Here is a 72089-nt window from a genome sequence, read left to right on the forward strand (position 1 = left end):
CTAAAGGGGAAAGAATCTGGTGATCTTTTTCTCTGTACTTTTTGAGATATTGGTCTTGCTTTGATTTGTATATATTATGTTTTATTTTTGAAATGTGAAGGCATTTCCCTTGCATCCTCACCATCCTGATCTTTTCTGAACAGGTGCTCTAGTTCAGTTGTTTTCGAAAGTGTGGTCCTCAGCCAGGAACATCAGCAACATCTGGGAATTGTTAGAAATGCAAATACTTAAACTCCAGCCAGACATGTGAATGTGGTACTCTTGGGTTAGGGCCCAGAAATTTCCATTTTAATAAGCCTGTCAGATAATTCTGATACATACTCAAGTTCAGAAATTCCCTGCTCGAACTGGTCCAAAGTGAGGAACTCAGAAGTGTCCCACACTTCACCTAGGTGAGGCAGAGCAAGAACTCCTGCTCCTCCTGTGGGCTGGAGGTCAAGTTAGGGTTAGAAGCCAATTCTCTTGGGTTCTAGGCCACAGCTCTTTATATCCTATCATGCTCTGAAACTCAATCCTGGTAAAGAACCACAATGCTAAAGATCACCACTCACATTATCTTTTAGTTTTGTAGGTTTACCAAACTAAAAAGGAAATAGTGGATGGTAATTTCATACCTAGAAGTGGAACTTAAGAAAGTAATCAGACATTGAGAGACCACCTTACACCAATTAGAATGGCCAAAATTAGTAAGAACGGTAAACAACCTGTGTCGGAGAGGATGTGGAGAAAGGGGAACCCTCTTACACTGTTGGTGGGAATGCAAGTTGGTGCAGCCACTTTGGAAAACAGTGTGGAGATTCCTTAAGAAATTAAAAATAGAGCTACCCTATGACCCTGCAATTGTGCCACTGGAAATTTACCCCAAAGATACAGATGTAGTGAAAAGAAGGGCCATATGTACCCCAAAGTTCATAGCAGCAATGATCACAGTCGCCAAACTGGAAAGAACCAACACAAGAAAGAACTAACTTTGGCTTAGCCAATGTTGAGAGGAATTTTTTGTTTTCATAACTTTCAAGAAATTGCATGTAAGAATTGTTATTCAATAACATATAATAAGAATTAGAACAATAGCAATAATAAGCATTATTATCAGGAGAAATGTTAAGGTCTTAAAGCTACGTTTTAGTCATACTCTTATAAACCTCATTAAAGGCAAGGAGAAAAAAATGATAACTATGGGCTACTGGGAATATCATTAATTCAAAAACTACTTATTGAGAGATAGTATTAACTGAGAATTCGAAAGGCAACATGAGTGTGGGACCAGCATCAGGCCCAATGCCCACCTTGCCTCAAAGCCTCCAATTCTAGGGGCTCTTCTCCAATGCCTGAAATTTATGGTCCTGAAGAAAATTATGCATCCTTGCAAATGTCATCAGCTGAAACACCCCACTCAGGAACTATCTCTCTTCTTCCTCCCTCCATGGATCTGCTTATTCAGGCCCGCCCTGAGTTTTTCACCAGTCTCAGAGTAAAACTACTACTCTCTTCTATAGAGGAGAGCATGATGAAGCAGAAAGATGCAGCCCAGGGCAAGAAACAGATCAGAATTCTGTTCTCTTGGGGCACCTGGGTGGCTCAGTTAGTTAAGTGTCTGCCTTTGGCTCAGGTCATGATCCTGGGGTTTGATTGAGCCTTGTGTCCGGGCCCCTGCTGAGCAGGGGATCTGCTTCTTCCTCTCCCTCTGCCCCTCCTGCCCTGTTTGTGCTTTTTCTCTCCCCCTCTCTCTGAAATAAATGAATACAATCTTAAAAAACAAAACAAGCACAAACATGTTCTGTCAGACCCAGCTGTATGTCCTCTATGCTAGATTACAGAAACAGAAATACCTCAGTCTCCAGAAGATGTAAGAACTTTCCAACATTCTGAACCTTAGCGATAAGAAGGTTAAGACCTGGTTCTAGAACCAGAGAATGAAATGTAAAAGGTTGCAGAAAAACAACTAGCCAAAGAATAGCAAGACTGTGACTAAGAACACCTCAGCAACTACAGAATACCCAGGCTTCTGTTCTTCTCACCAGGATACCTGATCAACTCTTCCGGAAACCTTCCAATATAGAGTAGCCAGACCTGGAAACCTTCCAATATGGAGCAACCAGACCTGGAAACTTTCCAATATGGAATAACCAGACCTGGAATAGCCAGTCTTAGAGCAACCATCTCTGGAACAGTCAGACCTGCTGCTCCCAAGCCTGGAAAAACTAGACCTGGAACAATCAGCTCCACAACTATAGACAGGAATCCTTGCAGCACCAGATCCTGTTCCTGCAAAATTCTGCCAGGGATTTGGATTCCATCTTAGAAACTGCTAGGGATAGCCATAGGATAACAAAATAATCCACTAGTTCTTTAGTACCTTGCAAATAATGGATTTATTCCCATATTACTCTGTGAACCTATAGCCTACAGATGTGTGACAATGAGTATATATTTCAATCTCAATTTAGTCAGTGGCTGTAGTACTTCTAGGATTTGTGGTCCCATATCTCTGCCTTGATAGTCTGTTTCTCATTATGTTTCTTGTATCCATTGAGGGGTTAAAATTAGAGTCTAATCAAAGATGTTTCCGTAGCATTGGCTTCTATGGACAACATGATGAAAGATGTTCTTGGCTAGAGATAACTAGATATAATATTAATTTGGATATCTTTAGGTTTTAGATTCTAACCTCAAGAATAGGAAGTAAAAATATAAGGACTTGTGATGAAGGATTATTTGTATTTTCTGAGACTGCAAATCTTTACTTGTTAATAACCTCAATTTTTATGGTAAAGTGTTAAACTATAATGTGCTTCACTGATTTCCTCTACCCCTGTGCTGATTTACTACAATTGCTCATTTGTTCATCATTCTGGTATTTGTAGAAAGATGTTTTGTATTTTAATGCGTAGTGATAATAGTACCAGTTTGGTCGGTTGGTTTGTAGGCTTAAGTACAAAAAAAAAAAAAAATACCCACTTAAAGAATATTCATCAAGGACACCTGGGTGGCTCAGTGGGTTAAGCCTCTGCCTTTGTCTCAGGTCATGATCTCAGGGTCCTAGAATCAAGTCCCGCATCTTTGCTCATCTCTCTCTGCCTGCCTCTCTGTCTACTTGTGATCTCTGTCTGTGAAATAAATAATTAAAATCTTTAAAAAAATTTCATCGAGTACCTGCTATGTGTTCTGTGGTGAGCATTGCTATAAAATCACATTATGAAGATTGTAGTAAAGTCTAAGAGAACTTATATAACATTATGAGACTTTGGAACTCAAATGAAAGTAAAAAAAGAGATTAGAAATGAAGAGAACTATAGGTCAGTGTTAAGAGCATTTAGAAGAGGAATGTATTCTTATCAAGACTTGAAGTTTTTTTGGAATTCTGGTGATGAAGAGGAAGTCTTTCCAAAGGAAGCATAAGCAAGAATTTGAGGTGGAAAATGATGCCATATACATGGGAAACACGAGTAGTTTTCTTTTGTTAGAGAATATATCCTCCCTTAGAGTGTCATTTTGAGGTTTACCAATACAGAGCAGCATGTAGTAAACCCTCAGGAAACTCTTTAAGTGATTGCTACACTTGGAATTAGTCTGTTTTTTGGAGAGAAGAGGAATGTAGTTTGGTTGCCCTAAGGACAGCTTCTGTCCATCCACATATTTCCCCAAACCCCAAACTAACTAACCAACTGAACCAAAAATCCAACGGTGAAGAAACCTTAAAAAATGATGCAGTTATAGACTACATTCTCTTGAAGAGGACATAGAGGTATTACCATAGCCCATCACTCTCTCACTCTCTTATTTCCCATGTTCTCCTTCTTTCTGTGATGTGGCTCATCCTCACAAAAGAGTGACAGTCAGTACAGTCAGCTTCCCCCTGTGGAGTAGGAATGTCTCTCTAGGAAACATTCTCTCAGCACTCTGGTGAATAAAAGTATCCATCTTCTCTGGGAAAGGATCCAAAAGAGAGGTAGAAGAGGGGGAAAAGGGAAATGAACAAAACAGTTCCTCCTAGAATGTGCTATGTAGGGTCCCATGGGCTTACAGTGTGTTACTCATTCAGTCCTTCCATCATGCGGTGGCTGGTAGGGCTGAGAACCAAACTCACCACCAGCTTCTTGCTGAACACTATTTTTCCTTCATGATATCATTCTGCCTAGTAAATCAGGAGAGGGCAGTGTTAAAGTTGAAGAGTAAGAGTTTGGGGGTGGAGAACTTGACAGGAAAAAGCTGTGAAGGAAAAAAGAATTTGCAAACTAATCAATTTTTAAAGATTATTTTTATTAAGATATAATGTATTATTTGCCCCAAGGGTACAGGTCTATGAATCATCAGGCTTACACATTTCACAGCATTCACCATAGCACATACCCTCCCCAGTGTTCATAACCCAACCACTCTCTCCCTACCCCCGCAATCCCCAGCAACCCTTAATTTTTTCTGTGAGATTAAGAGTCTCTTATGTTTTTTCTCCCTCCCGATCCCATCTTGTTTCATTTTTTCCTTCCCTACCCCCACAACCTACCCACCCTGCCTCTCACATTCCTCGTATCAGCGAAATCATATGATAATTGTCTTTCTCTGATTGACTTATTTCACTTAACATAATACCCTCTAGTTCCATCCATATTGTTGCAAATGACAAGATTTAATTTCTTTTGATGACTGCATAGTATTCCATTGTATATATATATATATATATATATATATATATATATCACATCTTCTTTATCCATTCATCTGTTGATGGACATCTAGGTTCTTTTCATAGTTTGGCTATTGTGGACATTGCTGCTATAAACATTGGGATACACATGCCCCTTCGGATCACTACATTTGTATCTTTAGGGTAAATACCCAGTAGTGTGATTGCTGGGTCATAGGGTAGCTCTATTTTTTAAAATGAAATATACTTATATGTGGTAACCTGTAACCTTCCAAAGACCAGTGATGAGAAGGAAGGGTATAGAGGGGTCCAGCAAAGGAGCTAAGGATTATAGTTCTGAATTATAGTTCAAGATTTATAAGTTTTGCCATATTCCTGTGTACCTGCTAAAAAGCATAGCTTTGGGGACTGCCTGGCCCTTAAAGTAAGTTACCAAGGCTTCCTGATGAAATGAGAACTCACCTTCTAGATGTATGTGAGATCCAAAAATCAAGTGAGCACATCAATACCAGACACATTATCTAGGTCATAAGGCAAGGCTGAAATCAAATCTTGCCTCTGCCATTTTGTAGTCTCTTGATCTTGAACAAGTTCATTGGCCCATCTGTGCCTTTGTAAGATGGAGCTAATGAAAATACAAGGAGGCTATAGTGAGTGAAAAGGATGAATACAAAATACTTAGGGATCACTAGCATTTGGTGACCCTGTAAATGGATTTTCTTTATTAATAAAGGCAAATGATATTTAAAGCCAATGGTAAAAATGGTCTTAAAGTTTGAATTGCTATTATGTTTTAGCAATCTTTTCTTATATGAATATCTCTCTCAAATTATCATGTAATTATAGGTATATATTTCTATATAATATAGATAAAATGATTCAACATGCAGATATTTGCTCTGGGTCTTATTTATATCTTCTAATTATAAAATTAGCGTGTTCTAAATCTGTTTGGGAAGAACAAAAAATACAAAGGAACATGAAAAAAAAGAAAAAAACAACTCCACCTATATACAATTACCCAGACATCTGTTATTTTGTCACTTTATCTTTTAAACAATTTTTACCATCAGGAATACTACTGAAATAAAAATAAAAACAAGTGTTTTAGATATACATGAAATTTCTGATAAATGTGAGAAAATTACTGGTTATTTTGCTAATAAATATTTGGATTTTTTTATTATTATTTCCACTTTCTTTGGATTCTTCAACCTCTTCAGAGTAGGATTCTCATCCCCGACTATACATTTGAATCATCTGGGGAGCTTCAACAACAGATTGAATTGAAGGTCAGCCTTCACCCCTGATTAATTACTAGAGAAGTTGACAGAGGGCTGGGCATCTGCATTTTTAAAATTTCTCCAGATGAGTCTAATTTACATCTAAGTTCAGGAAGCCCTGCTTCAGAGGGACTGAATCCTTTACAAAAGGAACCCATCTTTCCTATCTGAAAACAGTGGTGCCAAACCTTCCTTCCAGACCTGCTGTGTGGCCAAACCAATCTCTCCTAAGGGCCAAAACTCCTTATTTGAAAGAATCATAAAAAAGCAAAAACAAAAACAAAAACCCCAACCTAAAATATTTAATAAATCTTACACCAATCACACATTGGAGAGTCAATGTAGACGGTGAAGGATTATTCTCCACTGAAAACAACAGTCTCAGGAGGTGGTGGTGATCAGTCCTCATTAGCCCCCACTTTGGTTTAATAGTCATTAGTGACAACAGAGATAAATTTTATAGGTGCTAATTGACCCTGTAGGAAGACTTTGAAGTTCTCCCACTAGCTTAGGGCGTCTTTGAAGTTTAATTTTAGCTAAAGTGCCGGGTCAAAGACCTGAGAAAAATACACAGTGGAGAAAGAATTGCAGGTACCAAATCTTTGCACTGTATGAGTGATCATCAAACTGTGGTTTAGAGTCTGTGACCAAAACAAACCCAAGTAGTATTGGGCAGGAGAAAACAAAACAAAACAAAACAAAATGAAAAAAACCCTCACCAAGTTGCTCTAAAATTTTTCTGAGGAAATATTTAAGAAGATTTTGTATGTGTTGCCACTCTGTTCTCATAACATTAGGGGAAAAGGAAAAAAATAGCCGACATATTTTTGTACATACAGCTTTCACAATTCATTTGAGTTACTCGTTGAGTAAATTGGAAGCTCAGAGAGATAAAGCAACTTGTCCATATTCTCTCTACCAATGAATAGAGAAATTAGAACTTATCCAGACAAGTAGTGCGGATATCATTCTTGACAGCATAGCTGCCTCTGTTCTTGAGTGGGAGAAACGGAGAAAGGAGACACCAGTCTAATCATGGATGATATAAGGAGGGAATAAAGAATTTTTTTAAAAAATCTCCCTAGTCCTAAGAGTTTATATTCTGGTGAAGCTCCACCTAGACTAATATCCAATCAAGAGCCAAGCACAATGAGAACAGAATGAAGACCTATGCAAAAGTCTGCAGTAGGACTCGGGAATTATTCCAAGTTTGCTTCCCATCCGTCCGCTGCCTCCACAATCATTAGCTCTATATGGTCTTCACATCAGTCAAAAGGTGTTGAATTTGGAAGATGGCAAAAGAATGCAATCCTAGGGAAGTTGGTATGCTAAGAGATTTACAAAGACCAGGCACAAGACTGGTGACAGGGACTCGGCTTCTGGTGCTGACTGGGTGTCAGGGATGAGACAGAAAGTAAGTTCTAAACATTAAGGGCTCAACGTCAGGGTTAGGTTGACAATGAATCTTCTTTGAGATACTACTCCACGGTATTGAACTAGATTAAATTAACCGCATGGCTAGAGTCAGGCTCAATCCCAGAGCTCTGAGTGAGACTGAATCCATACTTTTCAGGTGGGTGATGCAGAAGCTAGGGACAGGCTGGGCAAACGTGTGAGTGCAAAACCATTCAGGCAGCCTTTACAGGTGATCTCCTTCCTGCAAATGCCCTTGTCTTTTATTTTGTTTCTTTCTTTATTTTTTCTATTGTCCTTGTCTTTTAAACAACAAAATAATCCTTCATTAAATGGAAAAATGGGATTCTTTTCTGAAACACTTCTTGTAAGGATTCCAAACTTAATCTTGTTTCAATTTTTTCACTATTAAAATTAAGAAAAAAAAAAAGAAGAAGAAGAAGAACAGCCTGAGGGAAAGGAGTGCAGGAACCTACTGAGTTCCATCTAGCTGGGGATGGGGCCGCTCTCTGCATTTCTACAGATGGTAGAGCAGAATCATGTGATCTTGAACAAGAATATCAGAATTATGGGGTAGGGATAGAAATATATATTTTTAAATATCAAGTCTATCTGGGTATTGCTAGGTCTCTAAGGATAACAAGGTACTCTTTCCTAGCATCAAAAGAGTTCACTCTTTAGTGGGATCATGGGCATTCATGGCAAAGGAGGAAACTGAGTACATGGGAAGAATGGGGAAAAGAGGTGGCCAGGCTGAAGGACGTTAACCTGCCTAAAGCCCACACTGGCACATGAGTGTTGTGTTAAGAGATACTGCATTACAATTTCATCCCAGCAGAATGATTACCGGTAGGAAGTCCCCTCGAGAAAAACAGAGTGGGTGGAAGATGATACTCTGGAGTGGTGGAGAACTGACGCTGCCAATGGGAGGGAGAGAGGACTTGGTTTCTCTGTAACTGCGCCTGAGCCCAGAAGAAAAGAGTGGATGGCCCCTCACAGCCACTTCTACCTGCCTGACTTTATATGCAGACTCCCTCCTCTTTTATCCCTCAGAATGTTGGAAAACTTTCAAAAGACAGGTGATGTTAGCACATTCTGTGTCTTTTGAGAACTGTGGATGAAAGGGACACATAAATTTCAGTTATTATTACTTACGTGCAGTAATTTTAGTTGGATTTCCCTGACACACCTTCTCCTTTGTAATATTTTTCTGGGAGTATGTGTATGTGTGAGTGTGTGTGTGTGTGTGTGTGTCTAAGTGGCTTTGACCCTAGGGCTTTCTTTGATTTATAGGCAGCTCTCTAAGTTGTGCTAAGGTGGTTTCAGAGCCTGTTTGTTCTGGCATCCCAATAAAGCCTTGCTTCCCATGGCAACTCCAGCCTACGAAGCAAGGCCTAAGGGAAAACACAGTTTTCCTTGCCAGAATGAGGCAATAGCACTTTTGGGGTGCTATTTTGCTGGGTGGTGTATTATTTCTCAAGCAACTTCACTCAAGAAAAACTAAAAAAAAAAAAAAAAAAAAAGAAAGAAAAGAAAAGAAAACTTTAGGATTTGAATATTACCATGGGAAACAGTAATCTTGGTTTCCCTCAAACACATTAAGTGATCTTTTGAGACTTTAGTTTTAAGGTTTTCAATGATTGGCTGATTGATTATTTGAGAGAGAGAGAGAGAAGGAAGGAGAATCACCAGGAGACTCTATGCTGATCTCAGAACCTGACTCAGGACTCAGTCTCACAACCCTGAGATCATGACCTGAACAAAAGTCAAGAGTCAGATATTTAACCAACTGAGCCACCCAAACACACCAGTTTTGGGGGTTTCAACTTATCATCTGCCCAGTGGCAAGATTCTGGAGCTTGTTCCCCATGAGTAGGCCCAACAGATGCATGTCCACTTCCAAATATCCTTATTTTTTATATGCTAGAGTTCAAAGTTTAACTCCAAGGTCGATTCTCTCCTGTCACTGATGCCCTCCACTGCTTGCCTTGAGAAGAAACCTGTGCCTCTCAGCCTTGGCTGCACATCAGAATCCCTGGGGAGCCTTCAAAACATACCAGTGCTCAGACCCCACCACCATGGAGCCTGATTTGCTAGGGGTATGGTGTCAGGGCTGGGGCATCAGCAGTTCTCGGAGGTTCCCAGGGCATTTTAATGTTCAGCACCCCTGGTCTGGTTCAGTCCCTTTGAGACCCTGAAGAAGGAAGTAACCTCATCAAGGTCGTTAAGCAAAGAGACTGTCTTTCGACCACACATGCTGACTCGTGGTTGATTAAAATACCTCTGCGTAGTTAATTGTGCTCTGTTATTATCTAAATCATTTTCAGGCTGCTCACATAATAAATAGCTAATCTATGGCAGTTAGGTCCTAAAATACAGGATGCTGACTTCCGTTGCCCTCTACAGCAAATCAGAATGTGCCTGTTTGCCATAAGGAGTGGGATTATGGCTGGGAGAGGAGAAAAAAAAAAAATTGTGGAGAAGTAAACTATCCTGCCACACCCTTCTCCATAAAGAACACTTCCCATCAAAATGCATCTTTTTTTTTTTTTTTTTTTTTTTTTTTTTATTCTTTAGTATTTTATTCTTTTTTTTTTTTTTGTATTTTTTTTTAATTTATTTTTTATTTTCAGCATCACAGTATTCATTATTTTTCACCACACCCAGTGCTCCATGCAATTCGTGCCCTTTATAATACCCACCACCTAGTACCCCAACCTCCCACCCCCCACCCCTTCAAAACCCTCAGATTGTTTTTCAGAGTCCATAGTCTCTCATGGTTCACCTCCCCTTCCAATTTCCCCCAACTCCCTTCTCCTCTCTAACTCCCCATGTCCTCCATGCTATTTGTTATGCTCCACAAATAAGTGAAACCATATGATAATTGACTCTCTCTGCTTGACTTATTTCACTCAGCATAATAATCTCTTCCAGTCCCGTCCATGTTGCTACAAAAGTTGGGTATTGGTCCTTTCTTTCTTTTTTTTTTTTTTTTTATAAACATATATTTTTATCCCCAGGGGTACAGGTCTGTGAAATGCATCTTTTATACTGGAACGTGACTTATTCCTGTGCTGAAGAGCACTCCTAGGTAATCTAGTGTATTTATCCTGACTGGTCTGGTGATAAAAATTCTCTTAGTATGCCTCTGCCCCCATTTCTCGATGGTTTGGGTAGGTGTGTATGTGTCACCACGTGTGAGACTGTAGCAACTTTCTAAGCAAACTAACCTATGTCAGTGTCGACCTCGTGCCCAAGAGCCCTCAGTTTATCGGTATGTGCTTGTACCGAAGCCAGAGAGCAAGACAAATTTTATTTGTTGCTTTTATGTGATGTTCATTAAGAAATAGAGGGTTTTTTGGGGGGTAATAACTTCTTCCACATTTTCAATGTACTTTAGTGGTTTTCTATTAAAAATTATCTTTCAGGGGCACCTGAGTGGCTCAGTGGGTTAAAGCCTCTGCCTTCGGCTCAGGTCATGATCTCAGAGTCCTGGGATCTAGCATCAGGCTCTCTGCTCAGCAGGGAACCTGCTTCCCTTCCTCTCTCTCTGACTGCCTCTCTGCCTACTTGTGATCTCTGTCTGTCAAATAAATAAATAAAAACTTTATAAAGAAATTATCTTTCAGTACCACAAAGCTATAATTCAGTGTATAGATACAAGTCTTTACTAGGCTTTCCCTTCTATGTTTTTCCTTTATTAAAAAATCAGGGGCACCTGGGTGGCTCAGTGGGTTAAGACCTCTGCCTTCGGCTCAGGTCATGATTCCGGGGTCCTGGGATCGAGTCCCGCATCGGGCTCTCTGCTCAGCAGGGAGCCTGCTTCCTCCCCTCTCTCTGCCTGCCTCTCTGTCTGCCCGTGATCTCTGTCAAATAAATAAATAAAAATCTAAAAAAAAAAATCAATAAGTCATTTAGCTAAAATCACTATTAATGTAAATGAATTAATTTGTTTAAATTATGAGTTCATAATTTTTAAATTCAGGGTTTGTAAAGTTATTGCTAGACCTTAGAAGAATATGGCTTTCTCTGACAGTAATTGTGTTTCAATGAAGAGTACCAACTATGGCTGTCCAGGGGCTTTTTGCAAAAAATCTAAAGCAAACCAGATTCAGAGTCCTAGGAAGAGAAGGTTCACATTAACACTGGCTTCTTTCTGCCTCCATCATGCTCTCCTTGCATTCTCAACCAAGGAGGGAACTCCCTGGAACTTCTGTTGTTACAATCGTCTCTGCTTTTTTTTTTTTTTTTTTGTACCCCCACTCTTTGTCTTGATGCCCAAATAATCTAGATATTTCATATATAAAGACAGGCATATTTAGAGAGTTAGATCAGATTTCACTGAATGGTAGAATTAGAAGGACGTTTGGAGAAATGCAGTATAAAATTTCTCCTCTTTCCCTAGATAGATATATCCTTAGATTGGTACATCTGCTATCATTTCACAGATGAAGTCATTGAAACTTAGTAAAGGTAAGTGACTTGCCTACAGTCATACAGTAAAATTAAATAGAAATGCTAGAATGAAACTAAGACTCAAAATTCTAAATCAGGATTTCTCTTCATTTAACCCTATAGAATAAAATAAATCATAATATAAAATTAATTAAATGTTAAGGCATATGCTTTTAGAGATTATCTCGTGTGCATAATACATGTGTATTAATCCTGTGTGCATAAATACACTCATTTAACTCTTGTTTATCCATGCCACTAGAGATAACAATCACCTTAATAATTATCAGTCACTGAGAGCATAACCCAGAGAGAATTAATGCTTGAAGGCACATTCAGTATCCCTGCTCCACTGGTCCTATTAACTGAGACATATAGACCTAGAGAAGGCCAGTGCATTCTCAAGATCACAAAACTGGTAAGGAAGATTTGCAATATACCCTGAGCAATCAGTTCTGCTTTATCCTAGGCTTAAAATCTCCAAAGTCCATGATACGTTTGGTTATTATCATGAATACTAAGCATGACACAAAAGACATAACAATAACAAGAGGAAAAGAGAAGACTAACAAAAGGTGGGTAATGAAACGAGCTTTTTTAATGATATCAGACAAATCTCTTCTCTTTGCTTCTCGCTGCCACCTGTCAAATGTGGCATTTATAACCAGGGCCTTTAAGCTCTTTTTCTGTAGGACCTTCTCTTCTATGAAACCAGCAGCTTGAAGTCTAAGAAATTGACCATGATTATTTAATAAACAGAAAGGAAACTCTTTACCAACCCAGGCTCCATCTCAGCGGCATTTTGTGCCAGGTTGAAAAGGGCCATGAGAGAAGTCATTTGAGATTGATTCCCTAAGTTCCTTGGAAATGTGTGGGCTTCTCCCGGTGCTTCGCTAGATGGAAGATACATGGGTCTCCAAAGTACAGGAAAGCAAAGAGCAAGAGAAGCTTCTGAGGTTAACAAAGTCATACACATTACACACAAGTTAATTTTCTAGGGAATATGTTGTTTCCTTAAAAGGAGATAATCTTAGGAAAGATTTTTGTGTGACTAACTTCTTTGGAGGAAAAGGGTTACAGGAATGCACAAAGTTTCCAAATGAAAAAGTAACCTGGAGACTGTGTTCTCACAGGATCGGCTTACCAAGGTAATGAGGAAATGCTTCCTAATTTTCATCCTAAGGGTGATTTGGACCCAGAGCTCTTGAGACAGGAAGGTAGGTGTAACCCAGTCTGCGTGACTGGTTCTTTGTAGGGTTTTAAATGCTCCAGGGGAGAAAGTGGAGATGGTAGCAGCCCCACCCAGAGTGCCTGAGCCTGCACAGAGCTTATACTCCCCAGTGAATTCTCCAGAAGATCCCCCCCCCACCCCCGTAGGGGATCTATAGAGCAGCTCTGAGGGTCAAATCGTCCCTATGATGCCGCTAGCTAATTTTACCGGCATTGATGAAACGTGCTTATAGCATCGAATACAAATCAAATCCCCCTGTATCGATCCTCATCTTTTAGTACCTGTCATCTTAACTGAAGGAATTGCATTTGTATCAGTATTCAAGAGGATAGGAGGATAGGAAAAAATAGTGTTTTGTTTTGTTTTGTTTTGTTTTTTAATCTCTCCCAGGGGCTGAAAGAGTTTTTGACTCAGGAAGTCAAATTTATTTCCTGGTTGTAGACAGGAGGGTGAACGTAGGTGTGTGCTTTACATTACGATGACAGGTGTTGCATACCTTTCTGAGGCGAGGTTTGGGTGTACTGGGGTGTGCCCCAGAGGAAGTCAATGTTCAGAGCTTGTGTATGTGTGCGTGTGTGTGTGTGCGAGAGAGAGAGAGAGAGAGAGAGAGAGCGCTATTTGGCTTAATTATACCCATGCTGTTAGCTCCCTTTATATCATTACTCTTATTCATTTTAATATCCACTTTTGGCTAAGCATAGAGAAAAGATGCATGTATTATTTGAACAGCTTTGCATTTATGATGCTCTATTCGTTTGCAAACCTGGAGACTCCACTGTAATAATACTCAGAGAAGACGAGCTCTCGAATCCAGCTTCTAGCTCAGAGTGTAAAGGCACTTCACTGACAAGAGGGGAGGGAAGAATACCAAAGGGCAGCAGTGGGGGAACTGGGCACCAGGAGTGAGATCAGAGAAGTGAGACTGACAGTGCATATGTCTCTGTTCAGTTTTTAGTTGGCAAGAATAACAGATTACCCACTGACATCCTGAGAACAGCAGCTGTCAAAACTGTCAGTCAGAGGGAGATTGATTCCTTTCAATTACTTCTTGAACCAAAAAGTTAAAAGACAGAAAAGATATATGAGGGCATCCGACTCATTTCAAATCCCTCTGCATTAGCAAAGTTACTCACTAAAATCAGCCTTCAAGGCCAAATAAATGTTTATCATTATTTTGTGTTGATGTCATAGAAAAGACGAGGAAGAACAATGTCTATTCATTCATTCCATCATTTCATTCATTTATTCAACAATCTCCCCTCCCATCCCTACACCTAGAACTCACTCTTTGTCAGGCCAGCTGTCTTGATGATACAAAGATGTGCTGAGGGTTAAGTGCTGCCCCTTCAAAACTCATAAGATGCAACCTCTGTCCTCCAAGAGCACACCATTTTCCCTGGGAAACAGCGCTAAGAGCCAACAATGCCAGTGTGATGGGTGCACTTACTCAAAAGGTGTGTGCTGGGTACTGATATGAAACAAAGGAGAATGAGGTCATCTCTCCTTAAGCTATTCAGAGAAGCCACCCCTCTCCAAAGTTGAAGTTGCTGACCTGGGTCTTGTAGGAAGAGAAGGAATGAGTTTCCTATTACTTTCTCAGGCAGGGCCAGAGCCTTTTCATGACTCTCAAGCCAAAGGTGAAAGTAAGGACCAGATCACTTTTTCATTATCTCAGACTTTGGAAGCATCTTGGAGAGATAATCTAACTTTATTGCATTCATCTGAGAAAATTTAGGGATTATGGATTCCAGGACTCCAAACTTCTAGGTTCTGTTTCAGGAGATCCAAAGGGAATTTCAAAAATCTATATTTTTATGTGGTTCAGGAAGTTATTCTTCTTTGTGGCCACATTTGAGAATGACTATCAGGCTATATTTTCTCAAAATATTGTCCCCAGACCAGCAATATCACCATTGTTTGGAAACTTGTTAGAGATGAAATTCTTGGGCCTTATTTCAGATCCGTTGAGTCAGAAATTCTGGGGGTGAGGTTTAGTAATCTACTGTTTAACAAGCCCTCCCCATGGTTCCAACAGATTAAAGAGTCCTTTGCTCTGAAGCAACCAACCAGCTCATTGGATGCCATTCCACATGGTAATTGAAGAGTTTACTTGTCTAGATGTAGACAAGTTTAGAAGGACCAGCAAGGAATAAAGGAGCTCAAGATTAGCAACATTTGAAGGAGTTACCCACCCACCCCCCACCACCGGCAAAATCCAATAGAGAACAGGGATCAAATGCTATTCTAAGGATCTGACAAGATTTGGAATATGGAAGAGGGTCTCTGCAATATGACCCTTGTTAGACCCTCACATATATAGGAGATAGGAGACAGATATGAGATCAAAACATGATGTGCTCTCTTTTCTCCCGTCTGAATTCTTATCTGTATTTCCCACTTTGCAACCCAATCTGAAGTCAAAAAGCAACTCTCCCCAGGTGATAAGGTTGGGATTTCAATTTCCCAGGGCTCAGAATAAGGCAGGGAATTGAGGAGAACGGATTAGTCCTAATAACAGAAGGCCAAGTGTCACAAGCATGTAATCCAAGCGATTCTCCTCTCCTCCAACTCAACTGCCAGCACTACCTTTCCAACTTTTAATATCCCTTCTACTGTATCAGTCTCCAATCCTCTCCGACTGCACAAACGTCAGTAATTGTAAACTCATGGTTGCTGAGAAGAGTCCTGGTTCTTTGTATCCATTGCTTCATGTTCTAGATGGAAGATCTTCTACTCTTCTGCTGTTTGAATATGGCCATTCCTTTTCCACCAATACCATTTTTTTCCCTTGGATTAAATGTCTTCTATTTCTTTCATTGTTCCCTCTCTGAGTTTGAAATCTCTTCAGGTCTGATTGACCTGTTCACAGTTCAACTTGCCATGTTCCTTTAGTTACATGTAGAACAGAACACTGTTCTTTGTGTATCCCACAGAAATCTGCATAGACCAATGTGATTCAGTACATATCTGCTCATCACCTACTACATGTCGGGCTATGTTCTTAAAGGAAAGAGGAAATTTCAAAGTCCTTAATCAGGTGCCTTGCTGTAAAACCTGTGCTCATGAAATATTTCTAAATTATATTTTGCTTCTGGTGAATTATAAAAACTTTAGTTTACATTATTTCATGTACCCTTCTATCATTCTAGAGAGGTAGAAACCAGCAACTAATATTACACCAGATTTTACCCAGGGACTGTGAGGTAACAGCTAATACCATCTTACTAAGCTCATTAAGTAAATGAGAGAATACCCTTGAGTTCCAGGTCTGCTCATTCTCTCTTTTGGTCAACTGTGTTTAAAAAACCTCAGTTGCAGAAAGAAAGGATAAGTGCATTTTATTTGGGGAGGAGGGGAAGAGAGATATTATACTATACTCGTTCACATCTTCATCCCTATAGACTCTGGAAGCTTGTATCTCAATTTCTCTGCCACTGAAGTAGAGAGAATATTAACACCTTCTTTCTTCACAGAACTTGAAAATTGACTAATATAAGCTTCGAAAAGCCCGAAATAGTCTCTCTTTTTAAATATTTAATTAATTTATTTTTTGAGAGAGAGAGTAAGAGAGACAGCACTACAGTGGGGAGGAGCAGAGGGAGAGGGAGAAGCAGGCTCCCCACTGAGTAGGGAGTCCAAGACTGGGCTCCATCCTGGGACCCTGGGATCATGACCTGAGTTGAAGGCAGATGGTGACCCCACTGAGCCACCCAGGCACCCTGAGCCCAAAATATTCTTAAGGTTATCTGGGAGATTCAATTCATGGTGTCAATAACATGATGGATTTGGAATCTTGGCTCTAGAAGGCCTATAGAGAAGTTTTGATCCAGTTGTCCTCAAATTTCAGCAAGCACACCAGAAGCACCTGAAGGCTTCAGAAACTAGATGTCAGGCTCCACCCCTAGCATTTCTGATTCAGTTGGTCAAATGTGAGACTTGAGGATTCACATTTTTAGCAAGTTCTGAGATGATGTTGAGTCTATCGGCCTGAGGATCATACCTTGAGAACTGCTGGTCTAGTCCATTCCTTTATTTTAAAGGTGAGATCACCAAAGCACAATGTAACAGAGAAACTTGCCTGAGGAGACAGGATTCTGACCAAAATCTGAGTCCTGCCTTTTTCATTGCCAGACCCCCTCCATTATAAAACTGTGGCCCACCTTTCCCCAAAAACTGCCCCAAATAAACACACCATCTACTAAAGACTCATGTTTTGTTACACAAAAATGGCTTCAAGACAAATCCTCTTTGAACCCGCTCTGAGCCAATCAGCCTCTCTTAAGAGAGAAAGCCTGGAACCAACACTGTTCCCTTCTTTCAGCTTTAGGAAAGGGCGACTGTGACTTACTTACTTACTCCTGTCCAGTGCCAGATGTCTGAGAAGTGCCTGAAACTTTGAGAAATTCATCTTGTCTCTCCATGTTTCTATTCCTCTCCATCTGTAAAACGGGGTCAGCTGTATTGTACCTCATGTGCAGATCTGTGTGCCGTGAGGTTTAGCGGGGAAGTGGCTGCAAAACATGTTGCAGATGGATGTGTGATGGAGGAATGCTTCATATCAAAGCGAGATGTCATTTTCTTTCACTCTGCATCTGTAGTTTGTAAAACAAATGCTTCTAAATTCACAGTATTTTTCTCACATGTACTATTTTTTCCAGAGTGATATTTTCCCAAAGCCTCATGCTGACTTAAGCTTCTGGAACCTTGTGGGTGGATCTGCTAAATTAAAGGCTTGTATTTAAATTTTCTGCATAACACTGGTGGGCCAAATGCATCCCGGTGGCTGAGGAGAGCAGAAAAGATTTCTAGTCCTGAGGGGCATCGGTGGAACTCCATGGGCCAAGGGCTCTGTGAGTCCAGCCAAATGCGAGAGGATTACTTTCCCAAAATGGATAAACACCAGCATTGCTAGCATTCTGGGAAAGCCTCAAACAGTAAAATACAAGGCTGGCTATTTAGATTGTAGAGGGATAAATAAGTAGAGTGATTAATTGATAGACAAAAAGATGAATAGGATACGTAGATGGATAGCTAGCTAGCTACCTAGCTAGCTAGCGAAATACATAGTTATAGATGCAGGTATCAGGATCATGGTAACTTTTCAGAAAGAATTATGATAAAAAATATATGCTGAATTTATGTTGTGATGATCTGGATTTCAGTTCAGTTGTATTACCTTGTGTGTAATAATGATGCGAACCTGAGCTTCCGTTTTTGTTTAAAAATGAATTAGTAACATCTCTCTTACCTACCAGTAAGCCTGTTATGAGGATCATTGCAATGAGATAATGCAAATAAAAGCTCTTATAAAGTATGATCCATATATAAGCTATTTGTACCAAAATTCTATGTTCTTTACCCTACATCAATTTTTACATAGAGAGAAAACTTGAAAGTTGTAGCCAAGATGATTGAAACTAAAGCGTGAATTAAATTTAAATATGGACATTCGTGGCATCTGTGGGGGGGGTACATTTGTATTTATGTGTTTGTATGTATGTTCATGTATGTGTATAGTTGTAGTTCAGAAGTAATCTCTAGCCATAGAAATATTTGTGGAGATCCTATCTAAGGAAATCAAAAGAGGAAAGAATGGTCTGTTAAGGAGGGAAGTAGACCTAGTAAGTGCATCTCCCTGAAACACAAATCTGAGCTACTTAGACCCTTCGTCGGTTTTCTATAATTCAGGATTACAGGTTTAAAGAAGTTAACATTTTGAGTAATTGGGCATCTTCTGTGAAGGGTCTTAGAATATATGTTACTGATTCTTGAGAGCAGACATGGGCTCTCAAGTCCTTGTCTCAGTCATTTCTATAACCCCCTTTTGACTATGGCTTTATTTACCACTGAGGTGCATATGGTATATTCCAGGAATTTCACCAGAAACATATTCTCACACAGAAATCTAAAGCTCTATACAAGAGCTGAATTACATTAAGACAGCCAAAAAGACCCGATAATGCTGCTCTCCGGTCGTTGAGAAATTGCTGGTGATCATGTCTGCATTTATATTTACAACTGCCTGAAACCCCTCCCTTCATGTTTCAGACAGTAGCAGACCTGAACAAATGCAGTGATCAAGTGGGAGAAACAGACCTCCCTCAGCAATTACCTTAGGTTCACAGTCCTCATCTACAGACCGAGGTTAATTATGCTGTTGCATATGTTATCAAGAGATAAATGACCACAGCACACGTAAGTCACCTGACAAAAACCAGGTGCTGAGTGCCAGCATTTCTTCTGACCTTGAGTTTCATCACAAGCATTTCATTTAGAGCTGGAAGCTTCTTCTCACCCAGAACAGTGAGGTAGAGGGGGTGATTAGACAGAAAACACATAATTCATCACATGCAGATGAACTAAGTTGGTCCAGGGTGGGGGTGAGGGGGTGAAAATTAAACTGCAGAGGAAGAACGGCTTTGTTTTTTGCTAAAAGAGGAGTAATGATGTAGAATTTTGTTTCTCTTTTTTGTTTTCCTTCCCAGGAAGTTCTGGGTAGCAAGATAGGAAAGCACATGCTTGTAACAACAATCCCAGTATTTAAAACTATCAAACCATTCACTTTGGAGTTGGAAACTTTTCTGGGCGAGATAGCTACTAGTTTAAGAATCTCCAAACACAATTGACTAAACAATAAACAAATGCGTTAATGAACGCTTCTGTATTCAGTTTCCCGTCTTCATTGATAAATAACTATACCTCTCAGGGCACCGAGAATTTTATAGTGCATCTTAAGAAATCAAATTCTTTTTATAGACAGGGCTCATAAAATTATGTGACTGAAGCCCTACGGTATCTCTGGTCGTAATTGGTCCCCAAAGTGACAGCTGTGTGCCACACCTGTAATGCAGTAGTAGTAGTCATCGGGAACACTACAGTATTTGTCATGGCTCATGATATCACAAGGTCTGAGAATGATGGCATTGAGGCACTATGGCATTCAGAATGCTTTCTCCACCTTAGTGCTGTCACTGGTCTCAGAAGCCTCAGCCACAGAACTCAGTCTAGCAAAAGAGAAGAAAGCAGAGCCAGGTCCCTGGTCTGAATTCTCCAGCCCACACACTGGTATGCATCTTCCTCTCATATCTTCCATGATCTTTGTGGCCAAGAAATTAATTTGCCCTAAGCAACATTTTAGAATTGCAGAACTTACATTTTTTTGAAGTATAGAATCTTTTTTTTTTTTTTTTTTTTTTTTACAAAATAAATCTGTAGAAAAATCAGAACATATCAAAAGGTTACAATTGGGAGGATGAGTGCTAGAGTGGAGCCAGGTTATACGGAGCAGAACTACAACAGCCTCTGAGGCTTCTCGAGGGTGAGAGACATAGGAAGACACTGTTTTAATGGGTGTAGCTAAAGATTATTAGAAGCAAATAAAGAGACTCTGGGAATGCTTAAAGATATTCCATCTCTATTTCTTCTTGAATTAGTTGAATCCATGGGTGGATTAGGAGAAATTTCATTTTTGGGCACCTGAGTGGCTCAGTGGGTTGAGCCTCTGTCTTGGCTCCGGTCATGATCTCAGGGTTCTGGGATCGAGCCCCGCATTGGGCTCTCAGCAGGAAGCCTGCTCTCTCTCTGCCTGTCTCCCTGCCTACTTGTGATCTCTCTCTCTCCATCAAATAAATAAATAAAATAAAATAAAAAGAGAGAAATTTCATTTTTAGGGACTTGGAGAAGGTTTTAGGGATACTTGAGTGGTGCTTTGACATGGGGGCCTTATATTAAATACTTCATAAATCAATATGATACAAAGCATTTTGATCACCAAGACTGTATTTCTCCCCTCCATGCCCATTAAGTGGCTTTCGGTCCTATTTATCTCCCTTAAGGATCCACTTGTTTCTCAGTTCTATATAAGAACTTTCTTCTGCTCCAAGAATTGGTAACTGTGGGAGGATTGTCTGAAATTCTAAACCAAAGGTCTTGGTCAGTCCAGTGCCTTGCTCCTAGCTCTTTTACCCCTTTCTCCTCTCTGTACATCTGCTAATTTTGTTTCCTCATCCCCGGATCCAGAAATGCATGTCTATCTATGTGTATTTTTTTTTTTAGGATAAAACTGAAGACAAAAAAATCTTAGAAATCTCTCAATTCTTTTGGGTACTTGTTTGGAAGTAATTCAACAACTTATTTTTAAGGTCAATAGCAACTTATATTTAAGATCAACAGCAAAATGATATCTTTTATAATCTTTTATATCTTCTTTTGACAGACCTCTTGTCTTTGTCAAAGGTTAAATCATACAGCCTTACAATAACCCCATCAACAATCTTTTCTCCTACTTCTACCTTCTCTGAAAGCCTATGCTATCAAGGCACACACACCAAAAATCTAACAATAATAATAATAACTATTATTATTATTAAATAATGTTTAATTAACCTTTGAAAAATTACATATATTTATATTAAATATAGTGCTTTCTCATGGTTTCATATGTTTCACTAAGAACAGTGTATCTATTTCCAGTGGTAGCATACTGCTTATATATACAATAAATTTAATGGATTTATAGGTCCATTTTATTGAAAAAAATTTTATACCTATGCATGTATCTCTATCTACCTATTTATCTACCTAACTATGTAGCTATCTATAATATAAAAAAAAAGTAAGATGGAATCATATGATTTTTGTTTCAGGAGTCTAGGTAAATTATTTTTGAGTTTGTTTTTGGTAGACTAGTAGGCACTGCCTTCTCTCCATACCTATTAAAAGAGAAGCTCAAGCTTGGAGACTAAAAGTTAATTTCTTGTGAGCCTTTTTGTAACCATTAGAGCTGTTTGATGAATTTCTAGTCACATAGTATAATTGTATTTCTTTATCCTCTTAAAATAATACATGCCTTTTTGACTAGCCTTGGTCAGTGGAATATGATCCTATCGGTGTATGATATATGTCACCTCCAAGCAAAAACCTTTACAAATCAGTTCCTGACTCATCATGTTCCTTTCTTTTTGCTATGGTAACTGCTGATGTTCTGGGCAACAAAGGCTCTGTCAGTTTGCCTACTCGAGTCAGAATGATGTAGAGAAGAACCTTCCGTAAATTCACAGTGGACTTGCATTATCAATGAGAGATAAATTTTTGCTATTTTCAGTTGCTGAAATTTAGAATTATTTGTATAGAAGCCTAAGCTAGCTTATCCTGGTTACACAATAAGCAGAATTATTCATTTGTTGCCAAATTTGTTGGACTTCTATGCAGTCCTTTTTAGTCTTGATTTGTGTTGGGTGTTTAAAAATAGGTAAGACAAAAGGGAACAGAGAGGAAGCAAACCAAAAGAGACTTTAAACTCTAGGAAAAAAACTAAGGGTTGCTGGAGGGGAGGTGGATGAGGAGATGGGGTAATTGGGTGATGGGCATTAAGGAGGGCACGTGATGTAATGAGCACAGCGTGTTATAGGTAATGGATCAGTCACTAAATTCTACCCCTGAAACTAATGATACACTATGTGTTAAGGAACTGAATAGAAATTAAAAATTTCAAAAAATGAGTAAGACAAATCCTGTGCCCCCTAAGCCTTATAGAGAAAGTAGGACAGGTACCAGAAACTATGAAACAGGGCAGCATGTACTAAGAGTCCTAAGTCAGGGACAAGGTGCCAGGAGATTTTGCGTAAGGATTACTGTTACAGAAACTTCCAAGAGGATTTGACCATGAAACAAGCCTTAAAGTAAGAATAGGATTTGGATGTTCAGAGATAGTAGTGATGGAGTCCCACAGTATGCTGTAGGATGAAGAGTCCTAAAGCCAGCAGGGCATGCTCCAGATGGGTGAAAGGCATTACCTAGCGAGGTGAAGTGATCTATGTATCTACTGACACCTTAGCGTTGCGTTCCCTGGAGGCTAGGAACAACCTCACATTTGGATAAGGAAGGCTGCTCCTGGAAACAAATCATGTTCTGCTGGATTCTGAGTGACAGAGGTACCCACATATGTGGGTCTGTCTTCCTCTTGTGAGTGGGTGAGGGATTTCACCCAGTGTGACGCAGAGCCAAGACAAGTTATTTCAAATCAAGTGGCTACACACACACACACCAAGTGCAGTCAAGTTAGTTTCCTCTTCATCAGTTCAGGGTCTAATATAGTATTGTTTTTTACCACTCAGTATAAATTCCCTGTCATTTCTCTTCCCAAAGCCAGAACTGAGCACTTTTATTTACTCTTCTTTTCTTCTTTCCATCCATCATATATTTACTAATAGTTCACCAATGCCAGATATCATACTACATCTATAAGATTTAATCTATTTCTTGTTGCACTTAGCAGTTTCTACTTTATGTCATCCCTAGGCTAGAGGATAATATTCCTGTCTTTTTCATCTTTCAATTTCCCTTCCACCCACCTTAGAAGTTTCCTGTATATACCCAATATCTGCTGAGCGACTGGGTTTTCCTCTTCCTTTCTTTGACTGTTCTTTTTTGCTCAGGCACAAACTGCCCTCACCCCTCACCCCTCTCCTATCTATCTGACAACTTTTGCCCACAGTGGGAATCCATTGATTATAGGTCTTTCCTTCCCCCTTGTTAACCAGAGGCCCCAGCCATTCCATTTCAGCTGTGTAAACCAAAGTCCGATCTCAAGGCTGCCAGGATATTTGTGGTCAGACCACTTGACCACCTTGGGATTGTAATTCCGTGTTATGGTTTGAGGGAGTGTGTGTGGGTTGGGATTGATTTGATTTCGACCACTCTTTTCTTTTCTTTTCTTTTCCTTTTTTTTTTTCAAGAGCTGTAATAGGATAGCATGCTTTGGGTTCACACTGGTAAAACGAAACCAGCAGCTCTGAGGATTGGATTTGTTTGCTTTCTACCACTGCTTGATACAAAACTAGTGCCCAAGCAAGGTGAGAGGCCATGGAAGCATTTTATTTGAAGAGGAGGAGGTAACTTCCTTTCTGGCCTCCAGGTTGAATGTAACCTGAAGAGTCCTCTAAATAATGGTGAGAAGAAGGGGGGGGGGTTGTCTTCTTTTAGACTTTATGTTTGCCCCAGGATACGCAGATTTCCTGTTAGAAGCAGTTCTGGTGGAAAGGGTAGAGTGGCTATATAAAAGGTGTATTCGGAATCCAGCTGCAGTCGATAGGTTCTTATTTCTCAATAATGCCTTTAGTTTCTTAGGCTTAAATTTATTGACTCAGTCTTGTTGTGAAACTGAACTCTTTGTCTCTTTCTGTCTTTGACATTGTCTTCTTTTAATTGAGAAGTTGTTAAAGATATGGGCATGCTATCCTTTAAAAGGAAAGCCGCCAATGTGCCATTGATGGTAACCTCTGGCAGTATGAATAGATGTACATTTAAATATTCACAAACTCTTATTTTGTAAGACGAATGACTGGATTGAGGCATGAAATCAGTCTAGTGAAACAGGAGTAAGCTTATGACAGATCCTTGAAATTCTAAGGCTAGAAAGGGCTTTAGAGGTCACCATGTTCAAACCTTTTTATAAATGAAGACAATATCATTCCAGATGGAGAAATTGCCCTCCTAAGACAGCATAGTTATTCATCAAGGCCAGAAAAGCCATAGATTGAAATGTGCTGTTTTCAAAAGCATCAAGGTTAGGAGAGCCCAAGAAAGAGGAACTGTTCTAGATTGAAAGAAACAGGGTTGGGGGGGTGGGACTAAAGGCAACATGTAATCCTAGGTTGGATCTTTTTGCAATACAGGAAATTGCTAGAGCAATTGAGTAGAAGGTGAATGGGATTTGATGATTACATGTCATAATGAATAGATGTTCATTTCCCAATTTTAATGATGGTGCCATGGTTATGTATATATTGTTTTGTCTGGGTTATAAGCTAAAGTATTCAGGGGATGTTATGACCTTATGAGAGCAACAGCCTTTCTAATAGTTCAGGGGAAAAAAATCCTTTGAATTACACTTAAAACTTTTAAGATTGAAATTATTTAAAAAAAATAAAAACAGAAAAAAAAGAGAAAATGCTTTTAATTTTTTTAAAGATGTGTTTAATTAGTGGTACCTGGGTGGATCAGTTAGTTAAGCCTCTGCCTTCTGCTCAGGTCATAATCTCAGGGTCCTGGAATTGAATCCCACTTTGGGCTCCCTGCTCAATGGGGAGTCAGCTTCTCTCTCCTTTTGCTCCTCCCCCCTGCCCATGCTCTCCCTCTCTCACTCTCTCAAGTAAATAAATTAAATCTTTAAAAAAAGTATTTAATTAGAGTGAGAGAGAGAGTGCATGCACATGCATGAGTGGTGGAGATGGGCACAGGGAAAGGATCTTAAGCAGACTCTGCACTGAATATGGAGCCTGACCTGGGGCTTAACCTCACAACTCTGAGACCATATCCTGAGCTGAAAGCAAGAGTGACATGCTCCACTGACTGAGCCAGCTAGGCATCTTGGAAAGTGCTTTATAAAGATGAATTCCTCTCTTTGAACAGTGGAGAAAAGTGTGTCAAAAGACACCTTTGTGATACGCACTCTATCTGAGTCCTTTGAGTTCCTCTACTTGTAACTGTCTATCTACAGCAGTTAGAGATTCAAAGTTTCCTTCTTCAAGATAATAATCTCAGATGGGTACCTTTCCCCTTCTCCTCTCTTTGTCATCTCTCATCCAGAATGGAGTAACAACTCATTAAAATACACCATTACAGGGGCACGTGGGTGGCTCAGTGGGTTAAGCCGCTACCTTCAGCTCAGGTCATGATCTCAGGGTCCTGGGATTGAGTCCCGCGTTGGGCTCTCTGCTCAGCAGGAAGCCTGCTTCCCTCTTTCTCTCTGCCTGTCTCTCCATCTACTTGTAATTTCTCTCTGTCAAATTAATAAATAAAATCTTTAAAAAAAATACACCATTACACAGGTCGAAACCTATTTTATAAAGTATACCAATGCTATTGGTTTTTATGGGTCTTATGCCTCCTTTAAGCTAGTATAGTTCCTCCTTACTAATTTTTTTTTAATTTTATTTAAGTAATCCCTATACCCCACCCAGAGATCAAGAGGCACAGGCTCTTCCAACCAAGCCAGCCAGACACTCTTCTCATTTTCTATTTTTTTGCCATTTCTTTGGAATAAATCCAGGTCAGTTCTTCTGCAGAATGTCCCTCAATATAGATTTGTTTGCCTGGCTTTGTGTAGACTCCCTTAACACATTCCTCTTAAGGCTCACTTAACATGTTCCTCTGTCTTGTTGTCTCTGAAGATATGAGTGATATGATACCCAGCTCTTATAGTACAAAGCTTATTCAGTAACTCTCCCTTGGTTTGGTAATTCAGTGGCCTGGCATTTTCAAGTTCTGTCCTGGTTCTAGCTTAGAACAGCTGCCTTCCACAGTACAATCTGATGGAGGGGTTAAGAATAATTCTTCACAATTCTTTAAGTCCCATAAACCACTTAAAATTAAGCCTTGGTGGGACGGACGACAGTGAAAGCAACAGTTTTTCAATCTTGTTACTCCTCCAGACAAAGAGAGGCAGGGAGTTGGGGTTGTGGGGGTAGGGAAGGAAAAAATGAAACAAGATGGGACCAGGGAGGGAGACAAACCATAAGAGACTCCTAATCTCACAAAACAAACTGAGGGTTGCTGTGGGGAGAGGGATAGAGAGAGGATGGTTGGGTTATGGACATTGGGGAGGGGATGTACTATGGTGAGTGCCATGAAGTGTGTAAGCCTGACGATTCACAGACCTGTACCCCTGGGGCAAATAACACATTATATGTTAATAAAAAAAAAATAGAGCAACTAGAGAGCAAAAACAAAGCAAACAGTTAAAACACACACACAGAAAACATGAAAAAATACTATTAAATCAAGTGACAGAAAAATCCTACACATGTCAAAATGTATCAACAACCATCCAACATACACACCTCTGATGGGTGAAAAGAGAGGGAATCTATCTGACATACGTAAAAAGAAGAAAATCCCCACAAAGACTATGAGTATTTATTGTAAATCACTGCAGGCCAGTTTGAAAACAGCGTTGAAACTGGGAGGGGTTTGCCTAATATGGGGTGAAGTCAAGGAGACTGCGCTAAGGAGGGTCAGAAGAGGCTGGAGCAGCCTAGCCCCTTAAGAATTTGTGAACCAACCAGGCATCCTTTCCAGGACAGAACTTTCCATAAAAGACAGGGGAAATGACAGAGAATAAATGACAATCAAAACTGACCAAGATCCAGACAGGAGAGACATAGAATTAAAAGAAGCAGAAAAATGTGGGGAGGGAATCAGAACGGGGAAGTCCCAGGAGCACGCCAATAATAGTCTTCAAGCCTGCAAGTAAACAATAGAAAATCTGACCAACATCAAACATTTTGACAGCTATGCCTTATGCCAAAAGAGAATGGGGTAGCATATTTTTGGTACTCAAGAATATGTAGCCAAGGATTTTATGCCTGGGAAAACTGAAAAGGCAGACACAAAAGTTATCAATTATTGAAGAACTCGGGAAGTATTTTTCCCATGGACACCTTCTGAAGAATTGCTAGAGAACAAGCTTCAGAAATTCAAAATGATTAGACATTGTCGTTAAGTTCTGGGGTTGACTATTAAATAGTTACCAAGAGAACTAAGTATAAATAAGTTGAAGGGAGAACATTTGGTAGATAATGGTCATGTGTTCAAAGTAGATATCGAACAATCATAAACATGGGAGAGAATGGGGAAGAATAGGTAAACACATAAGCAAAACATGTTTACCTATCCTCAGTAATTACATTGGTGTTGCAACATTAGTATTGTTATTCTGAGACTGTTCTGTGTATGATGAAGGAAAAAAGAGATGAATACATGTGAAGTAAACTATTTCTGTCAGCTCCTACATCATTGAGAAGATTCTCCTCTTGGAAGAAAGGAGGCATAGACAATACAAAAGAGGATAAGTAAAAGCTTTGTAATCCTGAATTTGAGTTGCAAATATCAGTATGATCTCATGAGGTCATTTGTCTTAAATACATGTATGTTTCCTAGTTCTTTCCACTGAAGAGATCTAGAAACAATGCCCAAATGAAGTAATATTGAACATTATTATTACCCAGATTATGATGCTGAAATGCAATTTCCCGCTAAAGGAAACCAGGAATTTTTAGAGAAATGAGTAATTCCAGGTCTAGGGCAAGAAATGCAGAAAATGAGCTCAGAATATTCTGTCATAGCAAAAAAATCATATTATGTCAAAATCGGGAATTGAATTTGGGTCTCATAACTCCAGTCCTCTAATCATCTTCTTTTTTTTTTTTTTTTTTTTTTATTGTATATATTTTTTTAATTTATTTTTTGTTTTCAGCATAACAGTATTCATTATTTTTCACCACACCCAGTGCTCCATGCAATTCGTGCCCTTTATAATACCCACCACCTAGTACCCCAACCTCCCACCCCCCACCCCTTCAAAACCCTCAGATTGTTTTTCAGAGTCCATAGTCTCTCATGGTTCACCTCCCCTTCCAATTTCCCCCAACTCCCTTCTCCTCTCTAACTCCCCATGTCCTCCATGCTATTTGTTATGCTCCACAAATAAGTGAAACCATATGATAATTGACTCTCTCTGCTTGACTTATTTCACTCAGCATAATAATCTCTTCCAGTCCCGTCCATGTTGCTACAAAAGTTAGGTATTGGTCCTTTCTTTTTTTTTTTTTTTTTATAAACATATATTTTTATCCCCAGGGGTACAGGTCTGTGAATCACCAGGTTTACACACCCTCTAATCATCTTCTATGTACCACATTTAGCTGCTACATTGAGACCATGAACTTCCTCTCTAGGACTTGCCTAGATTACATACAAGTCTTTGTTTAGAAGATCTTTCAGTTTCTAACTTCTCTGGTTCATAGTTATTGCTAATTTTATGGCAAGGACACCTGTTCCTTGGGATCTAGACTCTAATCCATTACAAGCTCCCTTCATATTAGCAGCAGTAATGTCCAGGCCCTATCTGCTTGGGATGGATCCAAACAGGTGTCTTAGAAGCAAAAGTCCCCTAATCACATTACAAAATGCTTTGCCATGTGGTAATGTCCATTAATGAAATCCTTCTTGACTTGGTGCATGATAGATGCCAAGAGAAGATCTCTTGCAATAGGAGATTTGAAAAGCTCTTCTTGTTTCATGTTTGTTTTGTTTTGTTGTTTATGCGTTAATCAATAAATTAACTTAATAAACTTGATTCAACACCTACCATGAGCCAGAGCCTAAAGTGGGAGGCTCTGAAGAGACAGCAAAAATTAAAACAGATGTGATACTGCTCTGAGAAATTGAAAATCTCTTCATCCAGACTTCATCTTCATCATAGGGAAGCTCATAAGGCGAGAAAAGTTGACCCAAGGCTGATGATATGCAGTGTAGGAAAGAGCTATCGTGAGTTTCCTAGGAGTATAGCTCCAAAGTTGGAGTTTCAGATTAGCAGCTTTCTCCTGAAACAGGCAGAAAGATCTTGCTTTCTAAAGGATTGTGACCCCCTCACTCATGTGAAGGCAAGGAGTAAACAACATGGGTGGAAGGGAACCAGTTGCTCATTGTACACATTTTTAATCCTTTCATTATATTTAAAGATTCACTAGACAAAATCAGTATATTTAGCACATTGTAAGAGTGTCAAATTCCTGTAAATTGAGTCATATTTTAATAGGCTTTTGAACAACTGCCATGCTCATTCCACACTGATGTTTTTGTTCCTGCTGGATCCCTAGTGTGTATAAGTCATTTGACCTTCTGTATCTGTCCCAATCTGAGTCCTCACAGAGTAAGCTCTGTGAGTTTAATGCTCCACTTAAGTCTGGTGTTTCTTTTATTTTTGTATGTCTTCAATTCAAGGTAAGATCAAGAAGCATGTGTGTGTCCATGGAGCTGGGCAGATAATGAATGACAAGAAAAATTGTGCAAGTAATAGTCAATTTGCTTAAGCAGGTCTTTTTAGAAATAATCTGACTTTGAGTCTTTTCATAAAACAAAAAAAGGAAAAGTGTTAAGTTCTGCTTCATTAGCTAATATTTAATTTTATGCCATGTCTGTTTAAAATAAGAAGTACTAATTCCTTCATGCATATAGTAAGCACAAAACTTACCCACCTATCACCTTTCTATATTTTGTTAAACCAAGTAAAAGATATGTTAATATCACTCACATAAAAACCTCTCTCCTATTTACCTCTGTTTTCTTTCATGACAAAGCAAAGATTTTGTTTTTCTCTCTTTTGGCAGGAAGCAGTAATTAAAAAAAAATCTGAGGCCTGTGTCTTTTCTTATATTTACCAGGCTCTAGATTTTTTCACAAAAAAAGACTATTTTCTTTCATAAAGGATGACCAAGTGTCTCACTTTTTTTGTTGTCTCAAGAGATTACTAAGTATTTTAACATCTTTGGGAAAAAAAACAACCTTTATTTCTATACCTAATAGTGTACTTTGGATGATGATGATGATGATAATGGACTTTCTTTGTTAAATAAGAACAACAACTGTATCAATTAGTTTTTAATAGCTTAAAGCTAGGTAAGGTGAAGTTATCCTGTTCCATACCTCAGCTGAATTTAAGAAACCGTGTCAACTTATAGAAAATAAATAAGAACCAAAATATAATGGACATCTAGTGTTTGACTAACATTTCACCCACCACTTTTGAAAATTCTTCTGGGAATGGTTTCTATTAAGAGATACAATTACATTTCCTTTTCCCCTCCTCAGTGTAAGTTTGAGACTTTGGCTTAATTAAAAAACATTGTTATAGTTTCTTCATATGTAATAGGAGCTGAAATATAATATTCCTTAAGTACTAGGAGAGTATTATATTGTGTGATTTAAAGTTTACATACGTGGTCCCATGTTTTCTGTGTCCTTTTGTAGGCTCCTCTTTTGCTCAGCGTTATGATTGGTTATGTTTTTATAGTGCATGTTTCCATATTGACTAAAGGTCTTTTCTCAAGGTTTGGGGGGGTGGAGCACAATATCAAAAGTTGAAGCATTAATGGAGTCTGCTTCCTTTCCTAGTTGATCAGTCCATAAGTGACGTGAGCAGTTGGAATCAGACATCTTAATAGGAGACCAAGGAAGTAGGTTCAGTGCCCCTGCGGTCGTAGAGCAGGAAAATGTGACCTGGGATTTGCCAGCAGCCATATTCTAACAAAGGGGAAGGGTGTCATGATCTGAGCCAATAGGGCAGCGATTGGAAAGATAGGGTTCTAGTGGTGCTCCAGTTCTTGGTTCTAGGACTTCATATCTGGGGCTCCTGCTTCTCGCACAGTTTGAGGATATGAACAATACATGCTCCTTTTTATTCTGCTTGGGTTGTGTTGGGTTTCTGTTACTAGCAATCAAATTTCTTTGTCGGGGACCGCCTCCAGCCGGGAAAGTCCCCGCCATTACAAGATGGCGCTTGGCTCACTGCCAGCAAAATATGCTGCAAGTATACAACGAACTTTCTGGTGAAGCCCGCCTTAAGGAGGACATAGTTATTGGCTGTTTCAAATTTAATCAGCATAGTAACAAGACTCTCATTGCTCTCCCCATTTCTTGGCCCCTTATTGGTCACCCTGCATATAAGCTAAGGAAGTTGACAAAATAAACAGAAGGGGATGAAGCATTAAATAAACGGGAAATGAAGCATTAACACCGAACCAGGCTTCTTGTCGTCCTTGCAGGTCGAGGGCGACAAATGGTGCTGAGACCCGGGAAATATTAAGAAAAATAGAAAAACCTTGCAAGGGAGAAGTCCGCAGGTAAGCGGGGTAAAACCACGACAAAGGTGGTGGGAAACTTGTACAAGTCCGCAATAAAAGCGGGGTGGCCTTAGAGCCAGGATTTAGCGGCGAGTATACGTGGAACAGCCATTAGGTTGGGATTCTAATTATGGGATCTGGACTGTCAAAGTCGAGGTTAGAGGGTTCCCTAAAGGACCTTCTAAAGGCCAATGGCACGCCGTTAAAAATGATTTTCTTGATAAAAACGGTCAAGCAGCAGCTGAAAGACATTCAGCCCATATGGATTCTTCCCCCAAGCCCTTAGTTCTTTGGAAGGATATCCTTACGGGACAATGGAAAGGCCCGGATCCTGTATTAATCTGGAGCAGAGGTTCCGTTTGTGTTTTCCCACAGGACAAAGAAGTGCCGATTTGGATTCCAGAGAGATTGGTTCGGAAGGCCCCTGAGAACGAGGATGAGGACCTTTAACTAATTACTGAGTGTTGGTTCTATTGTTCCTTTTTCTGCGTTCTGTGTTACCCCTGTAAAATTCTCTAACCTTAGTCAGATTAGCAATTCCTCCCAACTGCTCTCCCAGTATTTGCAGGGTGCTTGGTCTGACGATTTTCAAAATTTCACACGAATCCTTCTGGCTGAGATAACTCAACTAAATAGTATGCGTGTGCAACCAGCTTCCCTCCCAGAGCTATTTCAAACATTCAGCAATATGTTCCAGTTCACCAAACAATGGGCTGCTACAATTGGTCTTCTTGTCCTCCTCCTTATTGGCATTCTGCTTCTATTCAGAAAAGTTTGCCAATGGAGAACACAGCAGCGAGAGCAGAGCTGAGCTATAGTACAAGCCTTTATGTCAATAGAGGCTGGGACATCTCCCCAGATAAGGCTAAGCATGCTAGATCGGTAGTCAAAGACAGGTAAGATCAGTAGAGAAACATACCAACCTAAGACAGGACAGAGATCATCGATATCTTGTGTCTGATGACGGGTAAGGATGTTTTCTGCTACTGACGACCTAAGACAGGCACGATCTCTGCCATAAAACAAAAAAGGGGGAGATGTCAGGGACCACCTCCGGCCGGGGAAGTCCCCGCCATTACAAGATGGCGCTTGGCTCACTGCCAGCAAAATACGCTGCAAGTATACAACGAACTTTCTGGCGAAGCCCACCTAAAGGAGGACATAGTCATTGGCTGTTTCAAATTTAGTCAGCATAGTAACAAGACTCTCATTGGCTCTCCCCATTGCTTGGCCCCTTATTGGTCACCCTGCTGCATATAAGCTAAGGAAGTTGACGAAATAAACGGAAGGGGATGAAGCATTAAATAAACGGGAAATGAAGCATTAACACCAAACCAGGCTTCTTGTCGTCCTTGAGGGTCGAGGGCGACACTTGGTTCTAGGACTTCATATCTGGGGCTCCTGCTTCTCGCACAGTTTGAGGATATGAACAATACATGCTCCTTTTTATTCTGCTTGGGTTGTGTTGGGTTTCTGTTACTAGCAATCAAATTTCTTGATATTTTCCTTTCCCTAGAGTGAGAGAGAGAGTATGTAATAGTATTTATTGAAGGCATACTATGTGCTGGTCACTGTACAAAATACTACGTGCATTATTTCAGGTTATCCTTAAGCAGTACTATGAAGCAAATATTTCCATTTAAAATTAAGGAAATTGTAGCTGAGAAGCTGAGACACAGTGAAGAGAAAGAATTTCCTTAAGCCAAATAGCTAATACATGTCAGAGTGATGATTCCCATAAAGATTTTTTTTGACTTTGCAATCTATGCTTCTCTGTTCATGATATATTATATCATGATAATTTGAAGGTAAGCCAGTATCAAATGCCAGTTGCTGAGGAAAGCAGTGTGATTTAGTGAAAATATGTCCCTTGGTCAGGGAATTGCATCCCCACTTTTTCTCTTACTGGCTATGCGACACTGGACAAACCAAAGTTATCTTCAATTGTCTACCTTGAACCTTGACCTATAGAAATTTATTTTATGCAAAGAATGTACCATTAAAAAATGTACTATATATTCACCATTTGATTCATATAATCTGATTATTTTTTAAACATGATATGGATTTCCAGAGAGTTTTTAATAATCACTGGCTCTGCATCTAGGGCCAAGTATTTATCATACAATGGGGAAGAGTTAATATTTTTATTTGTTTGAAGCCAAGAACAAAGATACACCAAATGACCTATTCAGGGAGTCAGGCCCCCAAACCAAACTCACAATTGATGGAGAACACAGTTGCTAACAATAAACATTTACTTAAAATATCAGCTACTGGTTAGCAGTGGGTTTTAAAAAACTAATTTGCAAAAGTTCTCTTTCTGTCAATAAGTTAAATCCCAATGATCCTTTATTTAGTGTATATCAAAAGTAATATGGTAGTGCCCTATTATGAAATTATATGATATTGCCTGGTTATTTTATGGTTAAAATAGACTTTCCAAAACATCATAACCTCCTACAGTAAATTCTGAGGTCAAATTTAATCTTCAGACCAGGTTTGGTCCCAACCAACAATGTAAGAAACACCTCAAAGTATTTTTAACTCTTAAAAAGAAAAAGTTATAGGAATAGGAAAAAAAAAAATCTTTCAAAGCATTGCTGTTTGAGTACTTTGTAGGTGTAGTCAGGTTTTTCACACATCCCACATTCACCTAGAATTTAGGAGTGAATATTAATATTTATTCCTTTTTTTCTACTATAAATACTGTGTTTTGAGAGTTTGGATTGGTTAAGCTTTTATAGGTTCTCTTTTTAACCCATTTGAATATTTTCATCATGTCATATTTTCTCCTGCTGACATGATTGTGTTGACAAGCCTATGTGAAGAAGAAAAGCATGAAGGTGGTTAAACTCAAGCAACTGGCTAGTTACTTATTATGAAAACTGATGCATTGATTGAACTTTAAAGTTTAGCTTCTGTCCCTTTCCAGACTTGTGACAAAAAGCAAGAAATGTTTTTAAATGCCTATCACGTTCTATAGGAAAACAATGTCTTAGGTCAAAATTTCTACTGCCATCCTTTATATGTAGAAAGTCAACAGAATCTTACATGCTAGGAAACATCACTCTCATCACATAGCCACATAGAAAAATGTAAATCTGTGCTATTTTTTAATTAATAAGGTACTTTTTCCATATCCACTTGAATTCTCAAAATTTTTTTGCTGGAGGGTATTATGTAATCCCAGATTCTTACTACCTGGTTAGAGATGCTCACCAATGCTATAGATAAAACATTTCAACTCCATTCTCTCCTATTAGCACATTTTTATTTATTCTGATTTTCCACTATAAATATTTGTCAAAAGAGAAAATCCAGAAGGAATGATAAGAGAATAGCCATAGATGATTAGAACCTGAGGAAATAGAACAAAATTAAAACCTGGGTTTCCCATCATCTTTTATTCTGTACCCTGGAGGATGACACTTCTAAGATTGCTATCTGGATAATATTTCCTGGAAAATAGACAGTGAGTTTTTTCACTTGTAATATTTCTTATAAGACTTCAAAGGAAGGATTCATTTCTGGAATGGAGGAATTTCTAGGTCATTGCAGCATGCCTATTAACAATGCAACTTCACGTGTTCCTTATTCTTTAGCTTTTAGACTGTTCTCAGTCTCCCTGGGCATCTTCTTCCTCTACTTGCTTCTTAAAATATTCTCAAGGGTTCTGTCTATAGCACTTTCTCAGTCTGTACACAAATTCAAAATTCCTTATGATTTCAGTATGTTGTTGGCTCCAATATCTTTACTTTTGGCACTTATTTTTCCTTATCTCCCAACCCATGTAACAAAATGCCTCCTGAAAGCTCCTGTGTAGGGATCTCAGACTTAACATTTCTGAAAACTGAATTATACTCTTTCTTGAAGTAGATGTAAATTGAAGTGACTGCCTGGCCCATGGCATTTCTTTTCACTTGAATGAACAAAGTTGATAGGTTGGATTGAGCCAATCATATTCTCTTTTCCAGAGATTTGAAAACTGAATGGAGAAACTAAAAAATGTAAGTGGTTGGATCTCACTCACTTTGAGGCAGTTCCAAGAAAACAAACTCCTTTTACCAGGCAGAGAACCCAGAGCTACCCAAGTTCCTGCCAGAGTCTGTTTTTGTTTCTTGTTAATATATCATTAAAGTTTTCTCCTCTTCTTGCATTCTTTATATTTAATAATGACATCCAGCTGCCCAAGCAAGAACCTAGAAATCTCACAACTCATCTTTCTCTCTCCATTAGGTCATTTACTCAGGATACAGAGAGGGCATGTTAGACAGGGGTTATATTCTAACATCTGAAATCATCCATAATAAAAACATACCCTGAAAACTCCTATAAGATTGGGGACTAGCTTTCTGTCTTTCAGTAGATCCAGTGCATTCACTTTTTCATCCAGGGCTGGAAAAGATTGCTGATCCTTTAATTAAATAGCACATGAATTAGTTAATTTGCCCTTAGGGAATAAGTGTCTACAGACTTTAAAACTTAAGTTTCACATGTGGCATGGTAAGATGACCATAGAATCCAGGGCACTCAGGAACTGAAGCTGACCAAAAAAATAGCAGGGGTATGTCTCTCACTTCATGTTCATCACACAAACTTTATCTTTGTGTATGTCTTCTCAGATTCGGTGACCATGTTATGGGACCCTCCGAGGCCTCCTACCTATCCCAATCTTTCCATCCCCACATTAGTTATTTTGATCCAGCCTAATACTTCTGGATATAGGAGCTATTTCTCCCATTTATACATGAGATACTGAAGCCCCAAAGTTATCAAAATTAACTCTCTGACATTACACAGATAGGAGGAGGCAGAGCTGAGTTTCAAATCCAAAGATGGTGTACAGTTTACCCAGTATGATACAGAACTATATGGTATACAGAGGTGAACTTTTATGACTGAGATGATCCAAAGTGACTTATTGGATAATAATGACATTTGAGCTGGCCCTTAAAGAATGAGGACAATATGTGACATGAAGAAAGAGAATTCTAAGTTAAAGGAAGATCATGAGCAAAAACCTGGATGGATGAGTTTAGAGCATATTTGGAGAAAGGCAAGACTAGTCCACAATTTTGTAAGAAACACACATGCACAGAAGTAGTGTAAAATAAGTCTGGAATGTAAACTGAGAATGGGAATTGGATGTCATCAAGGAATAAATGAAAAAAAAAAAAAAGAGTGGCGAGATGGAAGGATGAAGAAGGAAGTAAAAAAGAAAAGGAGGGAGGGAAGAAAGAAGGAAAGAAGAGAGAGGATGAGATAAATGCACCTTTTCAGTAACGGGCAAAATTTCTATTGTGTCTTGGGGATCTTGCCATGACATGGAACTACCAAGATCTGGTTTTGACTAGTGTAAGTTCATCTACATTTTAAACAAAACCACACTAAGTAACTGTGGATGGGCACACTTAGTAAAAGAGGATACAGACTGAAAGGATAGCATCTTTACTTTAGATATCTAACTTTAGGATAGTAGTTTCCTCTGCAGAGGAAAGGAGAGAGGACTGACCTTGAGGACTGACCTCACATGATTTCATTTTCAAATTAATAGAGAGAAAGAGGAGAGAGAGATATGAAACAAATATCAGAAAAACTTAACATTTGAGAATTCTGAATAGAAGGTACCTGGATATTTCATATATTACACTCCTACTTTTCTGTGCACTTGAAATATTTACCAACAACCATAGAAATTAAGATAAACCAACATATCATGTTACTGAAAACAGAAGGAAGAGTAGAACAGAAAATTATAGCAGAAAATCAGAGTGAGTAATGTTGAGTGGAGCAAGGTGAAAAATTCCATCATTTAGAGATGTATGAAAGATAGGTCATCAGAAGAAAGCTGGGCCTCTTGGACTTTATTGTTAGTAACTGGAATCCTATGTGATAGGATAAGTTTGAAAAAGTTAACTTAAGAATAAATCAACATATACTTTCCCTATCCTTTCCATTAAGGATTTTCCAGGAGAGGAAATGAAAAAAGACTTTCAAACATACATTCATAGGAGAGTGAAAACCACAGGGAATTATGGTGTAACTAATTCTAGAAATCTTTGGTAACATGAGAATTTCCTCTTCCTCTTTTGAAGAAATGACTGAAATTTTGTGGTCATACAAACTATATTATTCTTCTCTAATACTCTAAATTTAAATATTTAATAAATACTAAAGAATATCAATAACAGAAAAATAAACCAATGAGGCAATAAAAAATCCAAAACTATTTACTTGTATATGTCAGATCTTGGTATATGACAGAACTGTCTTTGCATATCAGTAGGGGAATTAGACTCCCTTCAATAGATTGCAATGAATAAACAGGTTTACTATAAGAGAAATAAATAAATGAATTTAATTCTCTACTTCAAAGCATATGTAAAAACTTCTTTAGTTGATTTAAAATTTAAATATTTGTGGCAGTACTTTAAAAGTTATTGAAGAAAATAGAAGAAGATACATTAAATAAGACAAAAAGTATAAACTATAAAGAAAAATATTGATATATTTCATGACATTAAAGTGACTATTTCTCAGCTTTTGCCTTTTGCTAGAGTCTGAATTTCTTGTGTCATCTGAAACATCAACAACAGACAATATATTTAAAAAAAGAGTAGCAATCAAGGCACTGGACGTTAGGGAATGAAAAGCCGAGACCCCTGAGGAGAAGAAACACATGAGATGAGACTTATAATTACCCCAGTTTACTGCCTTGAGAGTTTCCAAGCTGGATTGCAGTACAGGGTATCCACATAGAGTTCAGAGGTCTCCTTGAGTTGAGCAGATGGAGTTGGGAGTCTGAGGAAGACAAGGAAGGTAGAGTTCACAGGGGAGAATGCCAGGTGGGAGAAAGCTGAGAACGGCAAGAGAACTTTGGAGAGGTGCAGATGGTTCCCCTTAAGCATCCATGAGAGCTCTGATTAGCATATACATGTAAGGAAACTTTTTGAAGCCATTGGGAAAAACTTCCCAAAGCATTACAGGGAAAAGTTATTAGAACTTACACAGAGGAGTAGTGTCTGTTCCCAAAAGGCAGAATGCAAACCTTATAATTCAGAGGGGTACAAGACTACAAAGAATGGTTCTGCCTCAATAGCTGGGAAAAATTAACCCTAGACTAAATGTTACATTGGTCTCGCCTAACACAGTTTAATAGTAAGATCTGAGAAGATGAAATTGTTTCTTGGTATCTTAACTGTGTATCAGAAGAAAGCCAAAGTATATTTTTTGGAATGCAAAACTATCCAGTACCCAAACAAGGTAAAATTTATAATAAAATATGACCACATAAGCAAAGAAGAAAAGACAATCCAGAGAGAAGCGAAAATGAGTCAAAACTCACTGAAAAGTGGAACACATGATAGCATTATCACACAAAATATACTAAAATAGTTATCAATATTTACTGTATTTCTTAGCAGTTGATAAAAAAGATAATAAGGATATGGAATATTTGAATAACACTGTGAACCAACTTGACATAAATAACATTTTTAGAACACTCCCAAAAGCATAGCAGAACACATTCTTTTCAAGTGTGATGGAGGGTTTACCAAGGTAGACCATATTCTGAGCCATAAAATAAGGATCAATAAACTTAAAGGATTCAAGTCATATAAAATATATTCTCTGATCATACTTCATTAAATTATAAATCAATAACAGAAAGAACATTGGAAAATCCCAAAATATGTGGAAATTAAATAATACACTTCTAAATAACCCATGGGTCAAAGAATAAATCAAAAGGAAAATTGGAAAGTAGTTTTAACTGAATAAAATAAAATCACAACAAATCAGAATTTGTGAGATATCACTAAACTGTATTTGACACACAAATGCCTATATATATTTAAAATGAGGAAAGGTCTCAACTCAGTGACGTTGGCATTAACTTTAAGAAACTAGAAAAAGAAGAGCAAATTAAGGTTGAAGTAGAAGAAAGGAGATAATAAAATTAGACAGTAATCAATGAAACAAAAATTAGAATGCAAAAGAAAAACTAATGAAACTGAAAGATGATTCTTGAAAATCAATGAAATGTATAAACATCCTGATCAGATCCAGACTGATCAGGAAAAAGGGAAAAAAACATAAATTACCAGTATCAGGAATGAGAGAGAGAACATCAGTGCAGATCTGGCAGACATTAAAAGGATGACAAGGATTTATTATAAACACCTTAGGCCAATAAATTCAAAATGTAGATGAAATTGACAAATTCCTTGAAAAATATGAACTATCAAAGCTTACTAAAGGAGAAATGCATAACCTGATACATGATACAACCTGGAAAAAAAAAAAATATATATATATATATTCAATGAAAAAAATTCCATTTCTAGTGAAAAACATGACCATAAGAAAAAAGAAAAAACATACTCCAAATCCAGATGCATTCACTGGTGAATTTTATCAAACATATAAATATAAATAACATGAATTCTATACAAACTCAGAAATTTGAAAAAGAGGGAATATTTCTTGACCTATTCAACAAGACAAGCATTATTCTGATACAAAAGCAAGGCAGAGATGTTACAAGAGAAACTGTACATCAATACTCTCCCATGAAGATAGATGGAAAAATTCTAAGAAATATTGTTTTGCAATCAAACTCAGCACAACATAAAAAAGGATGATCCATGGCGACAAAGAAGGATTTATATTCCAGAAATGTAAGCCTGGTTTATCAGTCACATATCAATCAACATAATTGATCATATCAACTAACTAAAAAGATACAAACCAAGTGATCATCTTAATACATGCAAAAAGCAATGTCAAAGGTCAGCATCAACTTCTGATGAAAAACTTGCAGCATTGAAGAAATAGAAGAAAACTTGCTAAAGGGCATCTAGAGAAAACATGCAGGTAATACACTTAATGGTGACAATTGACTGGTTTCCCTCTAAGAGTAGGAATACAACAAGGATCTCTGCTCTCACCGTTTCTATTCAACATTGTTCTACAAGTTCTAGTCAGTGCTATCAAGCAAGAAAACAACAACAGCAACAACTGTAAGTCATTCAGATTAGAAAGGAAGAAGTAAAACTGCCTTTAATCACAAAATACTAGATAATTTATTTAGAATATTTTATGGACTATACAAAAAGCTGCTACATGAGTTTAGCAATGTTGCAGGATACCTGATAATATATAAAAATAAATCATTTAGTGAGTATATGTATCCAGTAATAATGGACAAATTGAAAATAAGAAAATTATAATAGCTTCAAAAATATTAAATACATAAACATAAGTCTGATAAAAGATGTATAAGACCTATACACTGAAAACTATAAAACTTTGCTGAGAGAAATTTAAAAAGATCTAAATATTTGGAAAGGTATACTATGTTCATATGTCATTAGCCTCCATATTGTCAAAATTTCAATTATTGCCTAACTGATTATAGATTCCAATCAAAATCCTAGGAGAGTTGTGGGGTTTTGGAAATTGGAAAATGGAATCTAAAATTCATTTGGAAATACATAGGACATATAATATCCAAAGTGATCATGAAAAAGAAGGACATTGAAAGGAGGACTAACACAACCAGATCTCAAGGGTCATTATAATGCAATAGCAATGAAAAACCATATGGTATTGGCATAAACATTGATAAACAGATTGCCAAGTTGCCGGATATCAAGGTGGTCAGTTAGGACAATGAGCCAAAGTTGAAGTAACCATCAAGTTTGTATCCGCTCTGTGTGACACTGTATCAAGAGGCAAAGAAGAAAAGAGCTGGCTCCCCAGTGTCTGTTTTCCCCACAGATGGCCCTGAGCACAGGTGAGATGATATGCAAAACAAATGCGAGAACTCATATCATTGCTAAGGAGTTCCAAACAAAAGGCTCTTGCCTTTTGTATGGACCTGGAGTATCTAGTGTTGGAAGGTGGGAAGGGCTGGAAATGGAAACATACTAAGTCAGAATGAGGAAATTCCCTCAGCCCAAACTCCTCATACCTCCACACCCTCCTCCATAAATAGGTGTCAGTGAGGTGGAGTGGAGTGGAGAAAGTGCCTTTGTCCCAGCTCTGATTAAGGAGGCCTTAGAATGGAAGTGTCCAGGGTATAACACAAATATACATATGAGTATGACTGGCCAGGAGAAACCTGGGAAGATTATGTCCTCAACTGCAGCTCCTTCCAGAGACTGAAATAGTGTGGCTGTACACCAAGACTGGTATAGGGAGGGAAGTCTCTCTCATAAGGCCTGTTGCACAAATCCTTGTAATTGCCTATGGTTGGGCCTGAACGATCACTCATAGAATTTTGGCCGGGAGTTGAACTTTTCATATGTCAGTGGAATAAAATAGAGATTCTAGAAACAGACCCATATACATACAGGCAAATGATTTTTGACAAAAATTTAAAGGCAATGTAGTTGCAAAATTATCATCTTTTCAAGAGAGAGTGTTGCAATAACTGGATATCCATATGCAAAAAATGAACTTGGAGCCATCCTTCACACAAAATATAAAAATTAAGTGGATCATAGACCTAAATGTAAAATTTAAATAAAGTCTACAAATCTAAATGTATCTACATACAATCAATATACTAACAATGACCAAATGAATGAAAATCTTGTTAGATAAAACCTAACCCTATAAATCCCTGTAAATCTTATGGAGGAATTCATAGGAGACATTATTTGTTACCTTGGATTAAGCAAACATTTCTTAGTTATCCCATTAAAGCACAATCCTTTAAAAAATTGCAAAAATGGAGGTAAGTTAGACTTAGAATTAAAAACTTCTACCGTCCAAAAGACAAAGGTAAAAGTAGAACGACAAAAAACAGATTGTGAGAAAATAGCTCCAAATCACATATCTTTGGCAAAACATCTCTGGAAAATAGTTTTGCAGTTTCTTAAAGGTTTAATGATTTAAATATCTGCCTAAAAATCATCTAGCCATTCCGCTACTAGGTATTTATTCACCTATGAGACATGTAAGCATATGTTCATACAAACACTTGTCACAAAACTTCAAGTCAGCTTGATTTCTATATTCAAAATTGGAAACAATGCAACTGTTCTTCAATATGTGAATGAAGAAAAGATAAATTGTAATATATCCATACAATGGAATACTGTTCTGAAAAAAAAAAAAAACTATTGATATATATGTATAGCAATGTGGATGAATCTCAAAAGAATTATGCTGAGTGAAAGAAGCCAGATGAAAAGAGTACATGTGATGTGATCGCATCTCCAGAAGAGTCTAGAAAGTGCAAACTCTACTATCAGAAAACAGATCAATTGTTGCTTAGGGATGACCGTTGAAGGATATGGAAGGTGGGCATGAGGGAGGGATTACAAGGGAACGTGAGAAACTTTTCGGTCTGATAGAGATGTGTATTATATTGATTGTGGTGATAGTGTAACAGATGCATATATATGACAAAACTTAACAAAATGTACACTTTAAACATGTATAGTTTATTATACATCAATTATGCCACAATAAAGCTATTTAAAAATGATTAATTTCTGACCATGAAAATACGTCCTCCTTTCTTGCAGATAATTATGGAGACGAGTCCTAAGCTTCACATACTTTTGGATGGCAGAGAAATCAAGTTAATGACAGGCTATTAAGGGAATTCCCTGGGAATGATGACTTGAATAATAAATCTGATCTTTACCCCTTCCTGGGGTCTTGCTCTGGAGTACTACTTTCTTCTTCAGACCAACTCTCCATGTCTCGAAAACAGCAACATTAGGCAATTACTGTTTACACTGTACCCTTGACTCCCAACTTAGTCATAGAAACTGCTCTCAATTTCCTTCGGTACCAACAAGACTTTTCTGGGACTTTGGGAAAATTGACATAAACTATGAAACAAAAATCTCAATATCAAATATTTGATTACTATCAGTGGAGTGCCAGACCTGGCTTCCTTTGGCCGTGAGAAACAATTGTTAAATGCTCAGCAATTTTACAAGCTAGTGGGTAAATACAGCTATTATTAAGATTTAATTATATACTTTAATAATGAAATTATATAAAAACAAAGATAACAAATACTCAAAACTCGTCATTTCCTAATTTCCTGCATTCAGTATTATCTGTGTTCTTGCGGTTTACACATCTTTCAACATCCATATTTAGTGACATCATGCTTATCCCTTGAAATTGGCTAGTTTGGGAGTATTTACAAATACTACAAATCAGGGCTTTATTTATTGTTCAGTTGATGGTTGAGAACAGGGCAAAGAAAGTGTTAAACAGATTAAAGTAAAATGGCAGCATGTTTGTCATTGTTATATTGTGTTATATTGTGAATAGTACAAAAACTTGAGGAAATATTGTTCTATTATTTGAAACTATTATCTGATTTAGCAAATAAATTGCTTTGGTTCACTGATATACCGAAGTTGTGAGAAATGTTTTTGTTGTTTCACTTTTGTCTTACACACTAACATACACAAAAATATCAACCAATATTCATATTGAAACTATATTGACTCATCAGTTGCTAACATGAGTAGGCATTACAAGATTTAGCAAAAACCGACGAAAATATTGTTATACGTTCTACAATCATTTTTACTTTGTGTTATATAATTATATCACTAAAATGTATAAAAACAAGTATGTAGATTTGCATTCATTTCTTTCCCTTGAGAGCCAAACAGACCTCTTTCACAGCTCATAAACCCAGACCTGATTCGAAGGTTTTCCTCAGGGGTATCTTGGCGTTGGCTGCTTCCAGTCATTTTCTGGGGATGCCAGTTCACTTCTCTCCCATGGGAGTTGTCTATCCATGAAATATGAACCATGGACAAGGGGATTTTAATTACATTTCCATAATTAATAAGTCCCCTGGAGTAATTTTCTCAAAGCAAAGCCATACTTAACTCTCAAAATGACATTTCCTCCGCATGAAGTTTTCAGCTTCAGCAGGTCTTCCGTTAGGGAAGTTAAACACCAAAGGCAGAAACTGCATGCATAAGATACATTTGCTGCATGAACTATCTGTGCTTTTGTGGTATAAGAAATATCATTCACAAAAAATAAAAAACTAAAGATAACTTAGGAAAATAAATTTCAGGGAACACCTGGGTGGCTCAGTCGGCTAAGCATCTGTCTTCTGCACAGGTTTTGATCCCAGGGCCCTGGGAATGCCCTGCATTGGGCTCCTTGCTCTGTGGGGAGTCTGCTTCTCCTTCTGTCTGCCACTCTCCCTCCTTGTGATCTCTCTCTGACAAATAAATAAAATCTTTAAAAAAAAGAAAATAAATACAATGAATACTTCAAAGAGTTATTAGCTTTAATCTATAACTAATCTTTATACATACCATGGTACTTCACTGGGGAAAAATAAAAACAGGTAAAAGTCATGAACAGAAACTTCACTAAGTAATCCAAATGGCCGATGAAATACAATAATAATCTCATCAATAATAGTAAGAATTAAATTTAAAATAAAGTATCATTTTCACTTTTAAATTTGAAGATTTTAGATATCGGTCTATTCAGGTTGTCGATTTCTTCCTGGTTCAATTTTGGTAGTTTATTTAAGCGATAATCTTGGAGAAGGTGATATAGGGAAATAAAGCGACTCTTAAGTACTCTTTTTTTTTTTCTTTTTTAAGATTTCATTTATTTATTTGTGTGAGAGAGAGAATGAGAGAGAGCAAGCAAGTGAGGAGGAGGGGCAGAGAGAGACAGAGAAGCAAGCTCCTGGCTGCGCACAGAGCCAGATTGGATATGGGACTTGATCCCAGGATTCAGGGGTCACGACCTGAGCCAAAAGCAGACATTTAACCAAATGAGCCACCCAGGTGCCCTCATGTACTCCTGATCAGAGTAAATTGGCATACTTTCTGAAGGGCTCCTTGGCCATATTCTTCATGTCTCTCTCTCTCTCTCTCTTTTTTTTTTTTTTTAAGATTTTATTTATTTATTTGATAGAGAGACCACAAGTAGGCAGAGAGGCAGACAGAGAGAGAGAGGAGGAAGCAGGCTCCCTGCCAAGCAGAGAGCCCGAATGCAGAACTCGATCCCAGGACCTGAGATCATGACTTGAGCCGAAGGCAGAGGCTTTAACCCACTGAGCCACCCAGGTGCCCCGTTCTTCAAATCTCTTGACCCCACAGTTGCACTTCTAGTGATTCATATTAAGAGAGTAGTTAAGGACATATGCAAAGATGTAGCTAAGAGAATGTTTTACATGACTTTGTTTATAATAATAATACATATATATAATATTTAATAATTAAATATAAAATTTGTTTATAATGACAAATTACATGTCTAACAAGAATGAATTTGTTAAACTCTTCACATATATATACGTATACATAATATTAAGCAACCATAAAAATTATATAATGAAATACTAATAATTGCCATGGAATGACCTTAATGATATATAACTTTGGTGTGAAACAACATCTTTAAACTATATGCAGTTTTGTCTCTCTTTTGGTGGAAAGACATACACACACACACACACACAATCATTAAGATTGAAGGACATACTCAAAAATATTAACTGACCTTTTATTTCATGTGTTACTTTCTTCCTTTTTTTTTTTTTTTTGCTTATTTGTATTTAATTGTCCTGTATTGAGAATGCATTACTTGTATAATAGAATTGCATCTCCACACTATTTCAGCACTTTATAAATTTCATAATCAGGTGATTCAATGACTTCTTAATTCTCAGATTCCTTGGGATTACAGCTGTTTTGCTTAGGGATGCATTTGGAAGCAGCTTGGTAGGGTGAGCATGACTTGAGAGGGCACTCCTGGAAGGAGGAGAGTTCCTTGTGTTTGCACTTTTCCTGGTTATGCAAATGATATGCTGACTCTAGCAGCCCGCAGGTGGCTGCTCTCTTTGTGCCTCAGTGTGGAAATGCAGAGAGAGTGACTCATTTTACTGGTGATATGACTCTGGGTTTGGTTACCCACAGGCATTTCTTCTCTGACTGGGTCCCCTGGAGGAGGTTTTATTTTAACATGTTAGCAGAGGCTTTTCCAGCCCAAGTGAAAGGTTGTGAATGACAGAGAGGGAACACACCCTCTCATTTATCTCCATTTACAAGGATTGGGGCAGCCTGACCTCTTGGTTTGTACCCTTCTTTGGCATCTCTGGGCAAAAAGCCTCAGGCTTCTGACTTCAGGGTTGGAATTTTGACTACAGGACAGTGTCTCATAGTTGAACCATTTCTATAGTTCTACACTTTAAAATTATCCTAGAGAGTTCTCTATACGTCTACCATAAAAGATTCAACAGAAAGGTTACTTTTGGAAATAAGGGACTGTGGCATTTACTCTCTAAGAAACTTAAAAGCCTTCTTCTCCACTTAGAAGGGAAGTGAGATTTAATAGGATCTGTGTCCTACACAAGAAACGGTCTCCCCATCATTTCTTCTGCTCAGTCTATTGACAAAGCCATCAATAAAAGCCATCAATTTATAATTCAACTTGACAACCTATACTGAATTTCAAAAACAGATCAGAAGCTGTGCTAGATACTAAGAATAGAAAAATGAATTAGACAAACCTTAGAGGCCAAGTCTGATAACATAGAATCCACAAGCAACTTTGTGTAAATGAATATGGGATGTCCAAAATGTCCAGAAACATAGGTATATATGTATAATACTTTGTGCATAACACCAAGGACTTCTTCAATATATAAAACCAGTAATGTAATACCATCTAGGTCTTCAGACTTAATAGCTATCTTGTTGAATATAGTACAATAAGCACTGGGATGACAGTATAGAGTTAGACCCTAGATGTCAGTGAATAAACAATTTCATCTGGTGGAAATAAGTCATAGAAAGAGACAGAAAGAAAGTTACATTAAATAGGGCTTTGGAGGATGAGTAGATATTCACAAGGTGAAGGAATTGAACAGTATTCCATGTAGAGGAAATGACACTGAAAGTTGGATGGACCATTGTCTTGTTTGATGATAGAGCTCATGAGAACTTTCCAAGAAGTAGAGATGCAGAGTATTGTTTGTTTGTGAGGCTGGGGTCTAACTGGAGCGATTATGGGACAAATTTTCTTCCATTCCTGAGCCTTCTGCTAGTAGCCAGTGGTTTGACCATCATCAGGTTAAAATTGGTAGGAAACCTAAGCAACACATGTTTAGGGAGTCAGCAGGGCAGTTAACAGAGGCGGCAACTTCTATTTAGGAAACATTAAGTGTAAATCAGAGATGGTCCTATTTGAAAACTTGTAGTGGCTTCCAATGCTACTACGGGACAAATTTCAGAGCTGATATTCTCTATCAGACCTGGAAACTTGGTCTAGTCAAAGTCCATGTGAACTATTGAGGGTGACAAGGATCAAAGCCCAAGGACAAGGTCTAGGGATAGAAACTTTGTGAGGAATCTGAGAGATGCACCTGGTGCTTTGTGGAAGCCTGTAAGAAATTCAGACTTTCTGTCTGCCCAAGACATAATAAACCCAAGCTGCATTTTAACAAGATCCTCAGATGACGTACATACTACTGATCACTGATCTGAAGACCACATTTTGAGTAGCCAGCGTCTGAACTGCTGGTTTTCTAACATGGATGCACATTGAAGTTAATTGATGAGTTTAAGGAAATAGTGATGTCTGATCTCTGGGACCTACCTACGGATATTCTGATTTAATTGATGTGGTCAACACACCAAGAGACAGAAAATAGGAGAGGTAATCGGGAAAAATTGCTACCTAGAAATAGGTTCTCAGGGTAAAAAACAAACAAATGTGGATAACATTGATGGATGGATGGATGGATGGATGGATGGACAGACGGACAGACGGATCAATGGATAGATAAGAAGAAGTCAGAGGACTGAGATAAAAATGTACAATACCTAGTTCAAGAGGACCTTGTATCTACTAAATTTTATTAAGTTCTTGTCTAGATAGAGTCTTGGCTCACTATAGAGAAGCAATCTAAGTTGAAGTATTTCTCATCGGTATTAATTTAGACAGGACAATCTTTATTGTTCAATACTGACCCACTCATTGGCAAACATTTATAATCCCTGGCTCTGAACACTAAGTGTTGGTAATATGCCCTAGTCATTGTGACAACCAAAATATCTTCTCTCACATTTCCAAATGGTTTCTCCAGCCTGCAAATTACCAGTTCAAACTCCCAATTTCCCTGCCAGGATCATGTAAGAGATTGATAAAATGTACAGAGCATTGTCTGTGTTTAACACTTGAGTATGTCAGACTGAGTTTGCACACATCAAATCACACCTCTTGAAGCTGTGAATACATGCAAGTGAGGAAATGTGGAGTAGAATGCAAATAACACCGACCCTGTAATCAGAGGTTGGGGATTGAGACCACCCTCTAGCTAGGTACCATCACATTACCACTTCTTCTGCCTGGGAGTTTCCAACCTATAAAATAGGAATAAAAATACCTGGGTCAGTCATCTTGCAGGGCTGTTAAGAGATGATGAATACAGAGACTCTTTAGAGATGATAAAATTTTGTTTAAATGAAAGTTAGTATGATTCTAAAATACTACTCTTTTCTCAATGATATAGGAAATCTCTAAGGTGGGTGTCAAACTGTACACACAATGTTGTGTGTTTTAGAACTTTTCCTACAGCCCTGTCTGTGCCAACCAGCAAGCCTTCCCATGGGTTGAAATATGTATATCAAGTTGCTCAAATAAAAATAAACTGCAGCTGCAATTTTAAAGTTGTTTTTGACTCTAGCCCCTGCATCCTAAAGTCTCTTAGAATTTCCCCCATACACATTCAAGAGCAGGTGGTCAATGGGAAATTCCCATAAGTCCCCTCCACAGCTTTTTTAAGCTTGCCTTGATACTTATGTTCTGCTCTATCAATTTCTTTTTCTCTTCCTGTGTGTTTTTTCTTCCTATTATATATATATATATATATATATATATATATTCCTATTATATATATATTCCTATTATATATATTATATTCCTATTATATATATAATATACTATATATAATATTCCTATTTTATATATATATATAAATATATAAATATATAAATATATATATAGCAAAGGGTAACGTGTGCCTTTGGGCCAGATATCCTCCTTCATTTCCCTTTCCATATCTGCTCTCCACCTATAATTTGCTCCAGGATCCTGAGTGCATGAATTACATCAACATGGTTCTACCTTTTCATTGGGTTCATCAAGTAGATAGTCCCTGGAGCAGAGGTGGAAGGAGAGTGAAGTGAGGTCCTTTATTTCTCCAATTCCTACCACTTGTAAAATCTGCCTGGGCTGGGTGTGGTGCTTCCTAGAAGGTCACCCGCTCTTTTTAAGCAACTGCTATGCAGGCCTTTTGTTTTCCAGGTGAATTTCTCCCACACCTTGGGTCTTGGGATGGAACACTACTCCTGCTACAACTCTCAGTTTGGGTATTATACTTGTGTCTCCCCAAACTCCACTTACCCCTTTATATTTATTTTTGTTGAGGATAAATTGACTTTATCTTATTTTGAGTTGGACATCTGTGTCCTCTTTGGTGCTTTACTGATACAGATGCTCAAAAAGAGCACTGGACTTTAAGGATCAGGACCAAAATTAGCCATGTCTCTGCCAATAATTTCTCAAGACACTTTCCCTATTAAGGTTTTGGTCTTCTCCACATATAATAAAATCAAAATTTGGGACTGTGTGATCTCAAAAGGAACATTTCCTAGGCACTGACCATAGAGTTTCCAATAGGATAAAGTAAGAGGTAGGAAATTCTGTTTTGCTTAATGGGAATTTGCATACCTGTGTTGTTCTCTTTAGTGTCATTTTGTCAACTGGAACTTGTGGCATGTGTGCAGGTGGAAAGGGAGCTTTCTGATGTTTGAATGACTTTGACACTTATTAATGCATGTGATTCCTGGTAGGCGGTAGTTTTGATTGTTGTTTGTGTATTTGGAAATGGTATGCACATTAAATTTAGAAATGTCTGCTTGTTGGCCTACGTTGTCCAAATTTGAATGGTTTCAAAAAAAGAAACACAGCTTTCTGGTTTTTTAGACAACATTCATCATCGTCCATCAATCAATCAACTAACTATCTTGGAATACTTACTGTCACTCGTGCTGATGCCAGCTTCTTAGTTACCATTGTTTTGACTCTTGGGAAGCAAAGAAAAGCACACTGAGAAAAAGAAATGACAAGGGGCGCTTGCCATGGCAGTCTTTCATTTGGAGCCACCAGTGACGCTGTTGGCTTCCTTCAAAACAGTGGTGTTAGTTTGTTGTATTATAATTCTTAGTAAACCCTCCTTGAAGGAACTGAACTCAGAAAACCTGTAGTTTCCTATTTGTTGGTTCTGAAGGGTCTACTGAGCTGACAGAGTGATCTGTCAAGACTCATTCAAAAATAAAACCCACTTTCATTTCAATCATTCCTAATGAATCCAAACCTAGGGTTTTGTTGTTCATTTCTTTCTGTTCAACAAAGTCTATTGCATTCTACGTATATATATATATAATATATACATTATTTTTAATTAAGAATTTAGAACATAAGAGTTCTAAAGATGAGTGATATTTGTACAATACGTGGCATCTTGCAAATAGTTTTATTCATCATTCTCTTATTTCACACATCAGTTTATGAACTTTGGTTGAGTTGAGATTTCATAAACAGTGACATCAAGTCAGAAAGCAGAGTTTTCTGATGACACAAAATAAAAGCTGTTTGGCACTGGGTCGCGGACTGTGTTTCTTTCCTCTGGGGAGTGTTGCATGCTTAGAGTATAAGCTTTAGCTATTCTTCCCAGCACTGCAGGGCAGGAGAAATATACATTGCTGCCTGAGTCAGACAGAAAACAGAAATGAGCAATCACCGGAAATGGCAAATGGAAGGAAAACTCCTCAGTTCTCTGGCAAGAAGTATAGGCCAAGCCAAGAAGATAACTTTCAGTCTAATTTAGATTCAGTTAATCTCTACATATCATTTACTATCCCACTTCCTTTCAATAGCCAAGTCTGTGAATCCTCACTGCACAATGCCACTAGTTCTTTCTTCCCACATAGGCAGCATCTTCCACTACCTAGACCTTCATCATCTTTCTACTTGACTCTGTAGTAACCTCTATCTTAAATGGTACCTATGTCCATCCTTCCACTGTCCTTATATGAGTCTTCCTGTAATCATAGTAGATGCTTCCCAAAAGTTTGCTTGAAGGAGAAGTTGACCTGTTTGTTTGGAGAAGCTGATTACAGAACATGATAAAGGCAGCAAAGAAATATTACAGAAGTACTACAAGTTATCCCAATAATAAATCTTTCTGAATAAGATCTAAGGATGCTCTTCAAAGAAACTTCACATTGTAATAGATTGTGTTAATGCAATACTGTTACTCTATACTCAGTATTTAAGTTAAGATGCTGTCTGTGTCTTCTAGGACTGCCATAACAACATGCCGCAGTCTGAGTGGTTTAAACAACAGTAATTTTTTTTCTTAAAGTTCTAGAAGCTGAAACTTGAAGATCAGGGTGCCATGATTTTTGGGTTCTGGTAAGTGTTCTCTTCCTGGCTTATAGACCGTTTCCTTCTCACTGTGTAAATCCCAGTCTAAGCCTGAAGGCCCAAATAGCAGGAGCCCTAATCTTGGAGGACAGGAGTAAAAGAATATCCTGGCTCAGGCAAAGGGAGAAAAATCCCCCCTTCCTCTGCCTTTTTGGTTTTATTCAGGCCCCCAGTGGACTGGTGATGCCCATGAGCATTAGAAAGGGAGATCTTTCTCCATCTACTGATTCACATGCTAATCTTCTGGAAACATCCTCACAGACACACACAGAAATGCCTTATCTGAGTATCCCCTAACCCAGTCAGACTGACACAGAAAATTAACTATTACAATGACTAAACCATAAATTGGGTAAGGAGGAGATATTTGTACATTTAAGGGCATTCAAAGGATCAGACCAACACAAATTCCATCAAAAGATGTATTTATAATTTCGAGTATTGACTTTGAGGAGTGAATTAGCAATGACTTGTGCACTATGGTTCATATGCTGGTTCTGGCACTGCACTTCTTTAATTAGCTTAATCTTTATAGCAGTCCTATGAGATAGATATTACTATCCAGTATTCAGATAGCATCACTCTTCCATTCAAAGCCTACTTATGAGTCCCATTTGAACTCTGAGAGAAGAAATCTTTACAATGTTAATAAAGCCTGATGTAATCTCACTCTTTTTTCCCAATTCCCAAGAGCGTTTGTGCTCTTGGGCCCTTCCACATACCCTCTTGCCTCATTGGGTTCCATCCAGCCACATATCCGGGCATTCCTGTTGTTCTTAAATGCTTCAGGCAGACTCCTGGCTTAAATCCCTTGTCCTTATCATTTTTTGCGCCTGGAGTACTCTTCACCCAGATATCTATATGGCTTATTCCAACATCCCTTTCCATCTTGGCCCAAATGTCACTTTCTCAATTAAGCCCAATTCAAGCAATGTAAAAATGCTTCCCTGTCCTGTACTACAGCAATTTTCATCTATTTTCCCCTTCTTTATTTTTCTATAGCACTGTTACCTGATAACATAGGATAAAATTTACTTAAGATTCTTGTTAACTGAAATGGTCCTTATATGCTGGCTTACTGCACTATCATGGCCCTTCCTTATTCCATTAAATGGTAGGAGGCTAGAAACCTACAATCTGTATATCCCAGATTTCTTCACCACCTGGATATATTTTGGATATATCTTGCCATCGAGAGGATCAGTTAGGAAATTGGAGGACAAGAGAAGCCATTTTGTGCCTAGCCCTACCTCAGCCACACAACTGTTGTGGCTCCAGGTTACCTGCTCAGCTAGTGTGATTCCAACAGAGGCAACAACATTGGCAAGAGCAGCACTGGTGGCATGGACCTCTTGGAATTTGTCTTAGGGGCAACAATGATAATGGACTTGATGCTTGAGCACCTAATGTGTCAGTAGCATAGAGGCCCTTGACTTCGTGCAAAACAGTATAGCAGAGGTTCCAGTGGGAGTGGTGGCAATGGTGGAGCTCCAGCAGCCTTAGTGACATAGCTAACATGGTACATTTGCTTTAGACAATAGCAGCTTCCTTTTGCTCTTGTAGTTCCTGGGATGTTGTTCCTCATCTCTGGATAAATCCCTTCTTTCTCTTTTAATCATTAAATTATTTCAACATTTTTTTTTTTTTTTTTTTTACAAACAAATCCTTCTAATACATTTTCTCTGTTGGAAATGCTTATGGTGGTTCTTATTTTCCTGAATGGGCCTTTGCTGACCCAGGACATTCAAGACTGCTGCCTGAGTGTGCGTCCAGAAACACACACTTGTTGACATTGTTGTTTCTGCCACATCTGGCATTTCCAAAGACAAGGTAAAGGGACTTTTCTGCTCTCTGCTTAAACAGTCTTCTACCAATGCCTACCATTTAGTACTTAGCCAGATGCCAGCTGACAAAGCAGTAAGGGAAATCTTGGCTTCTAAGTAACTATGTTACTGAAAGGACAGGGATGGAGTAAAGACAATAACATGTACATTTATTCTTCCCCAACAAAAAAAGGGAATTCAATGATGGAAGTGATTTTTGTAGTATTTTCCCTATTGTTTTCTTAGCATTAGGTAATTAATTAATTAATATTCCCTTGGTAAATTTTTGTCTAATAAATTATCATCATTTTTATGTGAAGAAATTGATTCATCAAGGGCTTTAAAAATTCCTTGAGTAACAAGTCAAGAAGACAGAATTCAAATTTAGATCCTGTTGACATAAAATTGTACCAATTTTTATTCGTATGGGATAACTACTCTCCTAAAGTTCTATTGCTGATAAATCAGAGGAGTAGAACAGTAGACTTGAAAAGAGCCCTTGAATAAGAGATAAGAAACCTAGGTTCTAGATTCTCTTCTCTCTCCCTTGACCATGTGACCTCACTTCACCTTTCTGGGTCTTAATCGTTGAGCCAACAAATTTTTACAGAGTGCCTCGCTTGTGTTACATTACATAGGTTTGGTAATATATGGCAAAGTCATTTTTTCCAATGATCCATTAAGCCCTGGTGATTCAAAATCTATCTCAGATTTCCCAGTGATTCCACGTCTCCTCTACCATGACCCCATCCAAGCTACCAGTATCTTCCCTTGGGTTACTGCAATAGCTTCCTTACTCATTACTCTACTGCTAATCTTACCTCTTCCTAATAGGCTTCCACAAAGTAGCCAAAGTTGGAGATAATTTTTAATGCAAATGTGATCATAGTACTCTCGTGCAAAAACCACTTTTTTTCTCCTCCTGACATACTACACTTGGTTACTAGAAAGAAGCCAATTCCTTTTTTTTTCCCCCTTCCCAAGACCTTCTCAAGTGCTATTATCCCTTCCACTTCGTATACTCTTACTCCCAGCATTTGCCCAGTATAGCCATCCTTGTAACTTGAATATCTGAATATGGTCCATCCCATTTACACAGCCCTCATCATTTATAGCAATTCTCTGTAGATTTATAGATATATTTTATAATGCTTTGTTTTAATGCCTTCCTTTCCTAATATAATGAAAGTCCCACAAGAGAAGGAAAAGTATGTTTTGTGCAGAACTAAATCTCCAATATGTAGTCCAGATACTAAATACACATCTCTTGAGTGAGTGAATGGTTAGGAAGTCATTGAAGGATTTTAAAAAAAGTGGTGTGATCTGATTGATGTTCAGTCTTTTTAGAGGAGTACTCTGAATTTTAGTTTCTTCAATGTAAAATGGGAATTAGATTATATATCACATCCCTACCATTTTTACATTCTTTGATTTTGTTCCAAGTCTGCAGCAGAATTCCTAAAATTCACTTATTATGCCTTGCCTGTGACATGGGTAAAAGATCAGTATTAAAGCTATTTTGTTACAAAGAACAAAAATTGATATGGACTTGCTTAGTAGTTCATGGCAAACAAGCTAAAATCTCTATCACTGAACACAGAATTATGGATGAAAAGTCAAGGGCTAGTAAATATAAATTTGTTGGTTTCCAAAATGGACATTTTTCCCCCTTTGGGATGCCTTTGAGTCAGAATGACTAGCAAGCTTAGAGAGATATCTCAAACTCTTTAAAAATGCCCTTGAGTGTGGGTCCACACATACTCGATTTACATGACTAGACCCCTTTGCATTTTTGTTTAATCTTATTAGCATGGAGACATAAAAATCCATGATTTGTAGGAGTCTGGAGATAAATTTAACTACCTACATTAGATGACATTTTTAGATGATATTAGATTTGCAAGAAAATTAGCTGCCATCCAGCCAAAGTCTATTCAGTTGTTGATTAAGCAAACTATTGTTTATTATACATCAAACATTGTGGAAGAGGTTATGGGCACAGGGCTATACTACATAAGGGGAAACTGAGGGAAAAATAACCTTTCTAGGGTGACATTGGTTGATGAGAAGAGTTAAGAACACAAATTGTAACCCTCAATTTTTAATCCATTTCCATGATGGCAAGGATGGATAAGCTATGGCCCATTACCCAAATCTGACCAGTTCCCTCTTTTTGTAAATGGAATTTTGTTGGAACATGACATGCCTATTTGGTGAATATTGTCTGTACTACCTTCATGCTCCAATGGCAGAGTTATAACAGGGACCATATGGCCTGAGAAACCAAGAATATTCACTCTCTTACCCTCTATAGAAAGCTTGCTAATTCATTTACTATAGCACTACTGTACATGGACTGTTTCTAAAAATGATTTTCAGGGACTCCTGGGTAATTCAGTTGGTTAAGTGTCTGACTCTTGATTTTGGCTCAAGTCATGATCTCAGAGTTGTGCGATCAGGCCTGTGTTGGAGATTTCTTTTCTCTTTCTCTCTTCCTCTCAGCCCCTCCCCCGGCTCGCATACATGTTCTCTCTCTCTCAAAAAAATAAATCAATCTTTAAAGAAAATAAAAATAAATAAAAGTTATTTTCAGGTGGTAAGCTTGGGAGTAGTGAGAAGTATTACCCTTTCTTTTCAGACTGAAATTTCCATAAGTCATTTTCTCTATTGTCTACCAACAGTGATTTAAAAAAAAAAAAAAAAAGTGTTGGAGTTGAAGAGGGATTAAGGTTGGTTAAAACAAGCCTAGGGAATTTGGGAGATTCCTTTTACACATACAGGAACTATTCTTATCTGAAGAGTTACTTTCCTTCATAGTATGCTAATGTGATTTGGCATCTGGTTTTGATTTCAATTCCATTTGAATCATGTAATAATAAAGCAGTTTTATTTCTCATTTCTGACTATAGAAAGCATAGATGACCTAGGCCTCAGTTGTTGCATTCTGATGCTATCACCACATTTTCACAGAAACTATACCTCCCACAGCTGCTCCTGGCCTAGGACTGAACTCCATGTGGACACTGAGGCAGGCCCAGTCTGGGATGATGAGGGTTCCTTGCTGGGCAACTTTTACTCAAGGATTCCTGACAGCCTTGTCAAACATACCTTATAATTCACACTTCCACATTTCTTTTTCTGCCAACTTTATTGAAGTATAATTGAGAGAATTATAAAATATTTAAAGTGTACATTGTGATGATTTGATAGAGCATATTATAAAGGGATTTATCCCACTTAATCAACACATTCATCACTATATGTATTTGGTGAGGACATTCAGGTTCTACTCTCAGCAGATCTTAATTTATACAATAGTGTTAGCAACTATAGTCACTGTGATATACATTAGATCCCCAGACCCACCTAATCTTTCTTCCTTCTTTTCCTGTCCCTTTCATTTGGCATTGGTAAGAATTGTGCAGGATATCTCCTTTAAAGTAAGAAAAAGAAAATTACTGCATTTTACATGCTATATGACAAAGGAACCATAGCCCATTGCAGGTCCTTTTGGGTTCCAGAGAAAAAACATAAAAGGTTTGGAAATTCTACTCTGGTCCATAATAGTAGGTACCATGGAATTTGCCAGCCTTGAGTGGGGTCTGAAGCAGGAAAGGGTTCTGCAGCAGATTATCTAGTCTACAGTACAGTCAGCCCTGCCATCAGGACCAAATGACTCAGTAGACTCTCTGGTTTGAAGTGCTAGTGGTGGAAAAAGATACAGTGTGGAGCTTAGAGCAAATTCCAGTTAGAGAACTGCAGCACAGGCCCTTTGGATTCTGAAGTAAGACTCTCAGCAGCTGAGAATTATATACCCATTGAAATAGTAGCTCTTTGTATGTTTCTGGTTCCTGATAGAGAAAGTATGTTTGACCATGTTATCAATTTACCATGAACCTGGACTATGCATTATGAGCTGGGTTCTCAGGAGTAATCACTATGCATAGTCTGGCTCGATAGTCTATGTATTCAACCACTATGACAATGATCTCTATGGTAATTGTTAATGTATACATTTTTGTCCCAAATGAGGCTTTTAGCTCATTGTCACTAGCACAGCATTTAGCACATGGTACCCCCAGCAGGGTCATTGGATTAATAAAGAGAAAAGGGAAAGAAGATTTGGGCAGTGACAGTAGACTTGTGGACTTCTTGGGGAAAAGAAATAGTTATGGTACCATGACATAAACTTTAGCTTCTGATTTCATTGGAGAAACAAACAGCACATTACCTAGTATTCTAACCCCCTTCTTTCCTATTTATTTATAATTTGGTGGCTAACAAATTATCCCCAAACTAAGTGACTCTAAACATTTCATTAAATCTCTTGTTTTGTGGACTGGGAATTCTGGGGACTTAGCCGAGCAATATTTCTGCTCCACATGGCATTAATTGAGGTCACTGGATAGTATTTTACTGGCAGGTGGCTGGTCTCAAGTTCCTTAGACAGCTTCATTCACATGTCCTGTACCTAGGCGGTGATGGCTGGCTGGCTAGAAATTATTGGGACAATTAAAAAACCCAACACATGTGGCCTTACCAGCATGCTGACTTCTGGATGACTGACCTTCATGGCAACTCCGGGCTCCCAGAGAAATGTTCCGGGAGGCCAAATTGCAAGACTTTTTATGACCTAGATTTGCAAGTCCCAGAATGTTGCCTCTGCCAAATTTATTGGCCCAGCCCAGGTTCAAGGGGAAAGATGGGGAAGAAGTTGGGGGATGATCTAGATCAGTGAAGTTAAAGTGAAGTTAAGTGAACCACTGAAAGTCCTTGAGCTTCAATCTTCTCTTCTATAACTAAGGGACAATATAACACGCCCAAAGTTCAAAAATCCTTATGATGCTCCAAAATTATTATTAATGCATGAGAAAATCTTATAAATTATAAACTTTCTAAAAAAGTAACCTTCATTAACGTAGCTGTTGAGTCAAGAAAATATGGCATAATCAAAGTGGGATATGACCTAATTATGCAAAAAAACCCAATAAAGAAAAAAACCCTAATATGGGTTATGGTGACTGGCTTAAACTAGACTAAACCAAAGTCATGTTGTTTCAAAAGAAAGAAAGATGTATCTGCTTGCAATAGCAGGGAATATTTTATTATTATTATTATTCAGTGATTCCACTATCTCAAGTATGCAGGGACTTAAGAGGTGATACCATACTAAAATTCAGTGAAGTCAGAAAAATCTCTTTAGCCCAGCCATAATCGGAATTCTCTGGAATGAAGCTTCACTATGCAAAAATGACTTGGCTTCTGGAAATGCATCTGGACAGTTCAGCACTGTTATTAGATTTTCTCTGTGTCTTTAATGCTAATAATAGGACCTGCAAAAAAAAAAAAAAAATCTGATGAAGAAAGCTAAGGTATGCAAGATTTCATCAGAGCAGGCTGCACCCATGGCCTCTGGAAATTTTCATTCTGTGGTTGGAGCCCTGGGTGCCTATCTAGAAATCAAGAGCCCCAGAGCCTCAGTCATCAACCCGGCCCCACATGGCAAAAGAGCATGTCTCCTGAATTAAATACACCTTGCTACCGTGAACTGACTCAGATGTGGTATTTTAATTGGCATTAAACAGAATTATTATTTAATTAAAGCAGAGGCTAATTAATTTTCTGAGTCATTGTTTGTGCAAAAGATGCTGTATTCCAGTCAAAACCAATTTAATTGAACAACATCAAATACTCAATTTGGTGCCTTCAGGAGGTCTATTTTGTTTCTTTTATTTTCTTACTTAAGTAGATACTTTTATCAGGAATAATTTAAGATAGGATATTTAGATTCATTAAATGCTATACAGGAAAGGGAATTTACAGAACTTCTCCAGCTTAGAAGCTTTATAAACAATAAAACTGAAACCCATAGAGTAAAAAGAAGTTATCCAAGATTGCACACCTAGTTAGGGCCAGGCCAGTCCTGAGATGAATGGCTCTTGACTCTCATTCCAGTGCTCCTTCTACTAAGAAACATGAGCTTTCTGGAAGGGGACCTATGGCATGCCAGCACTAGAGGCAACCTTACAGATTATCCCCCGTTACATCATTGGGGAAACTGAGGATCAGTGAAGGAAAAGACTTGCTGGATGATCTCCTTCCCTCTTTGAGTGTCCTGTTGGCCCTTAGGATGAGATCTTGGCCCATCTCACTACATAATCTGAACCTACTTATGAATTTGTCTTTTTGCATGCAGTCTTCTGTAATTGGTTTTGGAAGCTCTTAAGGAGAGGGTCTCGGCTGTCTTCTACTAGTATTATATCCGCCAAAGCACTTAGTAAGTGCCCAGCACTCAATATACACTGAATATAAAAGCTCAGTTCGATGACTCCCCCAAAGTTGGAATACAATAGACTAACAAGGACTAGAGACCTAGAACATGATATGTACTTATTCAGTGCAATAGTCAAAGACTTTCTTTAGTAAGAAGAATCAGAATTTGAATCCAGACTCTTGCACTTACTGACTTTCTGACATTCTGAATCTGTTTGCTCATCTGAAACCGGTTTTGTAAATATCTCCTTCACTTGTAGCTATAATGATGAAATGAAGCAAACGTATGAGCCACTTGCATAATGCCTTGCAAATAGAATGCAACCAAACAATATATCCTAGTTTTCATATTGCCGCAGTGTGTTCACATCAAAATGGTCCACAGCCTCATTTATTATTATGGGACAGGACCCCAGCACTCCTGGAAAGGACTGCATGCTTTGCAACTTTGCTGAATACGCTGGATGGGTAGAAAGAACCATGCTCCGTGCTTCTCTTCCATCTCCCTCTTTGTCTGAAATGTCCTCATCAGGATGCAGTTCTCTGAGCTTTTTGGGGGGAGGGAGTGGCTCCTGCAAAACTCATGCGGTTGTCTCAATCCTAATTCAGATCGCCATTTTTCCCAACCAAACCAAGCCAGGGAAGAAGCTAATGGCAATCTGCAGCCCAAAGCCTGTGGGCAGGCAGATTTCTCTCTCGCACAGAAGAAGGCAGGCCAGTGTGCTCCCGGGAAGGCCCGGGTGGAGCCCGCAGTCTGTCTTTCCGTCATGAACTCAGCGGGAGTGAAGAAACCCAGCCGCGCCTGAAACAGCTGCCTTCATGAGGTACACCCTCAGCCGTGAGTTATCGGTTCTGCATAATCCGCAGCCATGCCCGGGGGAAGGAAGGGTGGTTGCCAAGTTCGCCCTCCAGGAGCACGTGCTTGCTCTTCTGGACTCCATGTCAGGGCCAAGTGTGGGCAGCTGGGTGCGTGGGGAAGGAAGGTAGGTGAAATCTGTCAGCAGCTGTTGCAAAGAGTTTTATGGGTTTTCCTATACCCAGACCTCCCAAATTTGGGGTTGCTGAATTGCCTGGGCACACCTCAATGATCAGTCTGGATCCGTGGATCTCCGCCAAGGGTTTAGGGGACATCACAACTGCTGTGCCAGGGGAAACAGCCCTTAATGAACTGTAGCGACAGTTCCATGAGGAAATAGGACTCTTCCTCAAAAAGCCGGAGGGTTATTGCAAAAGCCAGGGTGTTGGGGGGCGGAGAAGGAGCTGTGGATCAATCTGGAAACATGCAAGGGCAAAACTAGAACAAAGAAAAGAACTCCCCTGGAGAAGAGTTTAACTCCTCAGATACCGACTTTGAGAGCAAGGGAGGAACACAGCTCTTCCCACGGGAGAGGGCTATAAATCTTGATGTCCCAGGGCAGAGCTACCAGGAAGGATTTCTACACATGAGGCAAGACTGTGAGTCTGTTTCCTGGAAGGGCGAGGCAGCCCTGGCTGTTCTTTGTCCTCTCTGGTCTAGAGTGAGATCTCATCCTCTTCTCGAGCACCCACACTAAAAGGCAGCATTAAAACTTTCCCAAGGACAGAAACCAAGAAAGATCCACTTGTGCAGCAAAACAAAATAGAAAACTTGTGAGTTTGGGAATAAGGAAGAAGCAATTTTGCAAATCACTTCCTCTCCAACTAGTCTAGCCAGTGGGGAGAGAAAATCCTTAGCTTCCATTTTCTTGGCTCTAAGTGGAAGAGAATAGGTCCAAGAAAAGGTGTTGTAAGGAGCAAAAGAGAGTAGACATATGAACATGCACTCTAAAACACATTGCTAATAAAAGAGATCACTCTCTCCTCCTTGGTCAATATCTTCTTTACTTTTTCCAGTGTTTCTAAATATTGAATGATGACTGAGTCAAAGGAATGAGGATGAAGAGAGATGTAAGTCATGAAAAACAAAAACAAAAACATCTTCCCCCAAGGAATGCTTAAATCTCCTTTCCTCTGGGGCAAAAGAAATGTTGAGTAGAATTAATAACATCAGGTTTTCCCTTCCCAGATGCTCTGCCTACATTATCTCATTTGATCCTCACAAAAACCCGTTTTGAATGGGTGCGCCCATGCCCATTTTACAGAGGAAGAAACTGAACCTCAGAGAAGTTCAGTGACATACCCAAGTTTGCACAGTCAGCAAGCGGAGAACCCTGAATCCTAACCCCAAGCACTTTGCACTGTGCTCCGTTCAGCAGTCTGGTTCCTTTGGGATGACAAAGCAAGGATATATCACACAGTGTTTCAAGAAGTTGCAAAGGAGCAGGGACAAAGGGACTGGTTTGAGTAGTCTTTCTTCTGGAAGTTTGACGTGGATTTTGAAGACTGTGTGGGATTTGGGGCTAGTGGGAAAAAAGTGGGACTACATTCCAGAGCTGACAAGAAGAACAAACAGGGTCTCAGAAACAGTAAGAGGCAGGGTACATGCAGGGGATTCTGTTTGAATGTGTGCAAACTATCTTAATTCCTGAAGGAACTTCCCTGAGTGGCTTTCAAAATTCTCAATCCTTTCCCCGGTTCTGTGAGGTAGGAGATGCTGTGTCACACTGAGAACCGCAGACTGTAGGTGCTCAGAGACCACTGGGGAGATGGCTTGTGATCAGTCCATGCTGCTTGGATAATCTAAAAACTCGTGTAGAGCCCCAGGGGGCACTTCTTGAGAAGCCTGGGAGAGAAGAGACACAATGCAACTCAAATGCATTGTAAAAATGTTAAACTTACTTTAATTATATATACTTCTGGGTAAACTTTTATGTTTGAAAACCACGGATCTAAGTATAAACCCATGCCTTTCGCAGAAGGAAAAACAAGCCCAGAGAAGGAAAACAATTTGTCTCAATTCACAAAACTGTTTCATGGAAAACATAAACTAGAACTCTAGTCAGGGACCCATTCTCCTACTCAAGTGAGCCTTGTCTTAAGGCTACAGCTCATCCAAAATTTAAGGTACTATCCTGCTCTGAGATCAAGACTTAGATTTTAAGTTAAGAATCTATGGAATTGGGGCTGCCTGGGTGGCTCAGTGGGTTCAAGCCTCTGCCCTCAGCTGGACTCCTGATCCCAGGGTCCTGGGATGGAGCCCCACATCAGGATCTCTGCTCAGCAGGGAGCCTGCTTCCCACCTCTCTTTCTGCCTGCCTCTCTGCTTACTTGTGATCTCTCTCTGTCAAATAAATAAACAAAATCTTTAAAAAATATACTTAAAAAAAAATCTACTGAATTGGCATGTTTACCAGATGCCTGAGTTGTCCTGATAGGATCTCCAACAGTAGACTCTCAGCTTCAAATTCTCTATCATCTGAGATATCCTATTATCCCCATCAGCAGATAGCTCCTACTGATTGGTAAGTGCTTCCTTATATTGAACCTTACTTTGGCTTCATGGAACCTTCTCCTCTCTGTCCTAGTTCTAATTCCTCTTTTCCAGAAGAGCCATTCACATTTCTGCATGCGCTCTTTCTGATCCAACTTGAACATCCTCAAAAACCTTCAATCCACTCTCTTAAGGCATATATTTGTTCTCTTACCAACCTAACCAAATTTCTCCTAAAACTTTCCAGATATTTACTTTCCTTGAAAGCTATCATAGCTACAAGTGTACTCTTGGTAGGATCTGACCATAGCACACTCTACTGCCTCTATTTGAAAACCTCCTACCATGGATGGAGCCAGCATTTGTACTATCTTTCAAATAATCACATCATCCTGGTAGAGGAGAACAAAAAGCCCTAAATCTTTCACCTATGCCTCTGCTAATCACATTCCTCTCCCTTTTGTCTTTTGCATCTCTATGTTATGATCCAAAGGCAGAGAGCAGGTCATTTGCCCCTTTTACGTTCTGAAGCATTAGATGGGGCTTGTTTTCCTACCTTCTTGGTGGGAAGCAGGTAGGGATGCTTCTTGGTGCCCTGTGTGTGTCATTCTCTATGCCGCCCTCTGTTTATCGCTGACTTTATGCTTAGACACTTTGTGACTTTACTAGTTTATCTCTTCTCTTTTGAGTCACCAGTAAGCTTGCAGGAGAACTTTCATTTTAGACTTTTAGACAATTAGCAACAAAGGGAGTTAGTGGAGATTGGAGTAGAAAGGGGAAATGTGAAATCAAGATATCCCTTGCCATTCAAATAAAGCACCTGCCAAATGCGGCTTGCTTCTTGATGTTTTGCCTGAATCAAACTGACTTACCAACCCATTTAAGATATGATGACTTGGGGGGCCTGGGTGGCTTAGTTGGTTGAGCATCTGCCTTTGGCTCAGGGACCTGGGATCGGGGCCCACACTGGGCTCCCTGCTCAGCGGAGAGCCTGCTTTTCCCTCTCCTCTGCCTGCTGCTCCCCCTGCTTGTGCTCTCTCTTTCTCTCTCTCTCTCTGTCTCAAATAAATAAATAAATCTTTAAAAATTAAAAAAAAAAAGGATATGAGGACTTCAGTTTCTCTTCTTTCTTGCTAATTTTTATTCCACCTGTAATGGTGATGATGATGATGATGATGATGATGATGATGATGATGATGTGGTGACCCCTTTCACACCCTTATAATTATCATTTCCTCTCTTGCCATTTCAGACACTCAAGTACCTTTTTTGGGAGAAAATTTCAAGGAACATGATTTTAGGGAATTTTCTTGTTATCTTAAAGTATTTTAAGGGCTTACGAGGGAAAGAATTAAAATATGGCCCGAAGAGGTAATTAAGGATATTATTGGGTGGAAATGGCCATGAAGCATATTTATCTCTAACACATAGAAAAGAACTGTATTAGAGTCGATGCTATTTCTGAATGGAGTTGGTTGCCTTGTGAAGAGGTGAGCTCCACACAAAAGAGAAGGCCCAGGCAAAAGCTGGGTTTTACTTCGAAAAGGGTGTGGAAGATTCTGCATCAGAAAAAAAATTTATATTTCTCATCAAGTCCTTGTCAATCTGAGATTCCAGAACTCTGTAAGGGCAAAATAGCTGGAAAGGAGAAGAAAGAATACTGTTATCTGTTGTAGCATCAGTGAAAACATACTTCCTAGCTTTGAAGCTCCTTCCTTCACAGTAGCAAAATTCTAAGCTCAAGGAGAGTCCCATACATTCTCTCAGAAGGGCTGTTAACAAACCACCGTGTTTTGGTACCAACAGGACTGTTCCAGTAATAGCAAATAACGCGCTTAGACTTCCTTTTTTGGCAATCCTTGGGTGGCTCAGTAAGTTAAGTGTCTGCCTTTGGCACAGGTCATGATCTCAGGGTCCTAGGATCGAGTGCCTCATCAGGCTCCCTGCTAAGCGTGGAGTCTGCTTCCCCTTCTTCCTCTATCTGCCACTCTGCCTCTTGTGTTCTCTGCTTGCTTTCATGTTCCTCTCTCAAATAAATAAATAAAAAATTAAAAAAAAATTTCTCTTTCCACCTTCCCAAATACCTTGGGCTGGTGGGAGGGCAAGAGAACCAGAGTGGGAGAAACTGAGGCTTGACAGTTCACAGTACTTCATGTTGTCTTGTTTGTTTTCCAATACTTTAGTGCTATAGAATGTTTCTCTCACATGTTATGTGCAATAAGTGGACAAGAGAAGCTTATCACAAAAACTCAGGGACAAAGACTGATGTGGGCTACATTTTGATACATGTTTCCATGATTGCAGAGGCAAGGAATAAAGAACATCATGACTCATGTCGTGACTCTTGAAATTTCTATCCAGATTTTGGGAAGATACCAGTGGTGTCATGCTACTTAGTTTTGTAATTCTCTAATTTTTTTCCTGAAAGGATTACTAAGCATCCAAGAGAGAATATCTTTTATATTTCAAGAGCAATATTATCAACAAAATCTGTTTTCTTTTGTGACTCAGAACCGTAAGACAGCATCCGCCAGAATTTACATTTTCAATACTTACAACCCTTGGAGAGAAGCAATTAATTTTCTCTGAACGTTTTCAGTTATGGATTTTGAATACAAGAAAGTGGTATCTAGAAGTATTCTTAGAGATCATCAGTCTTATTTTACACGCGTGGGAATCGAGGCTCAGCAACAAAGACTGGCAGAGGAAGAACATGGGAGTTAAGCACTGGAACCTTTGTGATGTAGAACACGCAATCCTCTTTCCAGTGCTCTTTGTAAAACATTCATTGTCCATGCTCACCACTACTGGCAGGCCTGGCTCTAGAATGCTTGTTATCTTGTGCACAAAGGTGAGCTGGAACTGAGATCAGTCAAGCAAGCCACAGGTTCCAATAGCTACCCACAGGACAGCCTTTTCTTCTTTTGATAGGGTCGAGATAAGCAGCTAAAGAACAGAAGTAGATATGAACATTAAATGTAGAACAGAGATCAGAAAGAAAAAGTCGAGGAGGAAGGACAAGCTACACACTACCACAGGACTACGGGGATCAGTTCTGCTGGCTGTGTGTGCCAAAGTAGCTCTGCACAACAATATTTTGCCATGTGCATACATGCAGCTAAATTGGAACATTGTCACTAAGCTGAATGACACATGGTAGCACACTTTGCATGTTTATGAGCTATTGTCAGTGCTGCCAACTTGATTATAAAGGAGCTTTGTTCCAAAGGCTTTGTTAATTGAGGTATCACTGTAATGTTACAGATGGCTTCTAAAAGATGAAATTGGAAAGCAGAGTACCGAGATGTCTGGTTCATCACCCACTAAGCTCTCCAAATTCCACAGCTGGGGTCATTTAGCTCCCATCTGTGAGGTGAACACTGTCCCCAAGCATGGGGCCAAAATCCATTCACATTTTCATCTATTTATTCATTCAGTCATACATCCACTCATTCAATAAGAACAAGTATACTTAAGATAGAAACTTAGCTGCCTCCACTAACAGGACAGTCTTAACACTGGCATGGCATAAGTTTGATCAGACCCCTTCTATATAATCTTTCTGTTAATAATACATTGATATCTTGATGCCAGTCTGCCTATATGTTTGTTTCTGAGTTTATTAAACTAATGTTGAGATAATATCTATATTTATCTATCTCTGTATCTATCTATCTATCTGGTAAAATTTCCTCAATGCCTCAATACCTCAATACCTTTAGATATTATTATTAAAAATCAAATGCCTAATGAAGTAAATATGGATTTCCACTTATTATTTATATTTTATTAAAATTTCTATAGGTATAAGAAGGAAATATACAAAAACAAGATCTCAGGAGCTTATATTATTCTTTGGGTTTTGGTAAATGTTTGGCCATTGTCATCTGGTGTTGATGCAAACCAATATATATTTATTCTGTTATTATTTGATGATATAATTTGGGCTTTTAATGTAGAAACTATTTTAGCATTTTAGATAATACATGTATAGAATGCCTCACATAAAATATTTTATTTAAAATACTCCAGACTATAAAAGGTTATATTTTTCTATGTAAGTAGCATGTGTAGCAAAGTAGCATCCCTTTTTGGTAATGAGACTTATGTGTTGGATTATGTTTCCTTTTTGCCTAGGCTACCTAGAAACTCAGATCCAAATAGGATGCTTAGTCATAGAACTGTTTCAACCCTTATGGTTTATATGTTTGCTTACTTCAATTTTGCTCAAGACTGAATTTTTCATTTCTGTTTAGTAAATAGATTTCACAAAAGTCCTTTTCTTTTTTTCTAAGCCATCTCAAAATCTAATTAAAACTGAAAATAAATTAAAATATATATGGATGATGAAATAATCATTTGTTTACATATTTAAAGTTGCCTAGTAACTTTGGATTTCAGTCATGATAGAACAATTTGTATTGTACTGAAAAATACACCTATCAAAAATATGTGTATTTTATATTTATATATAAAACAAGTATTAGAAGGAATTTAAGAGCAAATCATGCAGGTATAATTTCGGGGCTATGAATCCTGAAAGAAAAAGAGCATAACTATTGATGTGACATTTTCCCCAAAAAAACTTTCTAGTTTGTACTGCAGGACATCTGGGGATGGGTGGTGGAGAGCTCAAGGAGAAAGCAATAGTCTTACTAGACAGAGGAGTCACAGGTTGGAGTGTGTTACTATCAAATCACTAAGACTTAAGGTAAAAAAAAAGTCACAGAGAAGTGGAAGCCCTACAAGCAAACTCCAACATATCATCTAATATTTCCTTTGGCTGACCCCAAAATGGGCATGAAATGCAGGACTAGAAATTCAGGAGAAAAGCAAGTGTGGAGATTGAAGGCATGATCAGAGATTTAAATAGCCATGAAATATTGGGAACACAGAGATTAGAGCTCAAACCCCACCAAGATGGGGGAGCCTGGGTAAATACTCAGGCTTTCAGTTGAGACATCAGAGAGTACCAGAGCTGGGAGAAATAATTAGGCATTAAGAGTAAGAGCTATGCCTTTAAAGTATGGGCAAAACAGGAACAGACCTGACCTAACAAAGTTCAAAACCAGCCCTTGACATGATGATGATGATATGCAGAGACTATCTGCCTACCTGAAGAATCTTAATCCTATTTGGAAGAAGACAGCATTATTTAGAATTCCCCAAATTTTTCACCCAAAGTATCTGAAATTAAAATAAGAATTACAAAACATGGCAAAAACAATAGAAATTACTAAAACTTTAGAGGAAAAGGTATATAATTATATATTATTATATATAAGCCGTATGTAGCAGATGGGATTATAAATAACTAGGATTAACATAGATGAAAACAGAGAAAAAAGATAAATAATTTCACCATAAATTTAAAATTTATAAAAAGTTAAATAGAAATTGTAGAAATATAAAATACTAAACTGAACTTACACATTGAATAGATGGGATTGGTAGTAGATTACAAGGAAAACAACATAATGTAAGTGAGCTGAATGACAGTTCATTAAAAAATATCCAGATCTTAGCACCAAAGGGGGGAAAAAAGATGAAAAATAAAGATTTTTTTTATCTTTACGATAAAGATATTGTAAAGATAAAAGATAATGACAAAAATATCTTAAAGATATGTTTTATCTAAATAAATAAGACACAAATAAGACACACATTTTATTTATTTATTTATTTATTTAAGACACAAGTTTTTTTTTTTTTTACTCTTTTATGTGGAATCTAAAAGTAAAAATTTTTTTTTAATTTCTTTTCAGCGTAACAGTATTCATTGTTTTTGCCCCACACCCAGTGCTCCATGTAATACGTGCCCTCCTTAATACCCACCACCTGTCTCCCCCAACCTCCCACCGCCCCCCTCCGCCCCTTCAAAACCCTCAGGTTGTTTTTCAGAGTCCATAGTCTCTCATGGTTCACCTTCCCTTCCAATTTCCCTCAACTCCCTTCTCCTCTCCTTCTCCCCATGTCCTCCATGTTATTTGTTATGCTCCACAAATAAGTGAAACCATATGATAATTGACTCTCTCTGCTTGACTTATTTCACTCAACATAATCTCTTCCAGTCCTGTCCATGTTGCTACAAAAGTTGGGTATTCATCCTTTCTAATGGAGGCATAATACTCCATAGTGTATATGGACCACATCTTCCTTATCCATTCATCCGTTGAAGGGCATCTTGGTTCTTTCCACAGTTTGGTGACCGTGGCCATTGCTGCTATAAACATTAAAGTACAGATGGCCCTTCTTCTCACTACATCTGTATCTTTGGGGTAAATACCCAGTAGGGCAATTGCAGGGTCATAGGGAAGCTCTATTTTTAATTTCTTGAGGAATCTCCATACTGTTCTCCAAAGTGGCTGCACCAACTTGCATTTCTACCAACATTAAGACACAAGTTTTAAATATTTAACATAAAATTGGAATACAAAAGGAGGAGAGAGAGAGAAAAACAGAAGAAATGTTGGAAGAAAGTCTGGCTATTTTTCAAAACAGGTAAACGATATAAAACTACGGATGCTAGAAGTTCCATGAGTGAGTTAAGAAAAGAAGACTACCTAATTTATATAGAAGGAAACACAGGGCTCCTCGTACCTAAGCTTATTACAACACTATGAAGCATTACATAGCACCTGGAGACCTGGATATGAGCCTGGCTAATAAATAGCCACAGCAATACCACTAGTAACCATGTTCAGGTAAATTTTGTGTGGTGAGAACCAGAGGGCTAGACATAAACTAGAATTCCAGAGCCTGGGGTAGGTGTTGGTCAAGCCTGACCTTTGGTCTGAGATGTATAAAGTCAAAAAACCCTGATAGACAATATTCAGGGGTAAAGCATCCATCTGTATAACCTGTATAGAGGCAGAGACCAGACACATAGAGCTTCCTGCATCTATAGCGAGGAACCTGGAAGTCCCAAGCTGAGTTAACTATTGGGAGACAACAAATAGATGCTAGATCTAGAAGAGATTTCCCTATATTTTGAGTCATAACTGCTAAGATTTTGTATGGAGTACCATCACCTAGACCACAGCAGAGCAGAAACTGAAGAGCTCCAAGTTTGGGTAATTCCAGAACATACCTCTAAGCCCCTCCAGCTCTCTAACCTTCTTTCAGCATTCTCATCTCCAAACTCAGAACTTGCTTCAACATTATACTCACCTCCCCACGTGACTTCTGATCAACATTTTGGCCAATTTCCTGCTGCTATTAACCACATCACCATCTCAACTTCACCTTTGTATCCTTCTGAGCCTGGAAAGGTAATCAATAATCTTGGATTTCAGATTCTGTGAACTCTTTGGACCCATCAATTCCCATAATTTACCAGGGCATCAGGCTTATAACTACAGCCTGATTTCTGTTCTTCTCCATCATCAACCTCTTTTTGAAACAGGGGTACTCTGAGAAAGTAACCAATTAATAATCTTTCTTTCGGAAGTGGAAGAACACCCAAAGTGAATAATGATAGGAAACCAACATGGTTGATAGCAACAGTAGGAGGAGCAGCCATAGTGACAGGAATGTTCAAAGAGGTCTGGCAACTTCTTCCTTAAGAGCTCTTTTTGGGACAGCAGATGTGCTGTTAATCCATATTTTATAGTTCCCTCAGGAGAATTTCCTTTCTCTTGGGACACAGAGCAAGCCCCCATGTCAATCTCTTGACTTGGTCATTGTCGGCATTGAATCCGAAAATTGTTTACACAATTTTATACTTCATTTGTTTTTTCCTCTTTCTCTTTTCAATGCAAAACAATATTGAATCATTTGTACGTCATGCCTATACATAAATTTTCTGGAACCTTTTCAGTTATTGTTGTTATTGATTTTTTCCTATTTCACAAACAAATGAATAAGATATCATTCCAAAAAGACATAACCAAGAAGTAGTATCATGTTGATGAAGTGAAAACAATTCATCTGGAATCAGATAACAGGTTGCCCAAATCCAGCTTCCAGAAAACGTTCCCTCACATGTTTCCCATGTCCAATCAGAGTGAAGTCACATGCCAAGAACTTGTTTGAAAATTAAATCTGTTATTTATTTTTGTATTTGGGGAAGTGCTCAGAGAATCCTAACTCCCAGAAGAGTTTGACAGTACTTGGTTAACTGAATAAATGACCTATTCAGCACTACTAGAGAAAGTGGTGGGACAATGGAAAAGAGGTCCTGGGTTCTAATCCCAATTCTGCCTCTAATTTGCTATACCATTTCAACTAATACATTTAACCTCTCCAGGCTTCAGTTTTTCATCTTGCAAAATGAGGAGGTTAAGTGAGTTAAAAGTCAACATTGATTAGACACTTACTATGTGTCAGGTACTATTCTAAGCACTTTATATTTCTAATTCTTTAACTATTACCATAATCTCAGAAAGAAGGCTGTTCTGTTATAGTACCTATAG

General features: G+C 38.5%; 1 long non-coding RNA gene across 2 annotated transcripts; it reads left to right on the forward strand.

The window, feature by feature from the left end:
• Positions 1-23770: 23770 nt before the first annotated feature.
• On the forward strand, positions 23771-44103 carry LOC309841358. Of its 2 annotated transcripts, none has more exons than XR_014299082.1 (3): positions 23771-23979; positions 31636-31713; positions 32089-33044. It is a non-coding gene; the product is annotated as an uncharacterized lncRNA (long non-coding RNA). The 2 variants fall into 2 exon arrangements; XR_014299083.1 differs by lacking the exon at positions 32089-33044 and adding an exon at positions 43257-44103 and having other exon boundaries at positions 23810-23979.
• The last annotated feature ends 27986 nt before the right edge of the window (positions 44104-72089 follow it).

This window comes from Mustela nivalis (assembly GCF_964662115.1).
Source record: "Mustela nivalis genome assembly, chromosome: 1".
In the NCBI taxonomy this organism is placed as follows: domain Eukaryota; kingdom Metazoa; phylum Chordata; class Mammalia; order Carnivora; family Mustelidae; genus Mustela; species Mustela nivalis.